General features: G+C 38.8%; 2 protein-coding genes across 3 annotated transcripts; one reads left to right on the top strand and one right to left on the bottom strand.

The window, feature by feature from the left end:
- Positions 1–252: 252 nt before the first annotated feature.
- On the top strand, positions 253–1007 carry LOC111554610 (60S ribosomal protein L10-like). The gene has a single exon (XM_023230265.1). It carries the CDS (start codon positions 292–294, stop codon positions 934–936), a length of 645 nt encoding a protein of 214 aa, XP_023086033.1. The 5' UTR covers positions 253–291; the 3' UTR covers positions 937–1007.
- A 26006-nt stretch (positions 1008–27013) lies between these two features.
- On the bottom strand, positions 27014–60595 carry TMCO5A (transmembrane and coiled-coil domains 5A). 2 transcript variants are annotated; one of them, XM_023230278.1, is made up of 12 exons: positions 60508–60595; positions 59852–59943; positions 58736–58885; positions 58205–58328; positions 57779–57829; positions 56952–57023; positions 54128–54184; positions 53606–53665; positions 53079–53143; positions 51917–51974; positions 47680–47720; positions 43947–44333 (listed from the first exon to the last, which is right to left on the bottom strand). In XM_023230278.1, exons 3-12 carry the CDS (start codon positions 58873–58875, stop codon positions 44135–44137), a joined length of 867 nt encoding a protein of 288 aa, XP_023086046.1. In that variant the 5' UTR covers positions 58876–58885; positions 59852–59943; positions 60508–60595; the 3' UTR covers positions 43947–44134. The 2 variants fall into 2 exon arrangements, with proteins under 2 accessions (XP_026312119.1, XP_023086046.1); XM_026456334.1 differs by lacking the exons at positions 43947–44333; positions 60508–60595 and adding an exon at positions 27014–27108 and having other exon boundaries at positions 58736–58891; positions 59905–59933.
- Between the last annotated feature and the right edge of the window lie 7053 nt (positions 60596–67648).

Genomic DNA, 67648 nt, shown 5'->3' on the forward strand with positions numbered 1-67648 from the left:
CCAGATGTTCATTTTTCAACAAGAAACATCACCAAGCATATCAAAAAATGGGAAAATGTGGCTCCCATTTAAAAAAAAAGAAACCCCGAGAAAATCCAGATGGTGAACTTGCTAGACAAACACTTTAAAGCAACTCTGATAAAGATGCTCAAGGACTTAAAAGAAGATCTAGGAAAAGTAAACACAACAATGTATGAACAGAATGAAAATATTGATAAATAGAAAATGTAAAAAAAAAAAAAAAAACTAGTTCTTTCCCTTCGGCGCGCCACTGAAGATCCTGGTGTCGCCATGGGCCGCCGCCCCGCCCGTTGTTACCGTTATTGTAAGAACAAGCCGTACCCAAAGTCTCGCTTCTGCCGAGGTGTCCCTGATGCCAAGATTCGCATCTTTGACCTGGGGCGGAAGAAGGCAAAAGTGGATGAGTTTCCACTCTGTGGCCACATGGTGTCAGATGAATATGAGCAGCTGTCCTCTGAAGCCCTGGAGGTTGCCCGAATTTGTGCCAATAAGCACATGGTAAAAAGTTCCGGCAAGGATGGCTTCCATATCCGCGTGCGGCTCCACCCCTTCCACATCATCCGCATCAACAAGATGTTGTCCTGTGCTGGGGCTGACAGGCTCCAAACAGGCATGCGAGGTGCTTTTGGAAAGCCCCAGGGCACTGTGGCCAGGGTTCACATTGGCCAAGTTATCATGTCCATCCGCACCAAGCTGCAGAACAAGGAGCATGTGATTGAGGCCCTGAGCAGGGCCAAGTTCAAGTTTCCTGGCCGCCAGAAGATCCACATCTCAAAGAAGTGGGGCTTCACCAAATTCAATGCTGATGAATTTGAAGACATGGTGGCTGAAAAGCGGCTCATCCCAGATGGCTGTGGGGTCAAGTACATCCCCAATCGTGGTCCTCTGGACAAATGGCGGGCCCTGCACTCATGAGGGCTTCCAATATGCTGCCCCCACTTAATACCAATACATTCTACTTCCTGTCCAAAAAAAAAACTAAAAAATTTTGGAGCTAAAAGTATCATAACTGAAATGAAAATACTTTAATTTTTAAAAAACTTCTATTTTAGGTTCAGAGGCACATGTACAAGTTTGTTATATAGGTAAATTCATGTCATTGGGGTCTGTTGTACAGATTACTTTATCACCCAGGTAATAAACCTAGTACAAAATAGTTATTTTTTTCTGCTCCTCTCCCTCTTCCCATCCTCCACTCTCAGGTAGTCCCCAGTGTCTGATGTTCACCTCTTTTGTGTCTATCTGTTCTCATAATTTATCTCCCACTTATAAGTGAGAACATGCAGTATTTGAGTTTCTGTTCTTATGTTAGTTTGCCAAGGATAATGGCCTCTAACTCCATCCATGTTCCTCCGAAGAACATGACCTAGTTCTTTTTATGGCTGCATAATATTCCACAGTGTTTATATACCACATCTTAAAAATCTAATCTACCATTGATAGGCATTTAGATTGATTCCATGTCTTTGCTATTGTGAATAGTACTGCAGTGAACGTATACGTGCATGTGTCCTTATGATAGAATGATTTATATTTCTTTGGGTATATACCCAGTAATGGGATTTCTAGGTCAAATGGTAGTTCTGTTTTTAGTTCTTTGAGGAATCACCACTCTGCTTTCCACAATGGCTGAACTAATTTACACTCCCACCACTAGTGTATAAGTTCCTTTTCCCTTACAACCTCTGCAGCATCTGTTATTTTTTGACTTTTAATAATAACCATTCTGTCTGGTGTGAGATGGTACCTTACTGTGGTTTTGATTTGCATTTCTCTAATAATCAGTGATAATGAACTTTTTAAAAACATACTTGTTGGCCGCATGTATGTCTTCTTTAAAAAAGTATCTGTTCATGTCCTTTGCCTACTTTTTAATGAGGTTGTTTTTTTCTTGTAATATTCAGAGAAAGAGTAGCTGAAAACTTTCCAAATTTGATAAAAGACATAAATGTAAACATTTATCAAGCTCATAAAAGTTACTAGTAGGAACTCAAAGAGACCCACACTGAGACACATTATAATCAAACCGTGAGAAGCCAAAGTCCTTCAGAAACATTTAAAACTGTTCTTCAAAAGTGAGAGAGAAATGAAGATGTTTCCAGATAAACAAAAGCTGAGAGAATTCATTACCACTAGACATGTCCCACAAGAAAAACTAAAAGGAGTCCTGCAAGTTGAAATGAAATGTTCCATGTGCACTTGAGAATATTCAAGACAGTAACTGGAAGTTGTATGGAGAAACAAAGATCTCAGTAAAGGTCAATATCTGGGCAATTATAAAAGTTAGTATTATCTTAACTTTGGTTTGTAACTCTACTTTTTGTTTTCTACATGATTTAAGAGACTAACATTTTAAAACATTACTAGTCTAAAAGCTAGTATTATGGAAACTGATTTGTAGTTCCACATTTTGTTTTGTATGTAGTTTATAAAATTGATGCATAAAACAATTATGCTTTTGGACACACAATGTATAAAGATGTAATTTGTGCATCAATAACTGAAAGGATGTGAGGATGGAGCTGTATAGGAGCAGAGGTTTTGTATGTTAGTAAAGTTAGGCTGATATAAATTCAAATGAGAGCATTATAACTTGAGGATGTTAAATGTAATCCCCATAGCAATTATAAAAATGGCTATAGAATATATACAAAAGGAAATTAGAAGGAAATTACAGTGTTTCAATCTAAAAATCAACTAGACACAAAAGAAGACAATAATGCAGGAAATGAGGGTGAAAAAAGCTATAAGGTATATAGAAAAAATAGCAAAATGACCAAAATAAGTTTATTGTTGTTAGTAAGTGCTTTAAATATAGATAAATTAAACTATCCAATCAAAAGACAGAGATTGGCAGAATAAATAAAAAAAAAACCCACACATGATCCAACTATATGCTATCATCAAGTGATTCACTTTAGATCCAGAGATATGAATAGGTTAACAATAAAATGATGGGAAAAGATAGTCCATGCAACTTGTAACCACAAGAGAGCAGGAGTGGTTATACTTATATCTGGCAAAATTGACTTCAGATTAAAACAATTACAAGGAACAAAGAAGGACATTATATTTTAATAGAAATTTCTATACAGCAAAAAGATACAATAATTTTACACCTACTAACAGACCATCAAAATATATGAAACAAAAACAGAATTGGAGGGAGAAGTAGATTTACAATAATGGTTGAAGACTTTAATAGCTCACTGTCAATAATGGATAGAACAACCAGATAGAAGATGAATAAGAAAATAGAAGACTTGAACAACACAGTTAGCCAACTAGATCTAACAGACATATATAGAACACTTTATTCAACAACAGCAGAATTAACATTCTTCTCAGGTTCATATGGAACATTCTTCAGGAGAGACCTATGATAGATCAGAAATTAAGTCTCAATAGATTTAAAAATAGAGATATAATATAAAGTATCTGCTATGGTCTGAATATGTTCTCCAGATTTATGTGTTAGGAACTTGTGGCCATGTTGAGAAGTGGGGCTTCTGGGAGAACTCTCCCCTCATGCTGTTACAAAATGCTGTTACAAAAATGGCATGCAGGAGTGGGTTTTCTTCTGCTCCTATGCTGTGTGAGGACAGTGTTCATCTACCTTTTGTGCTTCCCTCTTCCACAATGTTAGAATGTAGCAAGAAGACATTCATAAGATTATGGCACCTGATACTGGACTTCCCACCTTCCAAAACCGTTCTTTGTAAATTACCCAGTCTGTGGTATTCTTTTATAGCAGCACAGAATGTGTTAAGAGAGCCTCTTTCCTAACTATACTGGGATGAAGGAAGAAATCAATAACAGAAAAATTGGAAAATTCATGAATTTGTGGAAAAACACACTTAACCAATGCATCCAAGAAGAAATTACAAGGGAAATTAGAAAATATCTTGAGACAAATGAAAATGAAAACACAACATACCAAAACTTATTGAATGCAACAAAAACAGTGCTGAGGGGGAAATTTGTAGATATAAACACTTACATTTGAGAAAAAATCTCAAATAAACAATTTAAATCTATAATAATTTAAAAAAGTAAGAAAATAGCACACTGAATCCAAAGCTAGCAGGAAGAAACAAAGATTAGAGCAGAAAATTTTTTAATAATAGAGAAAATTAGCATAACCAAAAGTGGGTTCTTCAAAAGTGTCAACAAACTGACAAAGCTTTGGCTAGATAAACTAAGAAAAAGAAGACTCAAATTACTAAAATCAGAAATTAAAGGATTATTATTGATGCTACAGAAATTAAAAGGATTATAAGAGAGTACTGTGAATAATTTTAACACATTGAATAACTTGGAAGAAATTTATAAATTCCTAGAAACACAAAACCTACCAAGACTGAAGCATGAAGAGTTAGAAAACCTGAATATACCTAATAACTATTAAGAAGACTGATTTAGCAATGAAAATTCCCAATAAAGAAAACCCGGGGCCTGATGGCATCACTGGGGAAATGTACCAAACATTCAGAGAAGAAGTAATACCAATTCTCAAACTTTTGAAAAATATCATACAGGAGGAATTACATCCTAACTAATTCTATGAGGCCAGCATTGTCCTGATACAAAAGCCAGACAAAAACACTGCAAGAAAAGAAAACTACAAAGCAATATCCTTTATGAACATCGATGCAAAATCTTTAACAAAATACTAGCAAACTAAATTTAACAGCATATTAAAGAGATGATACACTATGACCAAATGGAATTTATTCCTGGAATGCAAGGATGGTCCAACATGTGAAAATTGATCAATGTAATATACCACATTAACAGAATAAAGGAAAAATTACACAATTATCTCAATTGATGCAGAAAGGGCCTTTAACAAAATTTAACACCATTTTGTGATTTTAAAAACAATCAACAAACTAGAAATATAACAAAACTACCTCAACGTAATAAAAATCATATACGAAAAAACTCACAGCAAACATCATACTCAATGGTGAAAGACTAAAAGCTTTCCCTCTTAGATCAGAAACAAGGAAAGGATGCCCATGTTTGCCATTTCTATTCAACATAGTACTGGAAGTTCTAGCCAGAGCAATAAGGCAAGAAAAAGAAGTAAAAAGGCATTTAAATTGGAAAGGAAGAAGTAAAAGTATCTCTGTTTACAGACGGCGTGATTTTATACATGGAAAACTCTAAAGATTTCACCTAATAAAATTGTTAAAATAAGAAATGAATTCAGCAAAGTAGCAGGAAACAAAATAAACAAAAATCACTTGCATTTCCACACACTAACAATAAACAATCTGAAAAGGAAATTAATAAAACTTCATTTACGATAGCTTCAAAAATTATAAAATGCTTAAGTATTAACCTAGGAAGTAAAAAAGAGAGAAAATTATGAAACATTGCTGAAATAAATTAAAGAATAAATAAATAGAAAGACATTTTACATTCATGGATTAAAAGACTTAAAATTGATAAGATGTTAATGTTACCCAAAGTGGTATACAAATTCAATGCAATCCCTATCAAAATCCCACTGACTTTTTTTTTGGGCAGAAAGAGAAAAGCTTATCCTAAAATTTACATGGAATCTTAAGAGATGATAAATAGCTAAAATAATCTTTAAAAAGAAAGTGGGAGGCTTATACTTCCTGATTTCAAAACTTACTAAAAAGCCATAGTAATCAAACCAGAGTGGTGCTGGCATAAAGACAGACATATAGGCCAATGGAACAGAATAGAGAGCCCAGAAATAAATCCTCACATATATGGTCAAATGACTTTTGATAAGGCTGCCAAGACAATTCAGTGGGGGAAAGATTAGTATTTTTCAACATAGAGTCCTGGGAAAACTATATGACTACATTGCAAAATAATGAATTTTGACCTTTACATAACACTGTATGCAGAAATTAACTCAAAATGGATCAAAAGCCTAAACATAAAAGATGACACAGGACAAAGTCTTTATGACACTGAGTTTGGCAATTTTTTAGATATAACGCCAAAGGCCTAAGCAACAAAGCAAAAACAACAACAAATTGATCTTCATAAAAATTAAAAACTTTTGGCCTCAAAGGACTTAATTAACAGAGGAAAAAGGCAACCCACAAAACGGGAGAAAATATTTGTAAAGTATATGTCTGATAAGGGATTACTATCCAGAATATAGAGAGAACTCAACAATAACAACAAACAACTTAGTTAAAAATAGGCAAATGACTTTAACAGACATTGCTCCAAAGACGATACAAACAAATGGTCAGTAAGCACATGAAAGGATGCTGAACATCATTAATTATTAGAAAAGTGAAAATAAAAAACATAGTGAGATATCACCTTACATCCATTAGGATGACTACTATCAAAAATACAAAAAACATACGTTGATGAAGGTGTGGAGATATTGGAACTCTTGTGCACTATTGGTCAAAATGTAAAGTGGGGCAGGTACTGTGTGGAAAACAGTGTGGTAGTTCCTTAAAAAATTCAAAACAGAATTATCATGTGATTCAACAATTCTCCTTCTGTTATTTAGCCAGAATTGAACGCAAAATCTTGAAGAGATATCTGTACCCACGTGTTCATAGCAGCATTATTCACAATAGCTAAAATGTGGAAGTGTCCATTAACAGATGAATTATTCAGTCTTAAAAAGAAAGGGAATCTTGTTGTATGCTGCAATGTGGATGAACCTTGAAGACATATAGAGTGAAATAAGCCAGTCATGAAAAGACCAATACTGTGTAATTCCATTTATCTGAGGTACCTAAAATAGTCAAAGTCATAGACAGAAAGCAAATTAGTGTTTTCCAGGGACTGGGAGAAAGGGAAATGGGGTGTTATTGTTTAATGGGTACAGAGTTTCAGCTTTGCAAAATAAAAAGAGTTCTGGAGATGAATGGCAGTGATGGTTACACAAAAGTGTGAATGTACTTAATGCTGCTGAGCTGCACACTTAAAAATGATTAAGATGAAAAATTTTGTATGCGTTTTTTACCACAATAAAAAATATTTTATTTAAACACACACAAATACACACACACACACACACCCTATTCCTTATCCCCTTGGCTCTTTTTTTGCTTCCATCAGAAAGATTTTTATTCAGTTATATTTCAAATTTAGAAAATGCTTTTATTGGGAGTTTTCCTTATGGCTTCTAAGCAGAAGCTGAGTAATCACTAGGCTGGTCACTATGTACATTTCTACATTCATTTAATTTCTATTTGTTGAAAGTTCACTATGTGCAAGCCTCTCTTTAAAAATGTATTTGAGAGACTGAACTGCCCTTCAAAATCTCATAAACCCAAGTTTCTCTGATACTGTGTGTTCTGACTTCTATTACTAGTTATCTGTGTAACCCAAGGTAAGTCACTTGACTTCTCTAGAACTCAATTGTCTCGGTTGTTTTTTCTAGTTCCAAAATTCTACAGATTTTCAAACCATAAGGATGATAATGGCATATTACTTTCTTCACTGGACCATTTATTTCTTGAGTGGAAAGGTTCCAACCAAGATATTAACTCTACGGAGAATATGGTACAAGTTCATTTAAAAAAAGCTAATATGAATAAAAGCTAATATGAATTAGTATGAAATTGAGTTTCAGAATTTTTAAAAAATAAATACAATCTGAAGAACATAACGTGATTTTAGAAAAGATAACAGAGTGTTTTCAATTAACAGATAGGAATGACCAAGGCAAAACTTCCATCTACTTGCATCAGAATGGAGACGCAGATGCAGATGATGAATTAAAGGGACTCAAGGAAGGTCACTATTCTGCCTTGAATTTGTTTTCATGGTTCTCCGAGAAGTGTCTAGAGGTGAGAAAGTCAATTTAACTGATTATTTTCTAAAAATAGAATAAACAGAAAATTTTGTTTAAAAAATATTTTCTTAGCATAGTGAAGTACAACATTTTCTATAGTTATCCACAGTACTTTAAGAAATTTACAATGTACTGCTAGAACTTTGAGTGAAACTTAGGAATTTTATGTGCTTTGGATGAAAGATGACAGCAAAAAATTATACAATTTTAGTTCATTTGCATTAAAATATTCTTACAACAGAGCATGGAATCCAATAATAAAACCCAGGGAAAATCATTCTAATTTTAGGAGAAAAATTAACACCTACCTACCCTACAACCTCACAATTAAAATCTGGTGGAATTCTATAACCTTCCACATGGTTTGCTTCTTGTGTGGTGGGAAAGTTACTGACTCCTTTCAGAGAATGAAGAGGAAAGAAGACAACACTGTTGAAGAATCTTCTATAATGTAGATGTCAGCAGAAGCCACCCACTCTTTGATTCTAAGATTGCCTTTCTTCATCCCTCTTCTGTGTTCTGTTCTGTTGGGTTTTTTTTCCCCGAAAATTTCTACAAATAATTTCTCCTAGTATTTGTTGAATACTTCATTCTGTAACTAATGGCTATTTGTTTATCTCTGATCCAGCGTTGACCTAAAGTTCAGACATGACTCTTTCTTTCTTCCAAAATTCACTTGTAAGAGTATCTTAGTCCATTTCTCCTGCTATAACAAAATACCATAGACAGGGTAAGTTATGAACAACAGAAATGTCTCACAGTTCTGAAGGGTGGAGAGTCCAAGATCAATGTGCTGGCAGATTTGATGTCTGGTAAGAGCTGCTTTCTGCTTCCAAGACGGTACCTTGTTGCTGTGTCCTCACAAGGTGGAAGAGCAGAAAGGCAAAAAAAAAAAAAAAAAAAGAAAAAGAAAAAAAAAAAAGACGAATGTTCTCTCCAGCCTCTTTTTTAAGGATATTAATCATCTCCCAAAGGCCCTGCCTTCTAATTCCATTGTCTTGGTGATAGGTTTCAATATATGAAATTTGAAAGTACACATGCATTCAAACCATAACAACGAGACAAGAAGCAACTTGCACAAGCAAATATCTACAACTATGTGTGGTAGATTTTACTGGATATTGAAGTAATCATGTGCTCATGTTGCAGCGCTGTTTAGAAAATATTCTAACTTGAATACCAGCTTTTCTGGTCCTCTGAAAGTCTCTTCTCCATTTCCACCAACTTAGATTTCAGAGTCTCATGACATTGTTCAGCTTTCTCTCCTGCTGCTTCTCTGTCTCCCAGTTGTGATAAAAAAAAAAAAATCCTGATATTATTATGAAGAGGATTTTAGCTCTAGCACTTACCACCTCCTCCCTCATTCACACTTTACACAGCTTAAGATTTATTAATGTGCTCTGCTAAAAAAAGCTTCATGTATTTCAAGTGTTATCCTTTCTTCTCTACCCTGCCCCCCTTACTTTCTCCAGAAGCAGGGAGAGGAATATGAAGTTTTATTTCCCCAGAGGCAACATTTAGAATACATAAGAAAGACTTAGATGAGCAACATGTATCCTCTCATGACCTCAGAAGACATAAGTGTAGTTGACAATCCCAGCACTTTGGGAGACCAGGGTGGGCGGATCACCTGAGGTCAGGAGTTCGAGACCAGCCTGACCAACATGGTGAAACCCTGTCTCTACTAAAAATACAAAAATTAGCTGGGTGTGGTGGCGCATGCCTGTAATCCCAGCTACTTGGGAGGCTGAGGCAGGAGAATCGCTTGAACCTGGGAAGCGGAAGTTGCAGTGAGCCAAGATCATGCCATTGCACTCCAGCCTGGCAACAAGAGCGAAACTCTGTCTCAAAAAAAAAAAAAAAAAAAAAAGAAAAGAAAAAAAGGACTCACAAGACTGGGTTCTTATTCTAGTTCTGTCACTAATTAATTGTGTTATCTTGGGAAAGTACCTCATGGTACCTGAGAAACATTCTCTAAATTTATTGCCAATTCTATGATATGAGTCTGTGATTTGAGAGTCCCTCTGGTACCTCGTTCTTCTATAAATGTAGTCAAGGTTGGGATTTCTCCCTTCACAGGTAGGTGAACTTTCGCCTACCCTGGGCTGTGCCCCAGCATCTCCCTCGATAGCCATCTGCTCAATGCCTGTTGTTAGAAGCAATAGAGGTTTTACAGACAGGCCAAGCTTTGGGGCCAGACACAGGCATATATCCTATTTTTTTCAACTCAGAACCTAGGTTGTGCTGTTTACTCTTAGAAGCTATCTTATTTGTGAACTGAAACTGAGCATAATGATATCTACCTTAGAAGATTGTATAAAACAATGACGCACATGAAGCACTAAAGTGAAGTGCCTAGCACATGGTAAGTGCCCATAAATGGATCATTATCATGTCTATATAAGGGGGAGAGGTGAATGTCATGGCAAGCACATGACATGCTCTTTCTGGGTCTGCTGACACACTGGCATGTACATGGTAGAATGAACTCAGCTTACTGTACAGATAGCTCCTAAACTTTAGTTTTACTCAGTAGAAAACATAAGTTAAGAGAGAGAGCTGAATGGTTCTAGGCAGCAGTTTTTTTCTAGGCTGTGATGAGGAAGGGAAAGGTAGATTGATTAAAGAGATAGGAAGAGAAAGGACTATGAATAGAAAAAATAAACATGTCCAAGGGCATGATTCAGTTTCTGCAGTATGATGACTGGCAGGCATCCTTTGCCTTTGTCTCCATGAGTCATATATATACACATATATATATACACTCACATATATGTGAAATATAATATCTATTATATATGTCTGTTATATAATATAACCCAATATATTTATATATTATATATTTATTATTCATATATCATATTTATATATTATAGATATATAATTATAAATATATATTTATATATCATATAACATATGTGTTAATATATTATATCTGATATATAATGTATCATCTACTATATATTGTATATCAGATATAATATATAATTATTTTATATTATATAATAGTATATATAATATATAATATATGAAAAAATATATATCATAATATATAATATCTATTATTCAAAGATAATATATAATACATAAAATATCTATCATATAATGGGTGTCATATATATGTATATAATTGTAATATATAAGATATAGAATTATAACGACATAAGATTATTGTAACCTAATATATGTGACATTGTGGAGTGAGAGCTATCTCTGGCATTTGTCGAAGTGTGAAGTCCTGCTTCAATGTGGGCATAGGTATAAGGACAGATACTTCATAAAGAAACTCACTCAGGATGCATATTCTGAAGATTTAAGGTGGATTAAAATAGTCGGCAGTGACTCAGCCCTTGGGATTGATACTCACTTTATCATCCACATGTGTGTTTTCCACACCTATTCTCTTGATGCTCAAATCTGGCTAGAGCCTATGAACCTGTGAAAAATGGGACAAGTTTGCTGTTATCTTGGACCTTGGTCCATCTGTTCCGCATCTAGCAAGAATATAATTTACTTACATGAATGACCAGCTGCTGAAGAGATCCTGCGAGTGTCATGGAAGAGTGGCCTCTACTGTTCATGAGGGAAACAGGCTACCGTGTTCAAATCGTAAGGGAATACACTGCTTCAAAGGCCAATGCAGGCTGCTCAGGTGTCTGTAATGATTAGGACACTGTTGGGAAGGCCAGCTGCTGGCATCTATAGCCAGTCTGTGCTGTAAATATTCATCAGAAGAAGCAAGCTAGCCAGCCAACAGCCGTTTATCTCCCCTGCAATAGTTTCTAGTCAGGCTGTGACCTCATGCTACATAAAAATGTTACCTTCCCAGGTCTGCACTGTAAACACAGAAAAGCAGCTATTAGTTTTGCTTCTTATCAGAAATGTATTTTGTTTTTTATATTTTCAGAGATGGTGCTGCCATGCTTCCCTGGCTAGCCTTGAACTCCTGGGCTCAAGTGATCCTCCCACCCCAGTCTCCTGAGTAGCTGAGACTACATGCGCTTGTCACTGCGCCCAGCTAGAAAGGTATTTTTAAAGCAATGATTTTAACCATTGGGTGTTGCCTTTAAGACCTGAGTTTCTGAGTATTATAAAATCAAAAACTTTAAATCATTTTAAGGAAGCACAGTTAATAGGTGCAGTAAAATAAAAGCACATAAACTGGCAGCTGTTCATTGTCAAAAGTTTATACTGGCAAGGAATCTTTCTCTCTTCCTTTCTTCCTTTCTTATCTTTTAAAATAAAACCATTTAAAATACCACTGAATCTCCTTCTACAGTAATACTGTTACATGGCAAAACTATTTTGCTGGCTTGCTCCACCTTCTGGGACCAGTTTTTTTTTTTTTGCTGGCTTTCTTTACCTTCCGAGCAGACATTTGTACATTGTATTCTCACCCTCAGCAACTATATTCTGGGTATGATTCCAAAAAATGCAGTCAACATTTCCCTTTACTTTAAACAACAAAAGGGAAAATTTTGTAGATTTTAAGCTGCCAGTGGAGATTTGAATCCTCTACAATAACTTTTGAACTGTTTTCTCAGCACTATTCTGCTTAGCTACAGCAGAGAAAATAGAGTGATGAATAATGAAATATTCATGAAAGAAAAATTTAAAAAAAGTTTTCTTAAAATAAATAGATTCTAAAACCACAATGTGTGAAAGTACTTTTTTATGATGCCAACTTTCAGATCATGGGTTTAGAGGATGTGGATTTGTTGCACTATCATGTGGCGGGGTGCTGGTAAACGCGAGCCTACCACATTTTGCCAAGAATGAAGTCCAGTTTGATGTAGCATTGGCCACCCAGTGGGAACAAACTGCCAGGTCCCACTGAATCTTAGAGTTCCACTGCCATTCAGTGTAGAAAGAAACTTTTTTTTTTTTTTTTTGCCAAGATGGCCGACTAGAAGCAGCTGGTGTGCGCCACTCTCACAGAGAGGAGAAAGTGGCGAATAAACATTAGCTCTTCAACTGGATCATCCAGGTGGACAAGTTGGGATTCATCGGGGAAGCAACACAACTCATGGAGAAGGGAGAAGAGAGAGACCGGACAGCTACGCCCCCAGGATCGGCACGGAGCCAGGATAGGCTCCCCACTGCCGGGAACGGGCCTCCAGACTGACATGAAGAACTGCTTAGAGGCTGGGCAGAGCCACCACTCAGGCGCACTTGGCTTCCTGAGGACCTTAGACCCCTGGGCACCCTGGCACCAGCTATTGCAGCTCTGGCAATGGGGGAAGCAAGACTCCTTCACACGTCTGTGGGGTAGAGGCTGCATTGACAGGGCTGAGGAGTGGACCGACTGCAGGCCTTACCTCCACTGTACCCCACCAGACTAGGCCCACTGGCCTAGGACCCTAGTGCAGCCCCCAGTGCAGCCCCCAGTACCGCCTGAGCTCTCTGGCTTCTGCACTTCCCTGGGATGGAGCTCCCAGTGGTGGCAGGCCGGCCGCTTAGTTTTCCCTCTCTGCAGCTCCCAGCTCCCGCTGCCCTCGGGCTCAGGAGGCAGCAAAGCGATTAAAGACTAACACAGCCCCTGGCACAGTGCAGCTGTCTTATGAAAAAGGGGCCAGACTGTTTTCCATGTGGGTCACTGCCTCCACTTACCCTCAGTGGGCAGGGCCTCCCAACATGGGACCCCAGCCACCTCACCCCTCCTAGGGTGCTGGTAGCAGCTCTGCACGGCTCTGCGATGGAGCTCCCAGTGGTGGCAGACAGGCCTGCCGCTTTTGCTGCTCTGGAGCTCCTGTGGTTGCTGCTCTCAGGCTTGGGAGACAGTGAAAAGATAAAGGACTCATGCAGCCCTCCACCGAGCATAGCCCCCTTAAAGAAAAGCGGCCACTCTGTTTTCCTCATGGTTCTCTGTCCCTGCTACTCTTATTGGGCAGGGCCTCATAACCTGGGTCCCCACCCACCCCACCCCCGCTTGGGTGCTCGGGCAGGTTCTAAACCCACAATGTGTGAAAGTACTTTTTTATGATGCCAATTTTCAGATTCATGGGTTTAGAGGGTGTGGATTTCTTGATCCATCGGGTGGCAGGGCGCTGGTAAATGGGAGCCTACCACATGCTGCCAAGAATGAAGTCCAGTTTCATGTATTGGCAGCCCTGCGCTGCCCTGGGACAGAACTCCCAGCGGTAGTGGGCAGACCTGCTATTTTTGTTCTCTACAGCTCCTGCTGCCCTCAGGCTTGGGAGGAAGCAAAAAGACTAAAGACTAAGGACTAAGAAGGACCTCCAGCACAGCACCACTGCCTTATGGAAAAGCAACTGGACTGTGTTCCGGGCAGGTCCTGTTCCTCCTCACTGGGCAGGGCCTTTGACATAGTCAGGATCTGTGTCCCTGCCCAAATCTTATGTTAAATTACAATCCCCAGTATTGGAGGTGGGGCCTGGTGGGAGGAGATTGGATCATGGGGGTGTATTTGCCCGTTGGTACTTTGTCATGATAGTGAGTTCTCACTAGATCTGGTTTTTAAAAAGTGTGTGGCACTGTCCCCCCACCCACCTTGGTCCTGCTCCTGCCATTAAGATGCCTGCTCCTGCTTTGCCTTCCACCGTGAGTCAAAGCTCCCTGAAGCCTCCCCAGAAGCAGATGCTGCCATGCTTCCTGTACGGCCAGCAGAATTGTGACCCAATTAAACCTCTTTTCTTTCTAAATTACCCACTCTCAGGTTTTTTTTTTTTTTTTTTTGAGAGAAACCCGCTCGGTCTTGCCTCCCAGGCTGGAGTGCGGTGGCCGGATCTCAGCTCACTGCAAGCTCCGCCTCCCGGGTTTACGCCATTCTCGGCCTCAGCCTCCCGAGTAGCTGGGACTACAGGTGCCCGCCACCGCGCCCGGCTAGTTTTTTGTATTTTTTTAGTAGAGACGGGGTTTCACCGTGTTAGCCAGGATGGTCTCGATCTCCTGACCTCGTGATCCGCCCGTCTCGGCCTCCCAAAGTGCTGGGATTACAGGCTTGAGCCACCGCGCCCGGCCAGGTGAAAAAACCTAGTACAAGAATAGACTAATACAGCCTCTCAAACAGGTCACCCAGCACAACCACCTTGCCTCTGCCTGAACACGTCAGCCGGTGGTGGCTCTGCATTTCCCTGGAAAGGAAATCCCAGCGACAACCCTCAGACCCTCTCGCATTGCGGCTGCAGTGGTACCACCCTTACTAGCCCTGGGCAGGGGGAGGAACAAAGGGCCTGGTCACATTGCTGGCACCTCCAGCATGTCACAGCCACCCTATGGAGAGGAGCTCAGTTTCTGTTTCCTGTGAGCCCCCACCCCCTAGTCTTCACCAGGCAGGGTCCTGGGCTGGGGACCACAGAGCAGCTGCCCCACCCCCGACTGAGTGCTCCCACTGGTAGTGGCTCTGTGTTTCCCTAGGATCCGGCTCAAAGTGGCAACTGACTATCTCTCTGCCATTGCCATTGCAGCAGTTTTGCCCGTGTTCCTCTTGGACTGGGGAAGGAACAAAGAGTCCCAGGGCTTTATTTGTGCCCCGGCACGCCACACTTACCATAAGGAAAGGAGCTCATTCTCTCTTCCCTGTGAGCCCTGACACCCTGCTCTTTATCAAGGAGGGCCCCTGGCTCGGGCCCACAGTATAGTTGTCCCAACCCCTGGCCTAACATTCCCGTTGGCAGTGGCTGTTCTCTGGGGTGGAAGTCCCAGAGGCAACTGAGAGCACCTCTGCCACTGCTGCTGCCACTGTAGGGGTACTGCCCTCGCTGACTTCAGACTGAGAAGGAACAAAGACCCTGAGTGCCTTATACCTCTAGCATGCTGCAGCCGCCATAAGGAGAAGAGGCCAGTCTGTCTACCCCATGAGCTCCCTGCCCCGACTATTTGTTGCCAGACGGGGCCCCCAGGTTGAGCCCACACAGCTGCCCCACTCCAGGCCAATCGCCCAGACTGGTAAGGGCTCTGCATTTCTCTGAAGGTAGAGCCATAAGAGACAAGTGAAAGATCCTTTGCGATTGCCACTGCTGAGATCCCTGCCCCCAAGCCAGGCAGGCAACATAAAGGCCGAGCTTGCCCCAGGGCTGTGGTGTGCAACCCAGGAGTGCCAAACTGAGATCTCTAGTCAACACTTGAGTGGGAGAGGAGCCCACACTCTCAAAGCACTGAGATGGAGCATGGCTGCAAACACAAGGAAATACAGAGGAGCCACGTGGATGAGCAAGAACCTATCTACTGGCCATTACACTTAAGTGCTGCCTACCAACTCAAAACTTCAACACCAAAAATACTTTGCCAATATACACCCCATGAAACCAAGGACAAGAATTCAGCTACAAGAGACCCTGCATGAAGCCTCGGCCTGCTGAAAATATCCAGAAATGAAGACAACAGACTATACTCAGATTACATCACAGTTAAAGGAACATTATCCCACACAAATAAGAACCAGCACAAGAACTCTGGCAGCTCAAAATCCCAGAGTATCTTCTCACCTCCAAACAACTGCACTAGTTCCCCAACAATGGTTCTTCACCAGGTTGAAATGGCTGAAATGACAGAAATAGAATTCAGAATATGGATAGGAACAAAGATCATCAATATTCAGGAGAAAGTTGAAACCCAATCCAAGGAATCTAAGGAATACAATGAAATGATAGAGGAGATAAAAGGCAAAATGGCAATTTTAAGAAAGAACCAGGCTGGATGCAGTGGCTCATGCCTGTAAGCCCAGCACTTTGGGAGGCCAAGGTAGACAGGTCACTTTAAAACAGGGGTCTGAGACCAGCCTGGTCAACATGGTGAAACCCTTTTCTATTAAAAATGTGCAAGGTGGTAGGCACTGTAATCCCAGCTACTCGAGAGGCTGAGGCAGAAGAATCATTTGAACCTCAGAGGCGGAGGTTGTAATGAGCCGAGATTGTGCCATTGCCTGGGTGACAGAATAAGACTCTGTCAAAAAAAAAAAAAAAAAAGAAAGAAAGAACCAAACTGATCTGATAGAGCTGAAAAACTCACTTCAAGAATTTCATAGTACAATTACAAGTATTAACAGCAGAATCAACCAAGCTGAGGAAAGAATCTCAGAGCTCCAAAACCAGTTCTCTGAAGTAACTCAATTAGACAAAAGTAGAGAAGAAACAAAAAAGAATTGACAAAACTTCTGAGATACGTGGGATTATGAAAAGAGACCAAACCTATGACTCATTGGCTAGCCTGAAAGAGAGGGAGAGAAAGCAAGCAACTTGAGAAACACAGTTACGGACATCATCCACAAAAATTTCCCTAACCTTGTTAGAGAGGCCAACATTTAAATTCAAGAAATGCAGAGAACCCCTGTGAGATACGGTACAAGATGACTATCCCCAAGACACACAGTAATCAGATTTCCAAGTCTGAAATGAAAAACAAAATGTTAAAGGCATCTAGAAAGAGGGAGCAGATCACTAAAAAGGGAACTGCACCAGACTAACGTGAAGGAAAAATAAGATTTTTTTTTTTTTAAACCAAGATGGAGTCTTGCTCTGTCACCCAGGCTAGAGTGCAGTGATGCGATCTTGGCTCACCGCAACTTCCACCTCCCAGGTTCAAGCGATTATCCTGCCTCAGCCTCCTGAGTAGCTGGGATTACAGGCATGTGCCACCATGCCTGGCTAATTTTTGTATTATTGATAGACACAGGATTTCACCATGTTGGCCAAGCTAGTCTCAAACTCCTGACCTCAGGTGATCCACCCACCTTGGTCTCCCAAAGTGCTGGGATTACAGGCGTGAACCCCCATGCCTGACCAAGATCCTTTTCAGACAGGCAAATGCTAAGGGAATTCTTACCAGTAGACTGTCTTACAAGAGGTCCTTAAGGGAGTGCTAAATATGGAAAGGAAAGACTAATATTGGCCACCACAAAAACACACTTAAGTACATAGACCTTTAACACTATAAAGCAATCAAGCCATCAAGTCTGAATAATAACCAGCTAACAACATGATGACAAAATCAAACCTCAACTGATCAATATTAACCTTGAATGTAAATTGGCTAAATGCTCCAATTAAAAGGCAAAGAATGGCAGGTGGAATAAAGAAAGCAAGACCCAACTCTATGCTGTCTTCACGAGAATCATCTGACATGTAATGACACCCATAGACTTAAAGTAAAGGGATGGAGAGAAATCTACCAAGTAAATGGAAAACAGGAAAAAGCAGCGGTTGCTGTTCTAATTTCAGACAAAACAGACTTTAAACCAATGGTAATCAAAAAAGACACAGAAGGACATTATATAATGGCAAAGATTTTAATTCAACAAGAAGATCTGACTGTCCTAATTATATATGCATGCAACATAGGAACACCCAGATTTATAAAGCAATTTCTTAAAAACATACAAAGAGACTTAGATAACCAAACAGTAATAGTGGGAGACTTCAACACCCCACTGACAGTATTAGATAATTGAGGCAGAAAACTAATAAAGATATTTGGGACCTGAACTCAACATTTGACAAAATGGGCCTAATATACACCTACAGAACTCTCTATCCAAAGACAACAGAATATACATTTTCCTCCTTTGCGTGGGCACATACACCAAAATTGACCACACAATTGTCCATAAAATAATCCTTAGCAAATTTAAAAAACCCAGATTATACCAAACAAACGCTTGGATCACAGTACAATAAAAATAGAAATCAATACTAAGAAAACTGCTCAAAAGCACACAGTTACATGGAAATTAAACGATCTGCTCCTAAGTAACTTTTGCATAAACAATGAAACTAAGGTAGACATCAAGAAATACTTTGAAACTAATGAGAACAAAGATACAACATACCAGAATATCTGGGATACAGCTATAGCTGTGTTAAGAGAAAAGTTTATAGCATTAAATGCCCACATCAAATAGAAAGATCTTAAATTAGCAACTAACATATCACCTAGAGGAACTAGAGAAACAAGAGCAGACCAACCCCAGAGCTAGCTGAAGACAAGAAATAACCAAAATCAGCGGCAAACTGAAGGAAATTGAGATGTGAAAAACCATACAAAAGATCAACACATCAGGAGTTGGTTTTTTGAAAGAATAAATAAGATGAGTAGATCACTAGCTAGACAAATAAAGAAAAAAAGAGAGAAGATCCAAATAAACACAATCAGAAATAACAAAGAGAACATTACCACCAACCCACAGAAATAAAAAAAATGCTCAGAGACTACTACTAATACCTTTAAGCCCAAAAAACTAGAAAACCTAGAATAAATGGATAAATTCTTGGAAACCTACACCTCCTAAGACTGAACCAGGAAGAAATGGAATCCCTGAACAAAACAATAATGAGTTCTGAAATTGAATCAGTAATCAAAAGTCTACCAATCATAAAAAGCCCAGGATCAGATGAAGTCACAACTAAATTCTATCACATGTATAAAGGAAAGCTGGTACCATCCCTATTGAAACTATTTCAAAAAATTGAGGAGGAGGGACTCCTCCCTAACTCATTATATGAGTCCAGTATCTTCCAAACCTGGCACAGACAGAACAAAAGGAAAGCCTCAGGACAATATTCTTGATAAACATAGATGCAAAATTCCTCAACGAAATACCAGCAAACAAAATCCAGCAAGACATCAAAAAATTAATCCACCACAATTCACCCACAAGTAGGATTTATCTCTGGGATGCAAGGTTTGTTCAACATACATGAATCAATAAATGTGATTCATCACATAAACAGAACTAAAACCAAAACCACACGATCATCTCAATAGACACAGAAAAGGCCTTTGATAAAATGCAAAATCTTTTCATGTTAAAAACCCTTGATACACTAGGCAATGAAGGAACCATACCTCAAAATACTCAGAGCCATATGTAACAAACCCACGCCAACATCATACTAATGTATGATGTATGATGTTGAATGGGCAAAAACTTGAAACATTTGAGAACTGGAACAAGACAAGGATGCCCACTTTCTCCACTCACATTCAACATTGTACTGGATATCCTAGCCAGAGCAATCAGGCAAGAGAAAGAAACTAAAGACATCCAAATAGGAAAAGAGGAAGTCAAACTATCTCCATTTATAGACAACATAATTCTCTATCTGGAAAACCCCATAGTCTCAGCCCAGAAGCTCCTTCAGTTGATAAACAACTTCAGCAAAGTTTCAGGATACAAATCAATGCACAGAAATCACTGGCATTTCTATACACCAACAACAGCCAAGTCGAGAGCCAAATGAGGAATGAATCACATTCACAAGTGCCAGGAAAGAAATAAAATACCTGGGAATATGGCTAACCAAGGAGGTGAAAAATTTCTACAATGAGAATTACAAAACCCTGCTCAAATAAATCAGAGATGACACAAAGATTCAATGCTTATGGATAGGAAGAATCAATATTGTTAAAAAGGCCATACTGCCTGAAGCAATTTATAGATTCAATGCTATTCCTATAAACTATCAATGGCATTCTTCACATAATTATAAAATACTATTTTAAAATTCATGTGGAAGCAAAACGAGTGCCAATAGCCAAAGCAATACTAAGCACAAAGAACAAAGCTGGAGACATCACATTACCTGACTTCAAACTATTCTACAAGGTTACGGTAACCAAAACAGCATGGTACAAAAAAAAAAAAAAAAAAAAAAAAAAAAAGGAAAAAAACTCCACATAGATTGATGGAACAGAATAGAGAGCCTAGAAATAAAACCACACATCTACAACAGTCTGATCTTTGACAAAGTCAACAGAGCAGGTAATGGGGAAAGGACACCCTATTCAATAAATGGAACTGGAATAACTAGTTAGCTCTATGAAGAAGATTAAAACTGAACTCCTTCCTTACACCATATACAAAAATCAATGCAAGCTAGGTTACAGACTTATATGTAAAACCTAGAACTATAAAAACCCAGAAGACAACCTAAAAAATGTTACTGTAGACATACGTTCTGGCAAAGATTTCATGATGAAGCTGCCAAAGACAATTGCAATAAAACCCAAAAATTGTCAAATGGAATCTGATTACACTGAAGAGCTTCTGCACAGCAAAAGAAATTATCAACAGGGTAAACAGCCTACAGAATGGGAGAAGATATATGCAAGCTATATATCCAATAAATGTTCAATATCCAGAATCTATAAGGAACTTAAACAAATTTACAAGAAAAAACCAAACAACCCCATTAAAACATGCACAAAGAACATGAACAGACACTTTTCAAAAGAAGATGTACATGTGCTCAAGAAGCATATGAAAAAATGCTCAACATCACTAATCATCACAGAAATGCAAATCAAAACCACAATGAGATAACATCTCACAGCACTCAGAATGGCTATTATTAAAAACTCAAAAAGTAACAAATGCTGACCAACTTGTAGAGAAAAGAAAATGCGTATACATTGTTGGTGGGACGGTGATGTGGTTTGGCTGTGGGACGGTGATGTGGTTTGGCTGTGTCCTCACCCAAATCTTGTCTTGAATTCCCACGTGTTGTGGAAGGGACCTGGTGGGAGGTAATTGAATCATGGGGGCAGGTCTTTTCCATGCTGTCCTCATGATAGTGAATGAGTCTCACGAGATGGTTTTAAAAATGGGAGTTTCCCTGAACAAGCTTTCTTCTCTTGTCTGCTGCGATGTGAGATATGCCTTTCGGCTTCTGCCATAATTATGAGGCCTCCCCAGTTTATTGGACTGAAAGTCCAATAAACGTCTTTCTTTTGTAATTGTCCAGTCTCAGGTATGTCTTCATCAACAGTGTGAAAACAGACTAATACAGTAAATTGGTACCAGTAGAGTGGGGCGCTGCTGAAAAGATACTCAAAAAGGTAGAAGCAACTTTGGAACTTGGTAACAGGCAGAGGTGGGAACAGTTTGGAGAGCTCAGAAAAACACAGGAAAATGTGGGGAAGTTTGGAATTCCCTAGAGACTTGTTAAATGGCTTTGATCAAAATGCTGATAATGATATGAACAATGAAATCCAGGCTGAGGTGGTCTCAGATGGAGATGAGGAACTTGTTGGGAAGTGGAGCAAAAGTAACTCTTGTTACATTTTAGCAAAGAGACTGGCAGCATTTTGCCCCTGCCCTAGAGATTTGTGGAACTTTGAACTTGAGAGAGAGGATTTAGGGTATCTGGTGGAAGAAATTTCTAGGCAGCAAAGCATTAAAGATATGACTTGGGTGCTGTTAAAAACATTGTTTTAAAAAGGAAACAGCATAAAAGTTGGGAAATTTTGCAGCCTGACAATGTAATAGAAAAGCAAATCCGATTTTCTGAGGAGAAATTCAAGGCAGCTGCAGAAATTTGCACAAGTAATGAGGAGCTCAATGTTAATCCCCAAGACAATGGGGAAAATGTCTCCAGGGCATGTCAGAGGTCTTCGTGGCAGCCCCTCCCATCACAACCTGGAGGCTTAGAAGGAAAAGTGGTTTTGTGGGCTGGGCCCAGAGTCTCTTTGCTGTGTGCGACTTGTGCCTTGTGTTCCATCCACTCTAGCTGTGACTAAAAGGGGCCAAGGTGCAGCTCAGGCTGTTGCTTCAGAGGGTGGAAGCCCCAAGCCTTGTCAGCTTCCACATGGTGTTGGGCCTACAGGTGCAGAGAAGTCAAGAATTGAGGTTTGAGAACGTCTGCCTAGATTTCAGAGGATATATGGAAATGCCTGGATGCCCAGGCAGAAGTTTGCTGCAGGAGAACCTCTGCTAGGGCAGTATGAAAGGGAAATGTGGGGTCAGAGCCCCTCCTGGGGCACTGCCTAGTGGAGCTGTGAGAAGCAGGCAACTATCATCCAGACCCCAGAATGGCAGATCCACCAACAGCTTGCACAAGGTGCCTGGAAAAGTCACAGGCACTCAATGCCAGGCCATGACAGCACCCAGGAGGGGTGCTATATCCTGCAAAACCACAGGGGCAGAGCTGCCCAAGACCATGGGAACCCACCTCTTGCATCAGCATGACCTGGATGTGAGACATGGAGTCAAAGGAGATCATTTTGGAGCTTTAAAATTTGACTGCCCCACTGGATTTTGGACTTGCAGGGGGCCTGTAGCCCCTTCGTTTTGGTTAATTTCTCCATTTGAAGTGTCCGTATTTACCGAATACCTGTACCCCCGTTGTCTCTAGGAAGTAACCAAATTGCTTTTGATTTTACAGTCTCATAGGCAGAAGCGACTTGCCTTGTCTCCAATGAGACTTTGGACTGTGGACTTTTGAGTTAATGCAGAAATGAGTTAAGACTTTGAAAGACTGTAGGAAAGGCATGATTGGTTTTAAAATGTGAGGAAATAAGATTTGGGAGGGGCCAGAGGCAGAATGATGTGGTTTGGCTGTGTCCCCACCCAAATCTCATCTTGAATGCCCATGTGTTGTGGGAGGGACCTGGTGGGAGATGATTGAATCGTGGGGGCAGGTCTTTCTTGTGCTGTTCTTGTGATAGTGAATAAGTCTTATGAGCTGATGGTTTTAAAAATGGGAGTTTTCCTACACAAGCTCTCTTGTCTGCCACCATATGAGACATGCCTTTCACCTTCCATTATGATTGTGAGGCCTCCTTAGCCATGTGGAACTGTAAGTCCAATAAGCCTCTTTCTTTTGTAAATTGCCCAGTCTCAGGTATATTTTTATCAGCAGTGTGAAAACAGAATAACACAGACTGTAAATTAGTTCAGTCATAGTGGAAAGCAGTGTGGCAATTTCTCAAAGAACTTAAAACAGAATCACCATTCAACCCAGCAGTCCCATGATTGGGTGTAGACCCAAAGGAATATGAGCCATTTGACTATAAAGACACATACATGCATATACTCATCATAGCACTATTCACAATAGCAAAGACATGGAATCAACCTCCTAAATGCCCATCAATAGTAGACTGGATAAATAAAATGTGGTATGTAGTATACACTATGGAATACTATGCAACCATATAAAAGAACAAGATTATGTCCTTTGCAGCAACATGAATGGAGTTTGAGGCCATTATCATAAGCAAACTAACTCAGGAACAGAAAACCACATACTGCATGTTCTTGCTTATAAATGGGAGCAAACATTGACTACACATGAACACATGTGTACTTGAGGGTGGAAGGTAGAGGAGGGAGAGGACCTAAAAACCACCTATTGGATAGTAAGATTATTACCTAGGTGATGAGATAATCTGTACAATGAACCCCTGTGACACATGCAATTTACCTATATAACAAACCAGCACATGTACCCCTGAACCTAAAAGAAAAGTTTTATAAAAAGCTGTACACAAAATGCAGACTTTATTGGAAACCCTCAAGGCAGTGACATCGTGTTGGGTATTTCCATTTAGGGTGGTGGGGTCTTGAGTAAGTATCTCAGCGTTACTTGTATTATCAGAATGTGGATATTTGTGCACTACTCTAATAATTGCCAGTAGAAGAGGATTTGGTTTTCTCTGAAGGCTGGTGTTATAAAGAATTTACCAACTCCAGACAACTTGAAAGATTAAGTTGCTCATTTTTGGGGGTACTTCTATTTGGTACTTCCATTTAAGATATTCACCTAAGATGGAAAATGTTTTTAGTACTCCAGTAAAGAATGGCTTTGCTAACACATGGTCAGCTTATTTAATATGTGGCATGTCATGTTTCTTCTAAGTCTAGCATAATTCAGATTTAATGTCACCTCTTATTGGATGTAGACATGGAGAATTACTCCTTCTTCTATGTTTCTGTTATAGGGGTTATCATATACACATGTATTATATCTGTCTCTCCTTCCCACCTTCTCAAAACCAGATATTATGTCTTCTTCATCCATATATTCCCAACACTACACAGTACTAGGGATTCAGCAAATATTCTTTTTCTTCCTTTCCCTTTTCTCCTCAAATCATGAGCAATATGAACTCATTCTGATAATTATTTTGAAATGTAGAAGTAGGCCGGGTGCAGTGGCTCTTGCCTGTAATCCCAGCACTTTGGGAGGCCGAGGTGGGCAGATCACGAGGTCAGGAGTTCGAGACCAGCCTGGGCAACGTGGTGAAACCCCATCTCTACTAGAAATACAAAAATTAGCTGGGCGTGGTGGTGGGCATCTGTAACTCCAGTTACTTGGGAGGCTGAGGCAGGAGAATCATTTGAACCTGGGAGGTTGAAGTTGCAGTGAGCTGAGATCATGTCATTGCACTCTGGCCTGGGCAACAGGGCGAGACTCCATTAAAAAAAAAAAGAAAAAGAAATGTAGAAGTATAGAGATGTTGCCTAAACAGGCCAGTTGATAACAGCTTAGAAAACTCAGGTTTGACCATAGAAATGAATGGTGTCTCTAACACTGGCTTTTAGTAAACTTTTTCTCTTCTCCAGATGCAGAAGCTTCAAAGGAGTGTGGAAAGTGTCTAGAAGGAAAGGTGTGCACCTTGGAGCTTTCCTTGGAGTGTATCATTGAGCTCAATGTGTTTGGGTGGTGGGTCTTTGGAAGGTAAGACTTCTGACCTCTGAGGGGGTGGATCTCCAGAGAGTAGCCTGACTTCCTGAAGGGCATCCTGGAGAGGCAAGGGTGAGGAAGGCAGAACCCAGAGTTCATGTTAATCCTCTAGGAACTTGACCTTGAAGCAGAGGGCTGAGTAGGGCTGAGTATTTGAATGGAAGAAGAGGTGTACCTTGAGTGTGGCACTGAGATTCTAAGCAGGGAACACTGTTATCTGCACTTAACACTGAAGAATGAAATCCACCTGCCTCAGCAAACCACATAGGGTGAACAAGATCTTGAATTACATCGAAGGTAACCATACATCCTGGTTTTCTGAAACAGTCCTGGCTAACGTCTCTTTGTCCTGGCATAATTATTAACAGCATTCCTTTCTATTATCAAAAGTGTCTCAATTTGTACAATAAATTACTTGATCACTTTGTGTAGGATCAGTTTTCAATAGTGACATTATGTGTTCTCACAAAGCAATGGCAGTGGACCAAGGTGTCCCAGGTTGACTCCTGGCTGGTGTGAATGCTAGAATGACTCCTCCCTGCCCTTGGACTTAAGAGCTATAAAGACTCCTGACAATTTAGGTGGGAGAAATAACTTCAAGAAGGAGTTCATATATATCCTGTTTTTTTTTTTTAAATTTAATACATGGTATATTATTCAGTTTTATGCAACTTTCTGAAAAGATATACTTCACTGCAGTGAATAGTACCTGTATGTGACCAGAATTTCTGTTTTCATCTAATACTAAGCTAATAGGGTAGAATTTTTTACCTTAAATTAAGAAGGTGACAGCCTCTGGGAACCATTCTACTCTTTATGCTTCCTCCTTAGCATGTAACTGACCCTATAAAAGTAATCTCAGTTTGGATTTTCCTTTTAATCCAGAAGTTAATTAAAAGGATCTTTTATAAAATTTGCATGTGGCTAGATATTACTGGTTGGTTACACATTTTCATAATTTCTATAGTCATTGCGCAATGCCTAGAAAATATGACCTGCTTGATATCAGCTTTCTTAAAGTTAATGACATTCTTAGACCTAAAACCTTATCATTTAAAATAATTTTCTCTTGTACTGGAAAATAATGTAGAGTATATCCTATTAGTAAGGCATGTGAGTATTTCAGCAATTAATTGGAAAAAGAAGAGGTGTGATATATATGCTACTTTGAGTTGGTGAAGCAATTTATACCAGTCATGTTCTAGTTATTTTAGAATTGTTGCTTACTTTAGCCGTAGTGACCTGATTATTTACATGGTTCTTAAACTGTAGTAGTCTTCACCACCTTAACCTACAATCTTTAGAAGTTATAATTTTTGCTTAAGCTCTTTGTAGTAGCTTTCACCACCTTAACCTACAATCTTTAGAAGTTATAATTTTTGCTTAAGCTCTTTGTAGTAGCTTTCACCACCTTAACCTACAATCTTTAGAAGTTATAATTTTTGCTTATAGGAAGACACAGAGTTTAACAATGAAGTAGACCTCTGCTTTTGCATGTCCAGCATCCCTTTTCTCTTCCATAGGAACTGGGCCCGTTTTACTGGGAGAAATACATTCCACATAGTTTAGGTGATTCCCTTACTTTGTTCCTCTTCTTTTACCACTCTTAGTCCTTAATAAGGTGCTGAACATATGACATAAGCTTGACCAATCAGAGTACTCCATCCCTCTGGCCACATTGACTGTGGGACAGGGTAGGCAGTTGACCTCAGATAGGCCAGTTTATGACCTTTTCTGGACTTTACTGCTGAACCTATTGGAAAATACTTTTATTCTGCAAAGACTGCTAATCTGGTAGTACGAGATTTAGGTTGTTGGCAGCCATCTTGTCACTAAAAGGAGAAGACCCATCTGAAGAAAGAAGAAAAAGAAATGGTGTCTCAAAGACATTGTTTTGAGGTTTCCTGCTTTAGCCTTGTCTAAAGCCCCAAATCTATTCATGCACTTAAAAAAATTTTGTGGGTACATAGTAGTTGTGTATATTTATGGAGTATATGAGATGTTTTGATACAGGTATGCAATGAGTAATAATCACATCATGTAAAATGATGTACCCATCTCCTCAAGCATTTATCCATTGTGTTTACAAACCAATTATACTCTTTTAGTTATTTAAAAATGTACAATTAAATTGTTATTGATGATAGTCACCCTATTTTGCTATAAAATACTAGGTCTTACTTTAAAAAAAAATCCACTAAGCATTCTCACCTCCCTGCCATCACGCTTCACAACCTCTGGTAACCGTGGTTCTACTCTCTATCTTCATGAGTTCAATTATTTTGATTTTTAGATTTTACAAATAAATGAGAACATGTGATGTGTGTCTTTCTGTGCATGGCTTATTTCACTTAGCATGATGGCCTCCAGTTCCAATGCAAATGACAGAATCTCATTTTCTTTTTATGGCTGAATAGCACTCTATTGTATAGATGTACCATATTTTCTTTATTCATTCATCTGTTGATGGGCACTTAGGTTGATTCCAAATTTTGACTATTGTGAACAGTGCTGCAATGAACATGAAAGTGTAGATGGCTCTTCAATGTACTAATTTCCTTTGAGTATATACCCAGCAGTGGGATTGCTGGATCATATTGGATCATATGGTAGCTCTATTTTTAGTTTTTGAGGAACCTCCAAACTGTTCTCCATGGTGCTGTACTAACTTACATTCCCACTAACAATGTATGAGCATTCCCTTTTCTCTCTCTCTTTGCCAGCATTTGTTATTCTGTTTTTGGATATAAGCCATTTTAACTGGGGTGAGGTGATATCTCATTGTAGTTTTGATTTGCATTTCTCTGATGATCAGTGATGTCAAGTACCTTTCACATGCCTGTTTGCCATTTGTATGTATTCTTTTAGAAATGTCTATTCAAATATTTTGCCCATTTTAAATCAGATTATTAGATTTATTTCCTATTGAGTTGTTTGAGCTCCTTATATATCCTGGTTATTAATCCCTTGTCAGAAGAGTAGTTTGCACATATTTTCCCCCATTCTGTGATGTGTCTCTTAACTTTGTTGATTGTTTCATTTGCTATGCAGAAGCTTTTTAACTTGATGAGAACTCATTTGTCCATTTTTGTCTTGGTTGCCTGTACTTGTAAGGTATTACTCAAGAAATTTTTGCTCAGATCAATGTACTGGAGGGTTTCTCTGCTGTTTTCTTGTGCGAGTTTCATAAGCTGAGGACTTAGATTTAAGACTTTAATCCATTTTGATTTGGCTTTTGTATATGGTGAGAGACAGGGATTTAGTTTCATTTTTCTGCATATGGATATCCAGTTTTCTCAGTATCATTTATTGAAGAGACTGTCTTTTGTCCCATGTTTGTTCTTGGCACCTCTGTAGGTGCCAAGGTGTGTAGATTTGTTTCTGGGTTCTCTATTATGTTCCATTGGTATACGTGTCTGTTTTTATGCCAGTACCATGCTGCTTTGGTCACTATAGCTCTGTAGTATAATTTGAAGTCAAGTAATGTGATTCCTCCTGTTTTATCCTTTTTGCTTAGAATAGTTTTGGCTACTTTGGGTCTTTAGTGGCTCCCTATAAATTTTAGAATAGTTTTTTTTTTTAAATTTATGTGAAGAATGTCATTGGTATTTTGATGAAAATTGTACTAAATCTGTAGATTGCTTTGGGTAGTATGGATATTTTAACAATATTAATTCTTCCAATCCATGAACTTGGAATAACTTTCCATTTTTTGGTGTCCTCTTCAATTTCCTTCATCAGTGTTTTACATTTTTCATTATAAAGATTTTTCACTTCTTTGGTTAATTCCTAGATATTTAATTTTATATGTGGCTATGATAAGTGGAATTATTTTTTATTTTTTTTTCAGATTGTTCACTGTTGGCATATAGAAATCCTACTGATTTTCACAAAGTGGGGAGAGGTCATCATGGTGGATGGGAGGCAGGACTAGATTGCAGCTCCAACTCAGACAGAGAGAGAAGCATGCAGAGGCTCACATTTTGAATTGTAGCTCCAGATCAACTTCAAGAACAAACCAGCAATTCTGAGAGGGCCCACAGATCCTCTGAAGGAAGTGGACTGCTCCTGCAGGACCCAGAAGACACCCCAAATACTCTGTTGGTATTAATGGCTGAGAGACCCATAGACAGTTCACATGACAGGACTCTGTGTAGACAACCCCCAGTACCAGCCTGGTACCTGGTAGACTTGCTGGGTGGCTAGACCCAGAAGAGAGACAACAATCACTGCAGTTCAGGTCCAGGAATCCACATTCTTAGGAAAAGGGGGAGAGTACTACATCAAGGGAACACCCCATGGGACAAAATAATCTGAACAACAGCCTTCAGCCCTAGACTTTCCCTCTAACAGGGTCTACCCAACTGAGAAGGAACCAGAAAACCAACTCTGGTAATACAACAAAACAAGGCTCTTTAACACCTCCCCAAAATCACACTACTTCACCAGCAGTGGATTCAAACCAAGAAAAAAAACCCTGATTTACCTGAAAAAGAATTCAGGAGGTTAGTTATTAAGTTAATCAGGGAGGCACCAGAGAAAGGCAAAGCCCAATGCAAGGGAATCCAAAAAATGAAACAAGAAGTGAAGGGATAAATATTCAAAGAGGAGGTAGCTATTCTTATATCAGACAAAACAAACTTTAAAGCAACAGCAGTTAAAAAAGACAAAGAGGGACATTATACAATGGTAAAAGGCCTTGTCCAACAGGAAAATATCACAATCCTAAACATATGTGCACCTAACATTTGAGCTCCATAATTTATAAGATAATTACTAATAGACCTAAGAAATGAGATAGACAGCAACTTGATAATAGTGGAGAACTTCCATACTCCACTGACAGCAGTAGATAGGTAATCAAGACAGAAAGTCAATAAAGAAACGATGGATTTAAATTGTATCTTGGAACAAATGGACTTAACAAATACATATAGAACATTTTATCCAACAACTGCAGAATATACATTCTATTCAACAGCACATGGAACTTTCTCCAGTATATGCCATATGATACGCCATAAAATGAGCCTCAATAAATTTAAGAAAATTTAAATTATATGTAGCACTCTCTCAGACCACAGTGGAATAAAACTGGAAATCAACACCAAAAGGAACCTTCAAAATGATGGAAATACATGGAAATTATATAACCTGCTCCTGAATGAGCAATGGGTCAAAAATGAAATGAAGATGGAAATTAAAAAATTCTTCTAACTGAAGGACAATAATGACACAACCTATCAAAACATCTGGGATACAGCAAAGGCAGTGCTAAGAGGAAAGTTTACAGCCCTTAACACCTACATCAAAAAGACTGAAAGAGCACAAGCTGACATTCTAAGGTCACACCTCAAGGAACTACAGAAACAAGAACATACCACATCAAACCCAGCAGAAGAAAGGAAATAACAAAGATTAGAACAAAACTAAATATAATTGAAACAAACAACAACAACAAAAGAAATGCAAAAGATAAATGAAACAAAAAGCTGGTTCTTTGAAAAGAGTGATAAAATTGATAGATCATTAGCAAGATAAACAAAGAAAAGAAGAGATAAAATCCAAATAACCTCGTTAAGAAATGAAACAGGAGATATTACAACTGACACCACAGAAATACAAAAGATTATTAAAGGTTATTATGAACACCTTTACACACATAAACGATAAAACCTAGAAAAGATGGATAAATTCCTGGAAAGATACAACCCTTCTAGCTTAAATTGGGAAGAATTAGATACCCTGAACAGACCAATAACAAGCAGCGAGATAGAAATGGCAATTTAAAAATTACCACCAACAAAAAAAGTCCAGGACTGAATGGATTCACAGAAGAATTCTACAAGACATTCAAAGAAGAATTGGTACCAATCATTTTGACACTATTCCACAAGATAGAGAAAGAGGGAACCCCCACACCCCCAATTCATTCTGTGAAGCCAGTATCACCCTGATACCAAAACCAAGAAAGGACACAACCAAAAAAGAAAACTACAGATTGATATCCTTGATGAACATAGATACTAAAATCCTTAACAAAATACTAGCTAACTGAATTCAACAACATATCAAAAAGATAATCCATCATGATCAAGTGGGTTTCATACCAGGGATGCAGGGATGGTTTAACATACACAAGTCAACAAATGTCATATATTACATAAACAGAATTAAAACCAAAATCATGTGATCATCTCAATAGATGAAGAAAAAGCATTTGACAAAATCCAGCATCCCTTTGTGGTTAAAACTCTCAGCAAAATTGGCATACAAGGGAGATACTTCAATGTAATAAAAGCCATCTATGACAAATCACCAGCCAACAGGATACCGAATAAGGAAAAGTTGAAAGCGTTCCCCCTGAGAATCGGAACAAGACAAGGATGCCCACTCTCACTACTCCTGTTCAACATAGTACTGTAAGTCGTAGCCAGAGCAATCAGACAAGAGAAAAAAAAAGGGCATCCAAATCAGTAAAGAGGAAGTCAAACTGCCACTATTTGCTGATGATATGATCGTTTACCTTGAAAACCCTAAAGACTCCTCCAGAAGGCTCCTAGAACTGATAGAAGAATTCAGCAAAGTTTCCGGATGCAAGATTAATGTACACAAATCAGTAGCTATTCTATATACCAACAGTGACCAAGGAGAGAATCAAATCAAGAATTCAACCCCTTTTACAGTAGCTTCAAACATAAAATAAAATACTTAGGAATTTACCTAAACAAGGAGACGAAAGACCTCTACAAGGAAAATTAAAAAATATTGCTGAAAGAAATCATAGTTGACACAAACAAATGGAAACACATCCTATGCTCACTGATGGGTAGAATCAGTATTGTGAAAATGACATACTGCCAAAAGCAATCTACAAATTCAACGCAATCCCCATCAAAATACAACCATCATTTTTTGCAGAATTAGAAAAAACAATTCTAAAATTGATGTAAAACAGAAAAAGAGCCCACATAGCTAAAGCAAGACTAAGCAAAAAGAACAAATCTGGAAGCATAACACTACCTGATTTCAAACTAATCTATAAGGCCATAGTCACCAAAACAGCATGGTACTGGTATAAAGATAGGCAAATAGACCAATGGAACAGAATAGAGAACTCAGAAATAAACCCAAATACTTAGAGCCAACTGATCTTCGATAAAGCAAACAAAAACATAATGTGGGGAAAGGACGCCCTTTTCAACAAATAGTGCTGGGATAACTGGATAGCCACATGTAGGAGAAAGAAAGTGGATCCTCATCTCTTGCCTTATACAAAAATCACCTCAAGATGGATTAAGGACTTAAATCTAAGACCTGAAACTATAAAAATTCTAGAAGATGATGTTGGATGTTGGAAAAATCCTTTTAGACATTGGCTTAGGCAAGGATTTCATGACCAAGAACCCAAAAACAAATGCAATAAAAACAAAGATAAATAGCTGGGACTTAATTAAACTAAAGAACTTTTGTCTGGCAAAAGGAATAGTCAGCAGAGTAAACAGACAGTGCACAGCGTGACAGAAAATCTTCACAATCTATACATCTGACAAGGGACTATTTGGAATCTATATTCAGAATCTACAACAAACTCAAACAAGTCAGCAAGAAAAACCAAACAATCCCATCAAAAAGTAGGCTAAGAATATGAATAGACAATTCTCAAAAGAAGATATACAAATGACCAACAAACATATGAAAAAATGCTCAGTATCACTAATGATCAAAGAAATGCAAATCAAAACCACAATGTGATACCACCTTCCTCTTGCAAGAATGGCCATAATAAAATAAAAAAACAGTAGATATTGACGTGGATGTGGTGAAGAGGGAACACTTCTACACTGCTGGTGGGAATGTAAACCAGTACAAATACTATGGAAAACAGTGTAGAGATTCTTTAAACAACTAAAAGAACTACCATTTGATCCAGCAATCCCACTACTGGATATCTACCAGGAGGAGGAGAAGTCATCATACAAAAAAGATATTTGCACACTCATGTTTATAGCAGCACAATTTGCAATTGCAAAATCGTGGAACCAGCCCAAATGCCCATCAATCAACTAATGGATAAACAAATTGTGGTATATTTATATGATGGAATACTACTCAGTCATAAAAAGAAATGAAATAATGGCATTTGCAGCGACCTGGATGAGACTGGAAGCCATTATTCTAAGGGAAGTAACTCGGGAATGGAAAACCAAATATCATATGTTATTATTGGTGTGTGGGAGCTAAACTATGAGGATGCAAAGGCATATGAATGATACAATGAACTTTGGGGACTTGTGGGGAAGAGTGGTAGGGGGTGAGGGACAAAAATATTTTTAAAAAGATTACAAATATAGTGCAGTGTATACTGCTGGGGTGATGGGTGCACCAGAATCTTACAAATCACCACTAAAGAACTTACTCATGTAACCAAATACCAACTGTACCCCAATAACTTACAAAAAAAAGTTACTGATTTTTGTATGTTGATTTTGTATCCTGCAACTTTACTGAATTTGTTTATCAGTTCTCAGTAGCCTTTTTTGGTGTATTCTTTATTTTTTTTCCAAATATAATATCATCTGAAAACAAGCAGAATTTGACTTCTTTCTTTTCAATTTGGATGTTCTTTATTTATGTATCTTTTCTGATTGCTCTAGCTAGGATTTCCAGTACTATATTGAATAACAGTCATGAAAGTGGACATGTTCCAGAAAATAGAGGAAAGACCTTCAGTTTTTCCTCATTCAGTATGATACTAGCTGTGAGTCTGTCATATATGGCTTTTATTATGTTGAGATATGTTCTTTCTATCTCCAGTTCTTTGAGGGCTTTTATCATGAAACATTGCTGAATTTTATCAATTGCTTTTTCAGCGTCAATTGAAATGATCATATGGATTTTGTCCTTCATTCTGTACATATAATGAATCACATTGATTGATTTGTGTATGTTGAACTATCCCTGCATCCCAGGTCATGATATATGATCTTTTTAGTGTATTGTTGAATTTGGTTTGCTGGTATTTTGTGGAGGATTTTGCACCAATATTCATCAGATATTTTGGCCTGTAGTTTTCTTTTTTGATGTGTTTTTGTCTGATTTTGGTGTCAGGGTAATATTGACCTTATAGAATGTGTTTGGAAGTATTCCCTCCTCTTCTGCATTTTGGAATAGTTTGAATAGAATTGGTATTGTTCATCTTTATTTATTTTTTAATTATACTTTAAGTTCTGAGGTACATGTGCAGAATGTGCAGGTTTGCTACATAGATAAACATGTGCCATGGTGGTTTGCTGCACTCATCAACCCATCATCTACATTAGGTATTTCTCCTAATGCTATCCCTCCCCTAACCTCCCACCCCCTGACAGGCCCCTGTGTGTGATGTTCCCCTCCATGTTCATGTGTTCTCTTATTCAACTCCCACTTAAGAGCGAGAGCATGTGGTGTTTGGTTTTCAGTTCCTGTGTTAGTTTGCTGAGAATGATGGTTTCAAGCTTCATCTGTTGCACTGCAAAGTACATTAACTCATCCTTTTTTATGGCTGCATGGTAGTCCATGGTGTATACATGTCACATTTTCTTTATCCAGTCTGTCATTGATGAGCATTTGGGTTGGTTCCAAGTCTTTGCTATTGTGAACAGTGCCACAATAAATGTACGTGTGCATGTGTCTTTTTAGTAGAATGATTTATAATCCGTTGGGGATACACCCGGTAATGGGATGGCTGGGTCAAATGGTATTTCTAGCTCTAGATCCTTGAGGAAATGCCACACTATCTTCCACAATGGTTGAACTAATTTACACTCCCACCAACAGTGTAAAAATATTCCTATTTCTCCACTTTCTCCCCAGCATCTGTTGTTTCCTGACATTTTAATGATTGCCATTCTAACTGGTGTGAGATGGTATCTCATTGTGGTTTTGATTTGCATTTCTCTAATGACCAGTGATGATGAGCTTTTTTTCATGTTTGTTGGCTGCATAAATGTCTTCTTTTGGAAAGTGTCTGTCCATATCCTTTGCCCACTTTTTGGTGGGTTTTGTTTTTTTTTCTTGTAAATTTGTTTAAGTTCTTTGTAAATTCTGGATATTAGCCCTTTGTCAGATGGATAGATTGCAAAAATTTTCTCCCATTCTGTAGGTTGCCTGTTCACTCTGGTGATAGTTTCTTTTGCTGTGCAGAAGCTCTTTGGTTTAAGTATATCCCATTTGTCTATTTTGGCTTTTGTTGCCATTGCTTTTTGTGTCTTAGTCATGAAGTATTTGCTCACGTCTATGTCCTGAATGGTATTGCCTAGGTTTTCTTCTAGGGTTTTTATGGTTTTAGGTCTTACGTTAAGTCTTTAATCCATCTTGAGTTAATTTTTGTATAAGGTGTAAGGAAGGGATCCAGTTTCAGTTTTCTACATATGGCTAGCCAGTTTTCCCAACACCATTTATTAAATAGGGAATTCTTTCCCCATTGCTTGTTTTTGTCAGGGTTATCAAAGATCAGATGGTTGTATATGTGTGGCATTACTTCTGAGGCCTCTGTTCTGTTCCATTAGTCTATATATGTGTTTTGGTACCAGTACCATGTTGTTTTGGTTACTGTAGCCTTGTAGTATAGTTTGAAGTCAGGTAGTGTGATGCCTCCAGCTTTGTTCTTTTTGCTTAGCAGGATTGTCTTTGCTATATGGGCTCTTTTTTAGTTCCATATGAAATTTAAAGTAGTTTTTTCCAATTCTTTGAAGACAGTCAATGGTAGCTTGATGGGGATAGCACTGAATCTACAAATTACTTTGGGCAGTATGGCCATTTTCACGATATTGATTATTCCTATCTGTGAGCATGGAATGTTTTTCCATTTGTTTGTATGCTCTCTTATTTCCTTGAGGAGTGGTTTGTAGTTCTCCTTGAAGAGGTCCTTCACTTCCCTTGTAAGTTGTATTCCTAGGTATATTATTCTCTTTGTAGCAATTGTGAATGGGAGTTTACTCATGATTTGGCTCTCTGTTTGTCTATTATTGGTGTATAGGAATGCTTGTGATTTTTGCACATTGATTTTGTATCCTGAGACTTTGCTGAAGTTGCTTATCAGCTTAAGGAGATTTGGGGCTGAGACGATGGGGTTTTCTAAATATACAATCATGTCATCTGCAAACAGGGACAATTTGACTTCCCCTTTCCGAATTGAATACCTTTTATTTCTTTCTCTTGCCTGATTGTCCTGGCCAAAACTTCCAATACTACGTTGAATAGGAGTGAGAGAGGGCATCCTTGTCTTGTGCTGGTATTCATAGGGAATGCCTCCAGTTTTTTCCCATTCAATATGATATTGGCTGTGGGTTTGTCATAAATAGCACTCATTATTTTGAGAAATGTTCCATCAATACCTAGTTTATTGAGAGTTTTTAGCATGAAGAGCTGTTGAATTTTGTTGAAGGCCTTTTCTGCATCTATTGAGATAATCATGTGGTTTTTGTCATTGGTTCTGTTTATATGAAGGATTACGTTTATTGATTTGTATATGTTGAACCAGCCTCACATCCCAGGGATGAAGCCAACTTGATTGTGGTGGATGTGCTACTGGATTCCGTTTGCCAGTGTTTTATTGAGGATTTCCAAATCGATGTTCGTTAGGAATATTGGCCTGGAATTTTCTTTTTTTGTTGTGTCTCTGCCAGGTTTTGGTATCAGGATAATGCGGGCCTCATAAAATGAGTTAGGGAGGATTCCCTCTTTTTCTGTTGTTTGGAATACTTTCAGAAGGAATGGTGCCAGCTCCTCTTTGTACCTCTGGTAGAATTTGGCTAGGAATTCAACTGGTCCTGGACTTTTTTTGGTTGATAGGCTATTAATTGCTGTCTCAATTTCAGAACTTGTTATTGGTCTATTCAGGATTCGACTTCATCCTGGTTTAGTCTTGGGAGGGTGTATGTATCCAAGAACTTATCCATTTCTTCTAGATTTTCTAGTTTATTTGCATAGAGGTTATTCTTTGACGTAGTCTGTATTTCTGTGGGATCAGTGGTGATATCCCCTTTATCATTTTTTATTGCATCTATTTGATTCTTCTCTGTTTTCTTCTTTATTAGTCTGGCTAGTGGTCTATCTATTTTGTTGATCTTTTCAAAACACCAGCTCCTGGATTCACTGATTTTTTGAAGAGTTTTTCGTGTCTCTCTCCTTCAGTTCTGTTCTGAGTTATTTCTTGCCTTCTGCTTGCTTTTGAATTTGTTTACTCTTGCTTCTCTAGTTCTTTTAATTGTAGTGTTAGGGTGTTGATTTTAGATCTTTCCTGGTTCTCTTGTGGGCATTTAGTCCTATAAGTTTCCCTCTACACACTGCTTTAAATGTGTCCTCGAGATTCTGGTACATTGTGTCTTTGTTCTCATTGGTTTCAAAGAACTTATTTACTTCTGCCTTTATTTTGTTATTTACCCAGTAGTCATTCAGGAACAGGTTGTTTAGTTTCCATGTAGTTGTGCCTTTTTGAGTGACTTTCTTAATCCTGAGTTCTAATTTGATTGTACTGTGGTCTCAGAGGCTCTTTCTTATGATTTCCATTCTTTTGCATTTGCTGAGGAGTGTTTTACTTTCAATTATGTGGTCAATTTTGGAATAAGTGCAATGTGGTGCTGAGAAGAATGTATATTCTGTTGATTTGGGGTGGAGAGTTCTGTAGATGTCTATTAGATCTGCTTGGTCCAGAGCTGAGTTCAAGTCCTGGATATTCTTACTAATTTTCTGCCTTGTTGATCCATCTAATATTGACAGTGGGGTATTAAAGTCTTCCACTATTATGGTGTGGGAGTCTAAGTGTTAAAGTCTTCCACTTTTTTTTTTTTTTTTGAGATGGAATCTAGCTCTGTCACCCAGGCTGGAGTGCAGTGGTGCGATCTCGGCTCACTGCAAGCTCCACCTCCTCACACCATTCTCCTGCCTCAGCCTCCCAAGTAGCTGGGACTACAAGCGCCTGCCACCACGCCCGGCTAATTTTTTTTTACTTTTAGTAGAGACAGAGTTTCACCGTGTTAACCAGGATGGTCTCGATCTCCTGATGATCTGCCCGCCTTGGCCTCCCAGAGTGCTGGGATTACAGGCGTGAGTCACTGCACCTGGCTGTCTTCCACTATTATAGTGTGGGAGTCTAAGTCTCTTTGTAGGTTTCTGAGAACTTGCTTTATGAATCTGGGTGCTCCTGTATTGGGTGCATATATATTTAGGACATTTAGCTCTTCTTGTTGCATCAATCCCTTTACCATTATGTAATGCCCTTCTTTGTCTCTTTTGATATTTGTTGGTTTGAAGTTTGTTTTATCAGAGACTAGGATTGCAACCCCTGTAGTTCATCTTTAAATGTTTGGTAGAATTCAGGAGTGAAGCCATCAGGTCCTGGGTTTTTCTTTACTGGGAGACTATTTATTACAGCTTTGATCTCATTACTTGCTATTGGTCTTTTCAGGTTTAGATTTCTTCATGGTTCAATCTTGTTGTTTTTGTCTAGGAATTTGTCAATTTCTTCTAGATTTTCCAATTTATTGGCCTATAGTTGCTCATAGTGGCCCCTAATAAATCATTTGAATTTCTGCAGGACCAGTTGCAAGTCTACTTTTTTCACCTCTGATTTCATTTGTTTGGATCATCTCTCTTTTTTTCTTAGTCTGGCTGCAGGTTTTTCAATGTTGTTTAAATTTTCAATAAAGAAAATTTTTGTTTCATTGATGTTTTGTATTGTTTTCTTCATTTTGATTTCATTTATTTCTGCTCTGATCTTTATGTTTCTCTTCTACTAATTTTGCATTTGTTTTGCTCTTGCTTTTCTAGTTCTTCAAGATGCATCATTTTGTTGTTTATTTAAAGTTTTTCTTCTTTCTTGACATAGGCACTTATAGCTATAAGTTTATCTTTTAGTACTACTTTTGCTGTATCCTGTAGGTTTTGTTACGTTGAAACCTATATACAAATACTATTTGTTTCAATTATCATTTGTTTCAAGAAATTTTTAAATTTCCTTCTTAATGTCTTCATTGACCTACTAGTCATTCAGGAGCATATTGTTTAATTTCCATGTATTTCTATACTTTCCCAAATTCCTCATTATTGATTTCTAGCTTTATTCCATTGTGGTCAGAGAAGATGGTTGATATTATTTAAATTTTTGAGAATGCTGTTTTGTGACCTAAAATATGGTCTATTCTTGAGAGTGATCCATGTGCTAAGGAAAATAATGTGTATTCTGAAGCCGCTGGATGAAATGTTCTGTAAGTATCCATTAGGTTTATTTGGACTACAGTGCAGATTACATCCAATGTTTGTTTGTTGATTTTCTGTCTAGGAGATATGTTCAAAGCTGAAGGTACAGTGTTAAAGCCTCCAGGTATTATCAAATTAAGGTCTATCTCTCTCTTTAGTTTTAATAATATTTGCTAGGTCAGGCACGGTGGCTCAAGCCTGTAATCCTAGCACTTTGGGAGGCCGAGATGGGTGGATCACGAGGTCAGGAGATCGAGACCATCCTGGCTAACACGGTGAAACCCCGTCTCTACTAAAAAATACAAAAAACTACCCGGGCGAGGTGGCGGGCGCCTGTAGTCCCAGCTATTCGGGAGGCTGAGGCAGGAGAATGGCATGAACCTGGGAGGCGGAGCTTGCAGTGAGCTGAGATCCGGCCACTGCGCTGCAGCCTGGGCGACAGAGCCAGATTCCGTCTCAAAAAATAAATAATAATAATAATATTTGCTATATATATCTGGGTGCTCCAGTGTTGGGTGCATATATATTTAAAATTGTTGTATCCTCTTGCTGAATTAACCCCTTTATCATTATGTAGTGACCTTATCTCTTATATTTTTACTCGTTAAATCTATTTTGTCTTATGTAAGAATAGTTATTCTTGCCTAAAGTGTGTTTCTTTTAGACAACAGATCTTTGGGTCCTGTTCATAAATTCATTCAGTCAGTCTATGTCCTTTGATTGGAGAATTTAGTCCACTTACATTCAATGTTGTTATTGATAAGTAAAGACTTACTTCTGCCATTTTGTTATTTGTTTTCTTATTGTTTTGTGGTCTTCTCTTCCTTCTTCCTTTTCTTCCTGTCTTCCTTCTAGTAAAGGTGATTCTGTCTGGTGATATAATTTAGTTTTTTGGTTTTTTTTTTTTTTTTGCATTTTTTTGTGTATTCATTGTATGTTTTTTGAGATTACCATGAGGTTAGCAAATACTATCTTATAACCCATTATTTTAAGCTAATAACAACTTAACATTACTTGCATAAACAAACATGAAAAAAGAAAATAAAGGCTCTATTTCTTAACTTTGTACCCCCACTTTTTAACTTCTTATTGTTTCTACTCATATCTTGTTATACTATCTATGTTCTGGAAAGTTGTAGTTATTTTTGATTGGTTCATTGTTTAGTTTTCCTACTTAAGAGTAGTTTACATACCACAGTTACTATGTTATAATATTGTGTTTTTCTGTGTACTTACTATTAGCAGTAGTTTTGTACCTTCAGATAATTTCCTATTGCTCATTAACGTCCTTTTCTTTCTGATTAATGTACTCTCATTAGCATTTCTTGTAGGATAAGTCTGGTGTTGATGAAGTCCCTCAGATTTTGTTTGTCTGGGAAAGTCTTTATTTCTCCTTCATGTTCGAAGGACATTTTCACCAGAATGCTATAGCAGGATAAATGTTTATTTCCTCTAGCACTTCAAATATATCATGCCACTCTCTCCTGGTCTGTAAGATTTTCATTGAAATGTCTGCTGCCAGACATATTAGAGCTCCATTGTACATTATTTGTTTCTTTTCTTTTGTTGCATTTGTGATCCTTTCTTCATCCTTGACCTTTGGGAGTTTTGATTATTAAATGCCTTAACATAGTCTTCTTTGGGTTAAATCTGTTGGTGTTCTATACTTGGATATTGATATCTTTCTCTAAGTTTGGGAAGTTCTTTGTTACTATTCCTTTGAATAAACTTTCTATGCCTATCTCTTTACCTCCCCTTTGAGGCCAGTAACTCTTAGATTTTTTCTTTTGAGGTTACTTTCTAGATCCTGTAGTGTGCTTTGTTGTTTTTCATTTTATTTTTTCCTTTTATGTCTTCTGCATATTTTCAATTAGCCTGTCTTTAACCTCACCAATTCTTTCTTCTGCCTGATCAATTCTGCTATTAAAAGACTCTGATGTATTCTTCAGTATGCTAAATGCATTTTAACTCCAGAATTTCTGCTTGATCTTGATTCTTTTAAATTATTTTAATCTCTGTGTTAAATTTATCTGATAGAATTCTGAGTTTTTCTCTGTGTTATCTTGAATTTGAGTTTCCTCAAAACAGGTATTTTACTTTTCTGCCTGAAAGGTCACATATCTCTGTTTCTCCAGGATTAGTCCCTGGTGCCTTACTTAATTTGGTGAGGTCATGTTTCCTGAATGTTGTTGATGCTTGTAGGTGTTTGGTGTTGGGGCATTGAAGAGTTAGGCATTTATTGTAGTCTTCTCAGTCTGGGCTTGTTGGTGCCCATTCTACTTGGGAAGGCCTTCCAGATATTCAAAAGGACTTTGATGTTGTGATCTAAGCCATTACCTGCTGTAGGGGCCACCCTAAGCCCAGTAATACTGTTGTTCTTGCCGATTTGTAGAGGTACTGCCTTGATGGTTTTGAGCAAAATCTGGAAGAATTCTCTGGATTATCAGGCAGAGGTTCTTATTCTCTTTCCCTACTTTCCCCCAAATGAATGGCATCTCTCTCTTTTCTGAGTCACCTGGAGTTCTGGGTAGTGTAACACAAGTACCTCCGTGGCCAAAACCACTAGAATTGTGCTGGGTTAGACCTGAAGCTAGCACAGCACTAGGTCTTACCCAAAGTCTGCTGTAATCACTCCCTGGCTATGTCCTATGTTCACTCAAGGCCCTGGGGCTCTACAATCAGCAGGTGGCAAAGCAACAAGGCCTGTGTCCTTCCCTTCATGGTGGTGAGTTCCCCCTGCCCTGTGCATGTCCAGAGGTGCTGTCAGGGGCCGGGGTCTAGAGTCAAGAACTTTAGAAGTCTACCTGATATTCTGTTGTACTGCAGATGAGCTGGGTTTCAAACCAAAAGTCTCAGTTCTTCCCACTCTTCCCTCCCTTTCCAAAAGCAGAGATGCCTCACACCATGGCCACTGCCACCATAGGCCTATGGGGAGTACTGCCAGACTACCACTAATATTTCTTTTAAAAAAGCCCAAAGGCTCTTCAGTCAGCTTGTAGTGAATGCTGCCTGGCCTGGGACTCACCCTTCAGGGCAGCGAGATCCCCTCTGGCCTAGGGCAGTTCCAGAAATGTATTTCAAGAGCCAAGTCCTGAAACTGGTGACCCAAGGGCTCACTCTGTGCTCTACCCCACTGTGGCCAAGCTGGAAGACAACGTCCACTTTGCTTTTTTCCTCTGCTTTTCTCAGATAGAAGGAATCTGGACCCATAGCCACAATAGCTGGGACTATGCTGAGTCTCAACCTGAAGCCAGAAATTCTCAGGGTCTTACCCAAAGCCCCCCATATGGTACCTAAGTATTGCTGCTGGTTATTCAGGGCCCAAAGGCTTTTCAGTTAGCAGATGATGAGTCCTTCGAGGACTGAGTCCTCTTCAAAGTAGCAGGGTCCTTTCTGGCCCAGTGTGTGTCTAGAAATGTCATCTGGGAGCTAGGGCCTGGAAAGGCGGCTTCATGACTCTGACTGGTACCCTATCTTGCAGTGGCTGAACTGCTATTCAAGATGCAAGACAAAGTCCTCCCAACTCAAGCCCTCCTTGCGCAGATGGAAACGGTCTCTTTTGGAATCATGAGCTGTGCTGCCTGGGATTAGGGGAGGGGTAATTCCAGCACTCCCTTAGCCACTCTGTGACCACCCCCGCTCCCCACCAAGTCCACTGTGTCTGGGCCTAGTGCAGCACTAGGACTCACCTAGGAATTTCAACTTTATTTAAGCCTCCAAAGTACTTTAGCTTGGCAGTGGCAAGGCTTGCAGAAACTTAAATTCTGACAGCTGGGATCAGCAACGCTTCACTAGTTAGGGCTGGATTAAATTATCCCTCTGTGGCAGGTGTCACGTGAGTTGGGTCTGGTTTTGTTTTCTGTTATAATAGGGAAGCGCTGAGTTCAATGTCTCACAGATGCTGCAATCTTTCTCTCCCCAGCACACAGAAATGTTCTCCACACCACACCCCTGCTGCTGGAGGATGGGGAAGGGGTGGTGTTGGCGATTCCAGACTGCTTTTCCTATCTCTTCAGTGCCTCTTTCAGCAATATGAAGTTAAAACTACAGACTGTGAGTGCTCACCTGATTTTTGGTTCTTATAAAGGTGCTTTCTTTATGTAGATAGTTGTTAAATTGGTGTCCTTGAAAGACGGATAATTGATGGAGTCTTCTGATTTCTTGCCTGGCTTATTTATTCATAGGCTTTTTATTTTATGTTTAAATATGTAAATGTAAATATTTATGGATTTGCTATAAATTACGTCAAGCTAAGGTCACTTACAACCTATGAGTTCTAATATAAGTAGTAAGTAATCTTCTGTATTTCAGGAATCCAGTGTGTCAGATTTTTTGCTATTCACTAGAATAATTTATCAATTAACTTTTCTTAGCATCTATGTAATTCCCCAAGATCAGATTTGTTTACTATCAGATACTAATTCAGCCGATCCATAGAGCCACATAAATCTATTACAGAGCTTTTTACTGGGCAAGGTTAATCCTGGAAAGATGATGTGGTGACGGAAGGTCGTCGAGTAGGCAAACGATGAGGAAAAAACTGAAGCAAATCTCTTTCCTCCACAAGTTTCATGCCTCCCTTCTACACGCTGGGATCCCACTTCCCTTCTGTTGCTCAAGGATATTTCTTGAGGAATCAGTGGGGTAACATGTCCTTTGTCTCAAGTGTGAGAGATGGAAAGAAGAAACATCTGAGCTTCCACAAGGTGCTCCTGCTCAGCACCTTGGGCAGTACATTGATGAGGAGATCTGGATTTATGAATCTTACATGAAAAAACAGGTAGCTCAGCAGTCTGATGAGAAATAGGGTGATGAAAAAGAGACAGCAAAAAATCCTAAAAAGAGAATGCCATGAAACTGTTAACCAGAAGGTTAGAAAACTTGGAACAAAAAATAAATCATACCTGAATGCGTGTCTGTCTCCTAATTGATATTCTAATGTCTCTCATGGATTATCACCCCCTTTCCTGACAACCCTTTATAATGGCAGCTCCCCTCTCCCATGTTCTGGCCTATTGGTTATTCTCTGTCCTTTACCATGTTTTATTTTCTTGGTAGCATTTATCACTAAAATAATTTTGTTCTCTGATTTTTTGTTTTGTTTATTTTTGGTTTTGTTTTGGCGAGTTGTTTTTCAAAACAGTTTCATTGGTTTATAACCCTCTAGCAAGGTATAGGTTTTGTGGACCCATATCCTCGCCAACACTTGATTATCAGATGTAAACACTTTTGCTGATCAAATGAGTGTAAAATAATCTCTCAATGTGGCCTCAATATGCATTTCCCTGAGGAACAGTGATGCGGAACATCTGTTGATAGGTTTATTGGTTTTACATGTTTCTTCTTTCCCATTTATCTACAAGGTAGTTTGAGCTTTTCTTATTGATTTGTAAGAGTTTGTTTTACGTTGTTGATATCAATCCTTTTCCATTGTGTGTAGTGTTATATAGCCTCCCAACTTTATAACTTTCACTTGCTCTAAGATGTTAAAGAAAAAAATTCTCAATTTTAATAGGGTATAGTTTGTCAATCTTTTCTTTAATTAGAATCAACGCTTTCTGTGTCCTTTTTACAAAAATTCCCTATCCCAAGACCTGAAAGATACCCATATTTTCTATTAAAAGTCTATGTTTGTTTAAAAATATGTCTACAGATTCTTTGTTACTCCTCCTTTCAAGAGAATTCCCCTCGATTGGAGTGTGGACTGGACTTAATAACTTACTTCTAAAGAATGGAATATGGTGGAAGTCACAGTATGTAGTGTAGCTTCCTAGATTACATCATAAAGGTATTGCAGTTTTCTCCACATACTGTGGAGGAAGCCAGCAGTCATGTTGTGAGGACACTCAAGCGGCCTTATGGGAGGGTCTGTGCAGTGAGGAACTGAGACTTGGTGTCAACAACCAGAAAAAGCTTGCCAGATACGCAAGTTAGTTACCTTGGAAATATAACTTCTAGCTCCAGCCAAACCTTCTAATGACTGCAATTTTGGTCAACATCCTAACTGCAACTTCTTGACAGATATTAGCTAGAACCACTTGGCTAGTACCACCTGGCCCACAGAAACTGCTAATAATTGTTTGTTCTTTGAAGTCACTAAGTTTTGGGGGTAATTTATTATGTAGCATAGAAAATAATACAGGGTTTTGAAGATTTTTTTTTTTTAAGCATTTACATCTTTAACACATCTGGGCTTGCCTTTTGTACATACTGCATTTAGTGATCCAATCTCATATAGATAACCATTTTTTTCCTGCTGTTCTTATTAAACAGTTCATTCTTCCTTTTCCTTTGACATGCAGTCACTGTCACATACCAAAGTTTGCTATGTGCACAATTTCTGAACTCTTTGTTCCATTCCACTAGGCAGTTTTCCTATTCCTGTCCCAATACCATACCATAATGATTACTATAACGTCATAGTAAGTCCTGATAGCTGGAAGGGCGTGTTCCCCACTCCCTGCTCTTTAAAACTGTCCAGGTTATTCTTGACCCTTTATTCTCCATATAGAGTATATTTTAGAATAGTTTTATTCAATTCCATGAAAAACCCTTTGGAGAGTTTGATTGAAATTTGGTTGAATTTATCAATTATTTGGAGGCAATTCTTACTGTTTTGATATGAGTTTCTATCCACGATTATGTTGTCTTCTTTCATTCATGTTATTCGTAACATTTTGTAATAATTTTTTATAAACCTCCCTATGGTGGTCTTGATTTGTTTTTTTCTTTCAACTGATGAGTTATTTAGGCCTTATGGCTTTGTTATGATTTGCATGAGGAAACCTTCACCATTTCTTTCCTGTATTATCCTTACCCAGCTGTTTTGGGGGTGCCTCTGCCCCTGGACAAATTCACTATTCACTTTTAAAGGTCAAAAACAGCCCCTTCCCTTCCACTTTTCTCAAGTTTGCTGCTATGGTTGATCTTGGTAACAGGAGCCAGCACTCATTATAGCACAACACCTTGGTCAAAATTAGAATCAGAAGCCCTTGACAAATCTTCCCACCACTCTCCATGAAATTTGAGCCAATACACATGAGAAGGTTCTGGGATTGCATTCTCAGGGAAAATCCTAGGAATAGCCTAGCTTTCTTGTCTCTTGACACTAACTTGAGTTAGTGTCCAGTGTACCAGTGCCTCACAAGATGTTGAAGCAGAACAAGAAAAAAGACATTTATAGTTTGACATGATTAGCTAGACTTTCAGGATCTCTTTTCTAAGATTTCCTTCAGGATGCCAAGTCTGTTTAGGCAGACAGTCCTTATTCTAGAAGTCCACACAGTCAATTCCGTGGTGAGCCCTTGTGTTGGAGTATAAGAGAACAAAGTAGGAGTTCTAGAGAAAATTCTTCTAGTTGTTTCAGGAATATTGTATCTAGGAATACTGAAGGATGTAATATTTCATTTATCTGGTATGAAGGGGTATTCTACTTAAGCAAATTTTCTAGACAATTGGAACTGACCTTTAAGCATCAATAATTTTATGTTAAACATTTTGATGGAACTCTCTCTAAATCATATCTCATACCATTTTGAATATATATTTCTTTATGCCTTCTTAAACAGACTATATTGAATATAATTTGACCTTTTCTTGCAAATGTAGGAGCTTCATGAATACCAATTTTACTTTGCTATCACAGTGTTTCCCTCAGGATGAATATCTACTCAGGTGTTTGAATCTTAAATTCTTTTCAATTTAACGAGTATTTTCAAGCAACCGTTATGTGTTAGATGCTCTTTCTCATAATGCTTGTCTCTCTTCTATCTCTTATTTGTCAGTGGTATACTAGCATGTGACAGGCTTCATTCTAATCTACCAATGCTACTAGGAAACCAGATACATGAAGCGAATCCAAATTGTTAAAGGGAAAAGGCAGTAAATAAGAGATTTGCCACATCTCTTTTACATAATCAAATTTCTATTTCTTAATACCACAAGGCTGTTGATTTTTAATAATGAAAAGTTGAGATTATTAGTTACCTTTAAACAAGTAAGTCATAACATTAGAATTGAGAAATACAGTCAAAGACATTAGTTTGCTGTCTTGTGTGTGTGTGCGTGTGTGTGTGCGCACGCATGTACAAGGTTCTCCTTGTCTAGACTTTTCTCTCTGTCAGGATGGCTAAATAGGGCTCCCAATTTTATAGGAAGTTTACTTGAAGATATTTTACTTACTTTCTACTGAAAAATGTTGCTGTCTTTTGGGTAGGAGTACCCTGGAAGAAGAAGAAAAGATATTGATAAGTAAGCAATTTCTGGAGGCTATTATCATTGTCCAAAAATATTTAGTGAGCCATTAGTTATATGTTATTTAGATAACTTTAACAAATTCTTTTTATATGCATAAGCACATATAATTTTCACGCCAAAATTTTTAAATATATTTATTATTATTGTTATTTGTCCTGCCTTTTTACATATTTATATGACTAAACTAAGGCACAGAAAGTCAAAGTATGCTGCCCAAGGTCACATAGTTAGTTAGTGGCAGGATTGGACCTGGAAGCTAGATTCTCTGACCCCACATTCTTGGCTCTCTCAACTATACCATTCTATCTTCTGCTTAACCAGTGACCCTTAGAGAAGCTTATAGGCTAAGAAAACTACATAAACATATCTTAAGAGATAAGTCTTAAAAGCTATAAAAATCTAAAGATGAGTGATCAAGTTTGGCTTCATCCCTGGGATGCAAGGTTGGTTCAACATACACAAATAGATAAATATAATCCATCACATAAACAGAACTAAAAACAAAAACCACATGATTATCTCAAGATGCAGAACAGGCCTCTGATAAAATTAAACATCCCTTAATGTTAAAAACTCTCAGTAACCTAGGTATTGAAAGAACATATGTCAAAATAATAAGAGCCATATATGACCAATCCACAGCCAACATCATACTAAATACAGAAGCTGGAAGCATTCCCCTTGAAAAATGGCATAAGACAAGGATGCCCTCTCTCACCACTCCTATTCAACATAGCATTGGAAGTTCTGGCCAGGGAAGTCAGTAAAGAGAAAGAAATAAAGGGTATTCAGACAGGAAAAGAGTAAGTCAGACTATCTTTGTTTGCATGTGGCATGATCCTGTACCTAGAAAACCATATCATCTCAGCCCAAAAGCCTCTTCAGCAACTTCAGCAAAGTCTGCGGCTACAGACTCAATGTGCAGAAGTCACAGCATTCCTATACACCAACAACAGTCAAGCAGAGAGCCAAATGATGAAAGAACTCCCATTCACAATTGCTACACAAAATAAAATACCTAGGAATATAGCTAACAAGAGAAATGAAAGACTCCTTCAAGGAGAACTACAAACTACTCTGAAAGAAATCAGAGAGGACTCAAACAAATGGAAAAACATTCCATGTTCCTGGATAGAAAGAATCAATATCATGAAAATGGCCATACTGTCCAAAGTAATTTCTAGATTCAATGCTATTCACATTAACCTACCATTGACATTTTTTCACAGAATTAGAAAAAAATGATTTTAAAATTCAGGTGGAACCAAAAAAGAGCCCTAATAACCAAGACAATCCTTAGCAAAAAGAACAAAGCTAGAGGCATCACACTACCTGACTTCAAACTATAAGGCTACAGTAACCAAAGCAGGACGGTACTAGTACAAAAACAGACACATAAACCAATGAAATAGAATAGAAAACTCAGAAATAAGACTGCTTGCCTACAACCATCTGATCTTCAACAAACCTGACAAAAACAAACAATGGGGAAAGGACTCCCTATTCAATAAATGGTGCTGGGAAAACTGGCTAGCCATATGCAGAAAATTGAAACTGGACTGCTTCTTTACATAATATACAAAAATTAACTCAAGATGGATTATAGACTTAAATGTAAAACCCAAAACTGTTAAAACCCTAGAAGAAAATCTAGGCAATACCATGGACATAGGCATGCGCAAAGATTTCATGATGAAAATGCCAAAACCAATTGCAACAAAAGCAAAAATTGACAAATGGGATCTAGTTAAAGAGCTTCTGCATAGGAAAATAAATTATCATCAGAGTGAGCAGACAACCTACAGAATAGGAGACAATTTTTGAAAACTATGTGTCTGACAAAGGTCTAACACCCAGAGTCTACAGGGAACTTAAACAAATTTACAAGAAAAAAACAACCTCATTAAAAAGTGGGCAAAGAACATGAACAGGCACTTCTCAAAAGAAGACATACATACAGCCAACAAACATACGAAAAAAAGTTTGACATTACTGATCATTAGAGAAATGCAAATCAAAGCAACAATGAAACACCATCTCATGCCAGTCAGAATTGCTATTATTTAAAAGTCAAACAACAGACACTGGTGAGGTCGCAGAGAAAAAGCATGCTTTTACACTGTTGGTGGGAGTATAAATGTGTTCAACCATTGTGGAAGAAGTGTGGCAATTCCTCAGAAACCTAGAGGCAGAAATACCATTTGACACAGCAATGTCAATACTGGGTATATACCCAAAGGAATATAAATCATTCTATCATAGAGACACATGCACACAAATATCATTGCAGCACTGTTCACAATCGCAAAGACATGGAATCAACGTAAGTGCCATCAATGATAGACTGAATGAAGAATATGTGATACATATACATATTGCAGGGACATGGGTGGTATTGGAAGCCATTTTCCTCAGCCAACTAACCCAAGAACAGAAACCCAGACACTGCATGTTCTCACTTATAAGTGGGAGACGAATGATGAGAACACATGGACACATGCAGGGGAACAACATGCACTGGAGCTTGTCAGCGGGGGTGAGGTAGTGGGAGGGAGAACATCAGGAAGAATAGCTAATAGCTGCTGGACTTAATACCTAGGTGATGGGATGATCCATGCAGCAAATCACCATGGAACACGTTTACCTACGTAACAAACCTGCACATCCTGCACATGTACCCCTGAACTTTGAAAGTTGAAGGAAAAAAAAATCTAAAGATGAGGCTATGTCCTGTATTTCTGTGGCGTTATTGTTTCAAAATATTTTCTGTTATTTCATTGTCCTTTAACCTTCCTTGTGAGATAAAAAGAGGAATTATGATCACATTTTAGAGCAAGCCAGGCACGGTGGTGGGTGCCTTTAGTCCTAGCTACTTGGGAGGCAAAGGTGGGAGGAACCATTGAGCCCAGGAGTTGAAGACCAGCCTGAACAACATAGTGAGAATTCATCTTTCTACTAAAAAAAACTAGAACTGTGGAAATGAGGCTTACAGAATTGGAATTACAAAGAAACTTTCAGGATTACAAATTTTGTTCTATAGTTTGAGTAAGATTACATGTCATGCCAAACAGTCAGTTCTCAGGCATCCTCTCTCTAAAGTTGCTCAGACAACATTATGTCACTGAACCATCATGGGACCCTGATGAGCTTGATGTAGACAACTTTATTTTTTTCCTCTCACACATAGTTAGAAGGAATATTTTGATGAGCTGTGGGGAGAGATTGTGGGACACATTGGAGATGTCAAAAACTTGGTTCTACAGAAGTAGGTCGAGTTAATTTCAAGGATTTTGTTTACTAAGCAGAATATGCAAGCTTCAGGGCCAGAATGACTTGTTCAGTACTCTAAGAAACACGGACATGACCTAACATATATCCAAACATTTGGATGACCCAAGCACAATGGCCAATATTTGATATTTGCTTTTAAGGAAGTGATTAGTTCTCTTTTCTGAGAATTTATCTTGACTATATGTAATTTCTGATGATTGTTAACCTGGATTCTAAAGTCAATATAAATTACAAAATTAAAACCCCAACCCAAGTTTAACCTTTTATCCTTGCTGCCACAAGACATCAAGCAGGCCAAGAGGATTGGTTCTCTGTATGAAATTGTTCTGTTTCCTTCAGACCTTTACATGTGTGCTGGTGGGTTCATAATGTTAAATATGAACAGACACTGAAACTCTGTCATAAAGAAGCAATAGCTTTCTATGTTTTAACTCTCAGGCCAACTCTGACTAGATGATGACAGATGGTGGGTGCTCTGTGTTGTGAGAGATTAGGGACCATGTCGAGATCATCAGGAAAGAGTAACATGATTGCAGGAGATGGAAGAGGTGGTGTATGTGCCCTATACTGGCCTCTTTCTATAGAGCATACCCTCAATTAAGGTTGCTTCTTGCCTCCATTCTGAGTTCTCTTAGGTCTTTGGCTAGTTTTTTAAGAACCTGTTATTGGTATGGCTGAATGAGAAGAAAGTAGATTGTTCCTTAGAGTCTATTTTGTTTGTTTAGGGTTGGAATGCTCTGTAATTATAGCTGATACTGCTCTTGGAAAATGCACATGGCAAGACTGGGTATACATTTGGTGCCTTAGAGTTTGCTGGAGATGTCTTTGAAAGGCAATGACAACTGTGAGGAGCTGAAGAGAGAGTGTTTACCTCATTATTTTGCCTGGTATGCTCTTTTTCCACAGAGTTCATGCTCACAAGTTTTGATCTATGAAGATAAGAGCCAGGACAGAAATTGAACAAAGTGCACTAAAATATTCATACAACACCACTGTTATTTTAAAAAAGCTTTATATTCTAAATCTGTACTGTCAAATATTGTAACTACTGGCTTCCTATAGCTATTTAAATTAATTAAAGTTAAAATTCATTTCCTCAGTTGAGTACATCTTTTATGTACTCAATTGCCATATGTAGTTAGTTTTACCTACTAACTAGCACAGAAAATTCTGCTGGGCAACCTGTTCTAGAATCTTGGCTTAACAGTCAAGCCATAAACCAATGTTCAGCAGGGATCTTGAGTGACTTGAAGGTGTCCTTTAGGAGCAAGGACCGACAAGTCCTAGGACCCTGGCCCCTAGGCCACAGTTTGTATTTGGCCTATATAGAAGCCATATGCAGTTTTGATCTCTTGTTCTTGATCTAAGGATTTAAAAATATTTCATAAATAGAAATACTGCTTGACTGCCTTAAGATTTAACTTACAAAGGGGGTCAAGAAATGGAGATGAGGTTTTTGGTAATTTCTCACCATTTAGACTCTTGACAAACTCAGTGTATTTTGAGAAGTGCTTTCCCTTTATAATTTCTAATTTTAAATGTTCGTAGTTCAATACAGTGTACAGTTCTGATTTATATAATGTGGTAGCTGTAGTATGAGTCTAGAGATTAGTTTCATGCCTATCCAATATGGTTGGGTGTCCATATATTTGAGGGAAGTGAGGATGGTATTAATTAAAAGACCTTTCTGTGATATATAAGGAATAGCCTACTTATCAAGGTGACTGACCACCAACTCTTTTTAAAGTACATGTTTTTACTCTTAATATCAACCCAAATAATAATGTGATAATGTGATAAAATTATGAAGGGAGATGAGTTTCTGAGGTCTTTTTAGAAGGATGGGAGAATGACTGGAAGTTTTAAGTTGGTGTGATCTGCCGGGGTCAACCAGATCACTAACAGAGGGCAAAGATATGTGGCGTCAGAACTCATTCAATTCCACATGGAAATTGGTCTGAGAACTGTTTGCTCTGACTCAGGCTGAGATGGAGTTTCTACCAAAACCAGGATGTTCCTTTGCCAAAGCTCACACTTCTCTCTCAAGGAACCGAGCCTCTAGTTCTTCTTCTATTTTCTTCAATGTTTCCTGGTACTTCTTCAAAGAGAAACAAAGGAAGCCCCAGTTACTACTTAGGAAGTTTATAATTTTTCTAAGCTTAATGAGCACTTGTTATTTTACATGATACCATGAATGCTTGCTATTCCCACTGCCACTTTCTCTGCTTTCATTAACCTCACCCCACCACTACTCTTGATCTCTCACTATGCCTTACCACTGGATAGGTTTCTGGGCATCATTGACATTATAAATAGCAGAAGCGTGAATTATTAACTTAACAGCACAGAGAGTGGGAGAGCAGGGCAGGAATTCCCAGGGAGACAAAGACAAATAGAGTGATATTGGTAGTGAGGTGGGGTGCTGATGACCTTAAAGTCTCCCAGTAGTGCCACCTTGAAGTGCTAAAATTGCTCTGGACAGTATTCTTTGAAACTCCTGGTTCTATTTCATCCTGTACCTTAAAAAACCCTTTGCTAGCCCTTTACCAAGAAACTCTACCTTTATGTAGAGGGCTTGATCTTCACAGAGCTGGGTCACAAATGCATACTCCTTCATTACCTGGGAAATCAAAATTTGGTTATAAATATATTTCAGTAAATTGCTGTAAGAACACAAGCAGACTTGCTTCCTCCTGTGTCCCAGCTCCTAAATGTGGTTTTCTAATTATTCTAAATATGTTTTCTTTTTTGCTGTACAGATAAATGGATGTCCTTTTTCAAGGGTAAATGAGCTAAATGGGAGTTATTGGTCAAAGGTGGAATTTGGGGGCAGTTGGGGGAGGAATAGACAGATACTAATATTTGCAAGATACAAACTGTTGAGTGTATTCTGTAAAAAAACGTTGAAGAGAAGGTCACCTCAGAGATTGTGTTTATCTTCCTTTGTTTACCCCTCCCTAGCCCCATCATGGTCTTAGATCTGGAACCTTTATGTAAATCAATCATTTGAGAAATAGATTGTCTGACCAAAGATCACATTTCCCTTTTCGGGGAGAAGTCACACTAAAGTTCCTGCTGTTACCTTGAGCAGCTCCTTCTCTTGGCGTGCATAGGAAGCTTCCAGCTGTTGTAACTTAACCTAAAGAAAGCAAAAGACACTGCTAACTCGGCAAAGTGAAAGCTGTGCAGGAATGGAATGCTGTCACCAAGGTGGTCTCAAGAGACTTGAGGAGCCTCAGGGCCACGACTTCACACGTCTCCTGATGGAGGAGTTAAACCACCCAGCACCCTTTGCAGCTGCTTGGTAAACTTGCTCTTTTATACTCCTTATCTTTTAGTCTTCATCTGATGCTACCTTCACCCCTAAACTTCAATTCTGAGCTTCCTACTCTTACTTAGCCATTTCTCTTAAAAACAATACCAGTTTTGAAAAACTTCACTCTTCCTTTTCCTTTAATATAGTCGGTCAGACTCTAAGGTGTTTGTTCACTCCTTTCTCCCTCCCTGTATGCCTTGCTCGCCCTTTTATTTCCTTCAATACTTGGAAAAAGACCATTCTACATCAGCTGCTATGCTGGAGTGAAGCATGTGTGTGTCAGGGGGTAGGGGGTAGTACTTAGGATACAGTAGTAGACACGATGGACCAGCTCTCCACCCTCGCAGAGCTGGCATTCTAGTAGGAAGACAACAAATACATCTGCATGATAATGGTATGTGCTATGAAGGAAACAAAAACATTAATGTTTAAAGATAGTGATGGTAGTGGTGGTGTGAGAGGAGGTGGTGGGTGGTTGGCAAAGGCCTCTCTGATGTGAGGATACCTGAGCTAAAGCCTAAATGATAAATGCTAGCTAAATGGAGATCTGGAATAAATATGTTCTCTGTGAAGGGTATGGCGAGGGCCAAGACTATGAGGTTATCACAGATTTGGCTTGTATGAGGGAGTTGTGTGACCAGAGCGTAAGGGAAATTGGTAGGTAGGAGGCAAAGTGGGATAAAGTAGACAGGGGCTAGATTGTGTAGGGCCTTGTGGCTTCTAAAAGGATTTTGGTTCTTTGTTCTAATGGCAGTGAGAAGGCAGGAGAGGCTTGAAGTCTAAAGACACAATCTGATTAATGTTTTCAGAGAATAGCCTTTTCTGTGTCTGAAAAAGGGTTTGGACGTGAAAGTAGAAGCAGGGAGACTGGTTGAGAGGTGACTCCTGTTGTCCAGTTAAGGGGTTATGGTGGCTTGCAAAAGGATAGTAGTAACAGAAGTGGTAGAGAGGAATGGATACATTTGGGAGATAATTTGGCGGAAGAGCAGACATGTCCATTCTTCCTTCCCTTTTTGGCTCTGCTGTTCCCACTTTCACCTAGGTGCCATTATTTCACATCCAGATTCTTCTGAGAGTTGCTTCACTCTTCAGTTAGTTACATCCAGGACCAGTTATCCAAATGTGCTAAGGGATATATAGTTTCAAGCCAATGGTGTGAGTCACGAAGGGTTGAATTAGACACTCCATTAAAGCTGCTGCACTGATGACTAGCATGCCAGAGGAACAGAAGCAAAAGAGATTCTGTACATTTCACAGAATTAGAGATATCACCTGATAATTCAATAAAATACGTGGGCAAAGAGTGGTTCAAAGGATTAAACAATACTCTAGAACTCTTTAGGGCTAGCCAGCAAAATAATGGCCATTATTCTGACTAACACTAGACTCTATTCTCTATTACCTGACATAGCGAGTACAGCCAGACTTAAAGTGTCACCACTCAATTCTGACTGGGCTTATTTTCTGGGAAAAATAAGTGATTTTGTAAGAAAATCCGTGTCCTGACCACTGGAATCATATGGCAAGTGCAGTCAGGGGTCTTTATAGCTCTTCCTAATTTGGGCTCCAATTTCTTCCAGATTTCTCTTTCCAGATAACTTACCTGAATGAGCACAGCCAAGCAAGCTTATTTGGTGGCTTTGGACTTCCTATTTTTGTGGTCATCAAAACTAAATTGGCCAGGAGTAGATAGGGGAGTAATTCTCCATATTTTCATTTTCTATTTATATTTTCTATGTATCCAAATCTTCAGAGGCTTCATACACACAACCAAGTGTAGGCTTTAGAGGGTAAAGAGAAGTTAGATAAGGCAAGGACAAAGATGTAATTCTAGAGAAGGTGTCAAAAAATTTTATCTGTTCTCTGAAGAAAAATAAAGTCTTCGCAACGCAGCATGTCCATGTTAGCAAAATGGCACTTGTACCCCCTGAATATATACAAAAAATTTCTCTCTCTCTCTTATCAAATAGGTTGTGGTTGGTCTCAGGTTCTTAGCTCTGAAACACAATTACAGACATGCCAAGCAGAGTATGATGTGCTTAGCAGGTAGTGGTCACATTAAATACTTGAGTGACTAATTGAATCCTTTTCTAGATTGGAAACCATGACAGGGTACATAAAGTGCCGAGCACTCAGTAGACTTACAAATCCTAGTTCTGCCTCTCTGAATTCATACATGCACCTCAGCAAGACTTTTAAATAATTATGTAAAACTTAAAGGAGAGAATATTTTATATACACAATTTCATTTAATCTCGAAACTGAGGCTAAAAGGGAGTAATTAAATTACCCAACTTCATACACCAATTTATGTGCTGTGGCTTTAAACTGGGGACTTTAACTGCCCCACATGTTACATATGCATTTGTGCCCTCCTCTTCCTAACAGACGAGAGAACAATAAACAAGACTTAAGAGTGATATTCCTTACTAAGGGCAGAGAAGAATTCAGCACTCAGTGGCTCAAGCTTAAGCTTGATATGGGGGAAAACTACCAAGAATTTGTCACAACGTTGACAATGATTTCCAACTTAACAGCTTGTTTCCTGGTTACATAGCCCAACCACATTTAGGATTGCTTTTTCATTTACCTTTGTCTCTTCTAGGGCTCCATCTGGACTGCTTTGTTCACAATTGGTTATCTTTTGTGATTTCCTTGTAAGCTATAGTTTCAGATAAAAAAATGTACTAAATTAAAAGGTGTAGAAGGCAAAGACTTTCTCTGGTGTGTGGAGATTAGTAACTCTGGCCTTGATAAAACTTTCCAGGACATAGTCCTTTGGTAGATATTTGGTGACCTGTGGAAAACATCTTTGTTCTACCTCCATCTTCTTCTCACTAGTCTTGGCCACTGATGAGTGGCCTCTCAAGGCAGGAGTACTTTCCTTAACCCCTAATTCATGCTGGGTTACTCAGGGATACAGCCCTCTATAGTAGAGGGCTACTCTCTACTCATGGGTCAGAGAGTAGGGTAGTCATTGGAAGCCCACTGTATTCTGAGGAGGTATTGAGGTATTGGAAATGGCTAGGTAAGAAAAAGGAAATCCTTGGGGATTAAGTTAATTATTGTTGTTTAAAAGGTCTCTTTTGAAAGTAAAATTAACCTCTCACCACAAAGGTTCCAGTCAGTGACTTCAACAGAGTATCTGTTGGAATCCATTTCCTGGCGAGAGACTGAAGAACCCATGAGATTACTAAATATTCCATCCATTCCCTTCCCCTCATGCTTACAGAGAAAATCCATAACATTTAGGTCATGAACCTTGGCCTCAGGAGAGTGGATTAGAGAGTAATATGCACTCCCCATACAGGCCTCTCTGACTTATGGGTTCCTCTATGATCACTTCCCCCCAACCTTGCCTCTTTGATGAGTGGGGCTGTTGTGGGGGCACTGGAGAACACAAGAACCCCACCTCACCTTTTGTTGAAGTTCTGTTATACTGTGAACCAATGTCTTATTCTTCCTTTCCTGTGAGAGAGAAATAACAGTGTAAGTCTGCCTCTGTACTCCATCTGTTCTTATTCAGTTGATTGTTGTCCATTTCACCCCAGCTATATTTTCCTGTGGTTACTTGACCTTATTTGCATAATGTCATGTGTATATTGAAATCAAACGACAGGTAAAATACAGAGATATAGATGCCCATCTGCAGGGCTTCCCAATTATTAAACATTGCCCAAGAAGCCAAACACATCCCCTTCCATGCATGGACAAATTCTGTCATGACTTTTGAGGTGGCTACTCTTCGTGTATAAAAAGGAGAGACAAGCTTATCTGATAATTGATGAAGGATGGAATGAGGAATGCAACCTGTTAAACGGCTCTTCCCAACTTCTTGCTTACAAGTCTGGCTGTTTCTTCCTCCAGCTCCTGCAAGGCTCTTTCCCTTTCCATTGTGGTGCGGTTCTCCTTCTCCCACTCTTCATCTTCCACCAGGTCCCCTGTCTGAATGATCTCACTCTCCAGCCTGGACAACACAAGCACATGCCATGAAGACCCATGCTTGGCAGTTTCAGAACTGGTAAAACACAGATATCCGATATAAGGGAACTTCAGGGACAGTGTACATGAATCTCAAGCTGAAAACTCTTCCTTACTGAATCCACAGGATCATGATCACTTCAGTATTATAAGAAGGAAGACCTGCCTGATTCCTAAGCCAAACACCCCAATGTTCTCTCAACTCCATCTTGTAGGAATCTATTTGAGACTTGCTGTGCGTCAGTGTTCAAGAGAAATGTCAAAGAATGAAGAAGTAACTTTCTACCACACAAGATAGAAGTCTCTAGAACAAGCAGGAAAATTCAGTTTTGGTTTTGATCCTCCACCCTTTCTTTGGGTTGGGACCTTCCCTCATGAAACCTTAATACTCACCTCTGAATCTTATCTTCTCTCTCTTGGATTTTGAGAAGAAGTTTCTGATTTGCTTCATCCATTCTCTGCATATCCCTTTCAAGGTCCGTGTTCAAACTGATAATGTTTCTTTTTGACTGAGCCAATCTTAAGATTTCCATTTTCTCCGACCTATAGACTCAGCCCCCAAAATGAACAAGGGCCAGTTATCTCAAGATCAATAATCATTGGGCCAAAAAGGATATTTAGAAGACATCTAGTTTATTAACCTTGCTCTCTCTGGGGGCATACCATTTTCATTCTTGAAAAATTACATTTCTTGATCATGCTCTACAACTGTTTCAATAATTCTCAGCTCAGTCAGCAAGGGTCTTTCCCAGGCTTTCTCCTCCAAAGTGCTCAATCTAATAGTGCACCTCCACTCTGGTTTCATGAGAAGCTTTGCTTCCTTAAATAACCCCTAGCATTGAAGAGAAATGCTTCTCTTGGAAATCTTTTCTTAGATAAACTATTCACAAAACCTGCTCATACAATACACATCTGTTCAACACTTTTATCTAAGCACCTGGCACATCACTTCTGGTTGGGCCTGGCATTCTGCAGAGCCACAAGGGGTTTCCACCAGCATGATAGGGCTTCAGTCTTTCCCTTCCTCCTCCCACCTCAACAACTCTCCCTCACTTGTCTGCTACAAAGTTTGAAATTTTTACCATGAGAGTCATTCCATTGAGCACACACACACATAGGCTCTAGGCATAGCTTTCAAAAATGCAAACATCTGTTTTGAAGTAAATTTAAATGAAATAATGGTAACTCTAGAGTATTTTAGAAAGGGTACGTGGGAGGCTCTTGATATATTTTTCTTTTTCTTCTAATGTAAATTAATTCATTGGTTTCGTTTGAATTGATTAACCACAACTAGTGTAGTGAGGCACCGGGGCTTTTGTTTTAGATAGGAATGAAGGATAATATTGGAAAGTTAAGTCCTATCTTGGAAGGGCTTGCTTGGATGGGGGATTTACAGTAATCACTTCAGGAGGGTATGGCATGCTTGGGGTCGGGTGCGGAGGTGGGTGCATAACAGGAGTAGAAGGGGAGAAGAAGGCTGGAAGATGAGGGAAGGGGTCAATAGCAAACCTGTTTTACACCTTGGTCCCTGGATATGGCTTTGCATAATCATGACTACTTAATCCAGTTGATCTTTCTTGTGTCCTTCCATTGTAGATTCCCTAAAATGCCAACAGAGATGTATCTAATGAATTGGAAAAATGGGTTCATTTATCAAGAACAGAGTAACTGGGGAAGATTCCTAAAAAGTAGAAACCAAATTAACTTGTTTTCTCCCTCTAATCCCCACATTTTAACCATGACAAAACTCAGCCCTTTGATTCTTCTGCCCATGATCTGATTATACCTTAGTAAAGATACAGTCAGGATACAGAGATAATGCTGGAATACACATCCTATTAGTAGACATAGTCAGAGATGGTTTATCAACATAAAACCCTGTGGAAGTTTATACAAGACAATATAAAGAAATAGAGGTAATCAATATTTAAATCTCTTTTTGCTCTAGGCCAGTTGCTTTCCATAAAGCACCATGGGCATGGATGTAGGTTTACAACTGCCCTGAAAAATAATCTTTGCTCTCTATCTTGGCGTATGCCAGAATTTCCAGATATTAAGATCTGTAGTATTAAAGAGGGCTCAGAAAACCAAGTACATGTAAATCATTTGTTTCTCTCTTCCCCTTAGTTTCTTTTTTTCCCCTTTATTTCTTCTGCAAACTCTACCTCTCCCTTTTGGTGTATCTTGTCTCCCTGATCCTTCCCTAGTCAATTAGCTTCTGAGGAGTCTAATCTTTCTCCACTGGAACTATCCAGTAGAATCTCAGAACATTCTGAGGAGTCATGACTCTTCTTTTGACATAGGATGGGTGGGGCAACATGTCATAGTGGGGTGGGTGGCAATGGCTTCTCATCATTTGTGTAGAGTCTAGAGCCTAGATAAGTGTATGGATTTCAGGGCCAAGTCTGCCCTAAGTAGCAGTAAGTTCAACAGATTTGATTTCTGGGTAGTTTGAAGGGGCAGCCTCTATCTTTTATTTCTCTGGCAGATAAAGCTCTCTTCCTGCCCCAGTGTGACTAAAATGGAAAGTCTAGGTCCTTTGGCCAGCAGTCTAATTTCATCATATAGCCAACTAACTACTCATTCATTCAACAAACAGTGAAACACTGAATGAGCACGATGTGTGTCTTCTAGACTCTGTTCTAAGCACTGGAGAGAAAGAGTGAACAAAGCAGCCAAAAGCCCTTGACCTCATGAAGTTTATATTCTAAGATGTGTATGTGTGTGTGTGTGTGTGTGTGTGTGTGTGTGCATGTGTGTAGGGGGGACTGGTAACACAATCAATAAAATAAATAAAACTAGTTTTACTTGATATGATAAAAGAGGAGACTGCTGAAACCATACCCCAAAGAGTTAAAGAAACCAGTGACGAACAGAAATTCTTCAGCTTGCAGAATAGCAGATAAGAAAATAAACAACTTGCAGAAATGCTGAAACTCCCTCTATTTGAGAGATTTTAAAACAAAAAACCTGGCTGAAATTGGTTGGAACCAATAAGGCCAACTGGAGTCTGTGCAGAACAAGCTTACTAATGTCACAGCTTGAGTTTCCACTGCATGTTTCATACTAATTTCCTCTAAATTTGCACATGGGACCCATAAGGAGGCATGAAGAGATAATTGTGCATGCCCGAGGACTTTTCAGACCTCCCCTTTTCTTCTACCAGTCATTTGCTAATTCCAGAATCCACTTCCTAAACCTTTTCTAATAAAGGTACTGCCTGAAAGCCAGCGCAGGTAGATAGATTTTAGTTGGATTCCTGTCTCCTTGTTGGTAGACTTACAGTAAAAAGCTTTTTTTTTTTTTAACCTCAAAAACCTTATGTCATAGTACTGGCTTCCAGCACATTGGGCAGTGAGCCTGTTTTGCTTGGGAACACTGCCGTGAGGAAACAAACAGGTGAAGGAGGTAAGAGTGAATGCAGTGTGTATATGCGTTTTGTGTATGGTGGGGAGGTTGTTGCAAGTATAACTAGGGTGGTGCAGAAAAAGCGACGGAGCATTCTCAGACCTGGAAGTGGTCTGTAGATGTGGTAAGAGGTTGGGTGGACAAAAGAAGCCCTCCAGTTGTGCTGAGGTGGACACAGAGTCCAGCAGATCTAGGAGCATGAAGGGGAGGCATGAAAACCCAAACCTTTTCCTGTGATGCTTCCTGGGTACGTAGCTTTCCCTTGTACCTGCCACCATCTTAGGAAAGAGCAGCACTCTGGAGAGGGAGAATCTCCTTAAAAGACTGAGAAATTACCTGAAAGAGATTTTTAAGTTGAAAAATTGTATGATATCTCAAACTGACTTTAGTGAGTCTTTCCTGCCAACTTTAGGAACAGGAGCTGGAGGGGAAGGTATGATCAGCTGCAGAATCTAAAGCATATATTTCTGCATACCTGAAGGTGTGTTCCTTTGATAAGATGCTGTACCATTTGTAACTTTTTGTGTATGCGAGTCACGGAAACTTGTGAAGTTTTGGATCTCTACTTAGTAAGGACCACATTGAGTTGATTTGTGAGCCAGAGTGACTTCTTAACATACTGTAGTTTCCAATAAACTATTTGTAAAATTAATGGCCTCTGATGACCCCCATTACCATCTCCCTTCTTCCTGAAAGAAGGCATTTCATTGCTTTATGAAGCTGTACACAGAAGAGTAATTAAGTAACAATTCAGGCCAATGGCCTCTCCCAGGAATTAATGGTAGGGAGAGTTCATTAACCCCAGCTGGTTATAGCTTCTGCAGGAAATGCCCTGGACCAAGGTTATCGAAGCTGTTAATGGATTGGACAGGGACTTTAACTGGGATAAAAATAAAGCTCTGTCTCCTTCCTGGGGAGCTTTTCTCCTTGAGGGGCTACCGAAGGCAAGCTGGTATGAGCAGCAGAACCCCAAGCTTGAGGCCTTGTGTGGGACGAGGACAACAGATTGCTATCATTGGGAATTGTTAAATCAAGGAAAAAACAGGGCCTTGGGGGCAAATTTAGGTGTTTGATATAAGCCTTCCTTCTGTTCCAGAGACGGTTTGATTAACACAGAGTGCAGCTTTAGAGCAGCTGTTTTTGTCTTGTTAACTTTTCAGTGCCATGCCTTGCCCCATTCTGCTGGGAGACCCCATCCCTATAAAAGCATTCAAAGAGTTCATTTGTATAAGCATTATAATTTTCAGTATAAGCAAAATATAAAACAGCTTATATTTTGACCCTTTATAAATCAGTATTCAAAATAAAAAATATAAGAAAAGTAAGGACAAGAAGGAATAACTCTCTCGCTGGGATTAAAAGTCAATATTAAAAGATCTCCCACATGTATGACTATATCCGGAACATTTTCTGACTCATTCTTCTGGAAGCCTAGAAAAGTGCAACAGGAAAAGGGAATTTTCTTGATTATCACATGGTGATGCTACCATGGAGCAGTGATTTATGTATGCTTCATATTAGTAACGGTTTTTTTGTTTGTTTTTAATGAGGTCATTTCATCAGAGGTAACCAATGCTTGGTAGCTGCTTTCATCATCCTTTGCTTTATTTTAAAATTGCTTCCCTAACTTTTATCTTTAAAATTTGCAATTAGTTAGTGATAATTAAATGGAGATTCCTAAAAAAGAATAACTGGAATAACTTACATGCAAAGTCTTATAAACAATTTACACTGACTTCCAACGTAACTGCCTACTCTTTTCTCAAGTCTTCCAGCTCTGTGTTCTTTCTGCCATATATGGAAAACACAAACATTTAATTTTTTAATTAGTCTTATTTGATAATTGTAGAGAATATTCCATACATTGAGACTTTGGAGCATCTTTGGTTTAACCAAAGTAATATTGTGCTGAGATAGTCATGCTATAAATGACATCATTAACTTAGCTTTGGCTACATACCTATCATTCTTTCTTTGTTTAACAAATATTTTTATTGAGCATCTATTATGTACTGACCTAGATCATGGGATAACCCATGGATGACTACTCAGTTTCATAAGGGAGACAGACATGTACATAGTATGGCCCTCCCTACAATGTAATAAATGTCATACTGAAGAAAGGTAGAAAGTAGGTAGAAAGTGCTTTGGAATACAGAGAAGAAACATCTAGCTTTAAGTGATTTGGGGAAGCTTCCATGGGAAGGTAACTTTGGGTTAAGTTAATCCTAAAGGAAGGGAATAACTTTACCAGATAATGCAAAAGGGCTTGGTAAGAGGAGGAAAACAATAGTTTCAAAGGCACAGTATGCTCAGTGTACAACAAAGACGTCACTGTAGTTTCTGTCTAGAGCAGTGCATACCAATGTGTGTTACATGAACAACTGGTGGTGTAACATGACACAGAGAGCAACTTTTTAATTTTAAAAAGTTAATTTCAAGAGTAATAGTCAAATATTTAGTAAAATTGAAAGTGGCACATTAAAACTTGACTAAAAGACACTGCTTAGCATGAGGATAATTTTAAGTAGAAACATTACTTGGTTTATAGAAGACTATTAAGTTGATAGCAATTCTGGGGGAACGTGAATGTAGCAAACACTGTGAAGGTGGTGTGTGAGTGACTGAAGTCTGGGAAACAGAGCTCTAAGAGTGTATGTGGCATGGCATGGTGGGGAAGAAACAGCTATGTTGGCTGAGGAGCACCATGTGCGTGTGCTGCAGACTTTGGGTTTCACCTTGAAACCTCCTGAAGAGGCATTTGAGACTTCTAAGCAAAGAGGGATAAAATCATTGTCTTTGAGAAAGATCACTCAGGAGCAGTGAAGGATGGATGTAAGGAAGGAGTCCCCTCCTTATCCCCGTGCTTGTCTGAGCTATGCACTCAGATTAGATGTCTGAGGGGAGATGTATTACATATATTTCCATTTATAACGGAGGCTGAGGTTTTTTTCTTTCCTCCAACCAAAAAGAGTACATTTGGAAATTTATTTTTGTTTATTATCTTTTCTTTTTTTCTTTGTTTTTAATTGACACTTAATAATTCTATACATGTATACAAGTTTTTACCGTGGATTTGTTTCCTATTGAAAATAATATATTGGAAGTTTTCCCCTTTTATATTATTTATACTCTGGTTAGTTTTTAAAGGCAATACTGAGTGTTTTTCTACATGCACAAGGTCTGTCAAACTGGCAGTGAGAGATTTTATCTCTGACTCCCTAACTTTGATCTGATTAGATAATCATTGGCTGAACAAGAGCTCATCCATAGATGGTTTGGTCTCCTATTGTTCCTTAAATTTATTTATTTTTTGTACTGGGACTAATTCTTCCTCCAAATGGACACTTGGAAATCCCACGACATTTTCTGGTTGCTTCCAGTCACACAGCAATGTTCCAGTTCAATAATCAAGACATCTGATATCATGCAATAATCAAAACTCTGAACTTGGTATAGAGTTGAGTATTCAACCCTCTGGCAGCTGAGGTCTACTGTAGGCAGAAAAGCTGTAACTGAGGAAAGGGGCTTTGTTTACTTATCTCTTTCCACATGGAGCATGTCTGCTCTTCCCTCCCACCAAGCTGGCTATGATGGTGAACATACACCTAGTACATAGGAGAGGGAAGGGGACTTAAAAAGTTCTTACTTGCTCTTATAGATGTTTTGGAGGTTGCCCGACCAGTATCTTGGTGTAACTGGGATCTGTAGCCCTGACCCGGACAGTAGCATGTCTAATCTGGCTCTTCACTTGCTTCTCTACTGACTGCAAGACTTTTGTCATTTTTGTCAACATCTCTTTGCTGGTCTCTTGTCCTTTTAGGTGACCATGATTGGCCACATAATTTTCAAGACCTAGTGCAAAACAAAATTGCAAGACCCCTTGCTAAGAAATGACTAAGAATTTCAAGCCAGGGAAAACAGAACATTAAATTAAGCAGATTCCTCTTGAATGTAGGTCCCTGTGTAGCTGCACAAGTCCCATGTCCATGAAGTTGGCCCCGCAGGTGGGTTTCAAAAATAAGACCTTGACAGTCCTTTGCAGGAAAGGCACGCTCACATATTCTTTGTCTTTCAACAGGCTCTGGAACGCAGGCCAATTCCCAGTTGTTCACTCTGATGTCAAAGCTGTTAGCTAATCTGTATCAAGCCCTTGGACTTTTCAGAGGAGAGTCAGATAGCAGTACCCAGTGTTCACTGGGATTTAGAAGAAATATAGTAAGATGTCCTAGTGGGCTTTCTAAAACCTTTTCTCTTGTATTAGTTTTCTATGCCGCTATGACAAATTACCACAAATCTTGTGACTTAGCACAATGCAGATCTACTATTGTACAGTTTTGGAGGTCGGAAGTCTGAGATAGCTCTCACTGGGTAGTATGGTTAGGCTTTTTGTCCCCACCAGAATCTCATCCTGAATTGTAATCCCCATAATGCCCACGTGTCAAGGGAGAGAATGAGTGGAGGTAATTGAGTCATAGGGGCTATTTCCCCCATGCTGTTCTTGTGATAGTGAGGGAGTTCTCATGAGATCTGATGGTTTTACAAGGGGTTCTTGCCTCTTCACTCAGCACTTCTTCCTCCCACCTGTGACGAAGGCGCCTTGCTTCCCCTTTGCCTTCTGCCATGATTGTAAGTTCCTGAAGCCTCCCCAGCCATGCTGGACTGTGAGTCAATTAAACCTCTATCCTTTATAAATTACCCAGTCTCAGGCAGGTTTTAATAGCAGTGTGAAAACAGACTAATACACTGGGGTAAAATCAAGGTGTTGGCAGAGCTGCATTCCTTCTGGAGGCTCTCGGAAAGAATCTATTTTCTTGCCAGTTATAGCTTCTAAAGCCCACCTGCATTCCTAGTGTGTGGTCCTGTCATTCATCTTTGCAGCCAGGAGTATGGGATCTTCAAATCTCTCTGGAATTCTCTCACCTTTACATCCATTGGCATATTGCTTCTCTCACTCTGACCCCCCTGCCTCCCTCTTATAAAAACCTTTGTGATTACATCCAGTCCATCTGGATAACCTAGGATAATCTCTGTGTTTAAAGATGCTTCATCACCTCTGCAGAGACTCTTTATACCATGTAAGGTATAGTTATAGGTTGTGAAGATTAGCATGTAAACATGTTTAGAAGCTCTTTACTTAGCCCACCTCACTTACCTTGCATAGGGAGAGCAGATCTCCCATCCTTCCTCTTGTCATCCTTGGTCCTCTTGTCTCTCTAGGTTTGGAGGGTTAGCCCTTGCACCCTTCCCTTTGGGGCTATACAGTCACAGCCCAGCCCTCTGAAGAGATTACTCTTCTAATCTTGGTTCAACTTTGTTTATTACGTTTTTTAAAAAAATGCTTTTTGATTGATAAATCATAATCATATACATTTATGAGGTATAATGTGATGTTTTGATATATCTATATAATGTGATGTGATTAAGTCAAACTGATTAGCTTATCCATCACTTCACTTACCTGTCACTTTTTATAGTGAGACATCTAAAATGGACTCTCCTAGTTATTTTGAAATATATATTACTATTGACTATAGTCACCCTGCTGTGCAATAAATCTCAAAATATATTTCTCCTATCTGAAACTTTGTACCCTTTAATCAACAACTTCCTATTCCCTCTTTTCCCACCCCCAGCCTTTGGTAACCATCATTCTACTCTCCAATTCTGTGAGTTCAAGTGTATTAAATTTCACATATAAGGGAGATCGTGTGGTATTTGTCTTTCTGTCCTGACTTGTTTCACTTAGTAAAATGTCCTACAGATTCATCTATGTTGTTGAAAATTACAGGATTTCCTTCCTTTTTAAGGCTGAATAATGTCTCATCATGTGTGTGTGTGAATATCTATCTATCTATCTATCTATCTATCTATCTATCTATCTATCTATCTATCTAT

Source organism: Piliocolobus tephrosceles, chromosome 6, assembly GCF_002776525.5.
Source record: "Piliocolobus tephrosceles isolate RC106 chromosome 6, ASM277652v3, whole genome shotgun sequence".
Taxonomy (NCBI): Eukaryota; Metazoa; Chordata; class Mammalia; order Primates; family Cercopithecidae; genus Piliocolobus; species Piliocolobus tephrosceles.

Excerpts from the sequence above, each read along its gene's own strand:
- LOC111554610 (XM_023230265.1), top strand. The coding sequence starts at position 292 with ATGGGCCGCCGCCCCGCCCGTTGTTACCGTTATTGTAAGAACAAGCCG.
- TMCO5A (XM_023230278.1), bottom strand. The coding sequence starts at position 58,875 with ATGGAAATCTTAAGATTGGCTCAGTCAAAAAGAAACATTATCAGTTTG. Across the intron at positions 57,024-57,778 it reads TAACAGAACTTCAACAAAAG|CTTACAAGGAAATCACAAAA; the intron begins GTGAGGTGGGGT and ends CTGAAACTATAG. Across the intron at positions 51,975-53,078 it reads CGGTTCCTTGAGAGAGAAGT|ATCAAAACTTGTGAGCATGA; the intron begins GTGAGCTTTGGC and ends TTATCTTCATAG.